Source organism: Mauremys mutica, chromosome 1, assembly GCF_020497125.1.
Source record: "Mauremys mutica isolate MM-2020 ecotype Southern chromosome 1, ASM2049712v1, whole genome shotgun sequence".
NCBI lineage: Eukaryota > Metazoa > Chordata > Testudines > Geoemydidae > Mauremys > Mauremys mutica.
In genome coordinates this window covers 334,332,225-334,404,313 of record NC_059072.1, presented here as the reverse complement: position 1 = coordinate 334,404,313, position 72,089 = coordinate 334,332,225, and the positions used below count along the sequence as shown (strand labels likewise).

The 72,089-nt window shown below is 41.8% G+C and overlaps 1 long non-coding RNA gene across 1 annotated transcript; it reads right to left on the bottom strand.

Annotated features, from left to right (window-relative positions):
- Window positions 1-47,070: 47,070 nt before the first annotated feature.
- LOC123360095 lies at window positions 47,071-57,499 on the bottom strand. The gene is made up of 3 exons (XR_006575965.1): window positions 57,224-57,499; window positions 55,643-55,750; window positions 47,071-47,163 (listed from the first exon to the last, which is right to left on the bottom strand). It is a non-coding gene; the product is annotated as an uncharacterized LOC123360095 (long non-coding RNA).
- Between the last annotated feature and the right edge of the window lie 14,590 nt (window positions 57,500-72,089).

Here is a 72,089-nt window from a genome sequence, read left to right as displayed (position 1 = left end):
TAACAACGGGTTCGCGCGAACCGGTGCGAACCGGCTCCAGCTCACCCCTGCAATGACCCCTTCTGGCCTTGGAATCTATTGTGATAGACCCAGGCCGGTTGGGTACAGCAGAATAGCAGAAGGCAGATATACTGGCCACTGGATTAACAGTTTTCTGTTCCTTGACTGAGCAGAGCAGGGGCTGCTCCAGGCTAATGAGAACACCTGACTCTAATTAACCTGCAAAGAGTCAGATGAGACCATTAAGTTAATGTGACCACCTGACTCTAATTAAGGCCCTGCTGATACTATAAAAAAGGCTCACTCCAGTCAGGCAGAAGAGAGCCAGAGGAGAGGAAGTGTGGCTGAAGGGCTGGTTAATGAAGCACCCTCAAACCATTGGTAAGGGAGCCCTAAGTTAAGGGTGAAGCAGGAGAGCTGTGGGGAAGTGGTCCAGGGAACTGTAGCAACTCTGGCAGTGAAAGGTTGGCTGCCAACAGCTGCTACCATTAGGGTCCCTGGGCCGGAACCCGGAGTAGAGGGCGGGCCCGGGTTCCTCCCAACCCACCACTACAGGAACATCTCCTGGGAGGGGAAGTCAGGCCCCTGTCAGGACAGGAGGCTAAACTGTTCTGAAATAAGCTGTAGGGACAACAGAGACTGTGGGAGTTCTCTCACCAACCTCCTTGCAGCCTATGATGAAAAGGGCTCAGTAGATCGTAACCCTGGCCCTAGAGAGAGAAGGGCTACGTGGAGGGTCACAGTGAGCCACTGAGGCTAGCATAAACTGCCTAGAAGCATAGGAGCCACGGGGGCAAGGTCAGAGCTCTGCCACACTATATATTTGTGAAAATGAGCAAGCAAGTCTCTCAATTACATGTGTATGTTAGTCCCAGCTACTGGAATCATGAGATTGTCATGCAATCTCCCTTTTTAAAAAAAAAGAAAAGTTTATTTCAAGCCCTAATGATTACAGAGAAAAACTCAAATGTGAAGCCTCTGCACCCTGAAGGTCCAAACCAGAAGGGAAATAAGTGTTAGGTTCTTCTTATTTTTTTGAACTAGCCAGATTTTGAGGGGACAGTTCATGTTTTCTCAACATTTGCAGTTGGCAATACTGAGTCCACAAATCCCAAAAAGCTTAATCACAAATGATTGGTCCAAAACCCCATACTAAGGATCATGTGGCACCTTATAGACTAACAGAGGTATTGGAGCATGAGCTTTCGTGGGTGAATACCCACTTCGTTGGATGCATCCGACGAAGTGGGTGTTCACACACAAAAGCTCATGCTCCAATACCTCTGTGAGTCTATAAGGTGCCACAGGACTCTTTGCTGTTTTTACAGGTCCAGACTAACACGGCTACCCCTCTGATACTTGATACTAAGGATTATTCCCTATGTGTGAAATCCACACCTACACAAAGGGCTGGAGCAAGACTTGGGCTGTATTTTAAGGCCCTAAGTGGTACGTAAGTCATGTTTCAGCCCTCTGTACAGAGGTGAGTTTATTGTCCTCCAGTTACCGTAGTCACTTGGATACCACACTGTGTGCTAATATAATCACCGGATAGCCTTAATCTTTTATCCAGCCAGGGAGCAAAATCAAGACTATTCATGTTCATCCAGATATCTGTATTTGACTCTCTCAATTTTCACTTGTTGAACAGAAGACTCAGGCAACGAACTTATGCTGCCTACCTTGAACAAGAGATGCCAACACTTCTAATGTTGGATATTACAGCTATTTCCTCCCATTCATTTTTGGGACAGGATACACAGCTTTCAGTTGCAACAAGCCTGTACCATAAGCCTAGTGAACTAGACTAATACAATTGGATGTAAATTTTAAATTCAACATGCTGCAGATATTGTGAACACAATTAAATGCTTCCACTGATCATTAAAAAAATAACCATAATAGTTCCTCAATGTCTTGTCAACATCAGAGCAATGCTTTGAAAAATTATGTTTTTAATAGCATGCCATTGGTGATAGAAGTATCAGATAAAAGGCTCTAATATGACAGATAAATGCTGGATGAGCTTTGTCTTATTTTTTTTTTTAATTCTAAATTGCATCGTAGTCTGATTCATGGTTTTGGGGGGTTTTTTAGGTTTTAGTTTTTGGTCTCTGCTTCTAATATGGAAATCTTATCTCTCTCTCTCTTCCCACCCCCCCAAATTGTCTCTTGGACCTGTTCCAGCAGCCTGTCCTGTCTTTCTTCTGCAATTGCAGATAGTGATAAAGACCCCTTTGAAGAGTACTGAGTGTGTGTTCTCTGGATATAATTCCTACCAACATCAATGGAAGTTTATCTCCTTGGTACAGGTTTGGATTAGAGATGAGACAGAGCCATAAAGTTTAGATTCAGATCCAAACTCTTCCAAAGTTCCAGGATGCTCAGCCGTCTGGTTCAGGGGCAGCTGCAAACAATGAAACCGGATTGGAGGCCGGAGGTGGGATATGTGGTGGGTGTGAGTGAGTGGAACTGTCAGCTTCTTCCCCAAGAAGGGAGCGGAGGAATCTTGCATCCTTTCCAGTGGGGAAATATTAGTAGGAAAACTGAGTTTGAAATTAGGCTTCTCTTACCTGGTTTGCCTGAACACAGGATGCATGTGGCAGATGTATGTTATCAATGTACATACTCTCAGCTTTCTTCTTCTAGTGCCTGGAATACAAAATCCTTGCTGAGGACTAACGGAGCTTTTCCTCTACCGCAAGTGTTAAGGCCTCCTCTTTTTAGAGCAGATGAGTGCTTGTCCTTACCCTGATTGCATCTGGTTACCTGATAACCATGGTATTTATATAGGTACTAGATATAGCATTACACCAATAAGTCAACCTTCTCATAAAAAGGAATCCTCGGGCCAGCATAAACTTTTAATACATCATATCACTCTTGGCTAATTCATTTCTCCTTTAATATGAAGTTTATCTAGCCTCTAGATTTATCAACAACTTGAAAACTAGGTGAATTTGGGCATGAAGAAATAACTCTGGCTGGATTTCAACTGTTTATCTGCCAAAGTATGCACACAGGTGAGTAATGTTTTGTAAAGGTCTTTGGTTTTTAGTCTCTCCTTTCAACAAAGGTCATTACAGACCAATAAATAACCTGTCTGGATAAAGATTCCCAATCCTGTACTATAGCAAGGATAGGAAGCAGGAAACAATTTGGGAATTACAAGAAAACATTAGTGTATCTTACTGGAAATTTTAGTATGCAGGATTAACTTTTAAAAGTTGCACATAATTTACTGCAAGATTATGTCAATGATAAATTGTATCTGTCAAAGCACACAAAATACATCATCTAATGAAATAAATGCTATTGCATGCAAGCTTTCTGCTTATGGCAATATATTCATTGCTTGGGGAAACTATTTGGTCTAATGTGTTGATTGCTATAGGACTTCAACATCTTGAACAGCTTTAAAAAGACAAGCTTATCTTAAATATGATTATTCTAACACAAACAATATGAATAGGCTCTGTAACGGCAAATGGTGCTTATTGGCATTACATACTTGAGTGTAAAGTTTAAGCGCTGGATGAACATATCTAGGTACAGAAGAAGACCATATTCATGGATGATATTAGAAATAAATTCTTATGGCAAACCTATTTTTTCATTCAGGCACAATAATGGCAAATGCAGTACACCTGTTAGATTTTTGTGGATCTAGAATTCAAAGTAACATGCAGGGGACCTATAAATATGAGAAAACACAGTTACTTGTCACAAATCTTTGGGATCTGTCCACAAGGAATAAGCAGAGCCACCATAGTGCTCAATTAGTTTCTGCTGTGCCATGAAGGCAAATGAGTAGTACCATGTGACTTAGTGGCCAAATGATTCAGAGTGTTGTCCTCTGTACATGGGCATAAATAACTAATCTATCAGTCACCCATGTTCCTCATGTTATATTCTAATATGATACTTGATAGTACAGGTTAGCTGTTGGAATTTGTCCACTACCACCTATTCAATATATTTTTTTCCTCAACCAGGGGGAAGTGGAACATGGACATATAGTTAATGTCTTTGGCATCAAGTGTTAGGTTTGGGGGACTGGAAGAATTATTATATAATTTAATTTGTCTTATTGACTGCTTTCAATGAAACACTGATGGCATTTGAAAGAAAATGAAATCTCTTCTAAATTAAATATTGTTTGTTAATTTGATGCCAGAAGAAACAGCCACTGGTAGCAATTCACTCTCCTTTAGACTACTTTACAATTCAATCCTTTCATCTGACATTCTATCACTAGCTGGCATTTTTTTTCTTGCCATCTTCACATTTAATAGATATTAGAAACAAACTCAAATATAAACATAATTTGAGATCAGTTTTAACTTTCATTTTATGTATCCTCTCACCATGTTCTTTCACCCCACTACAGCAAAGAAAATAGCAAAGAAAATAACACAGCAAAGCTGACACTGACCTGCCTAATTTTTTTCCCCTTATGCTTTTGCTCTTCTCTTGCTCCTGATGTGATATGTTAACTCATATCTATGATGCTGTAAACTCTTCATGCCGGGGACCTTGTCTTATATCTGTAAAAATTAGTGCATGGTACGACATAAATAGAACTTTCATGTGTCCTTATACCTAATGAGAACAATGTGTTTGCCTCTAAGCAATCATGTGTAACGTGTCTTCTTTTTCCTTAACTTATGCTCAGTCTCTTTTAATGGCCTACATGAAACGTGTACCAATAAGACATTAAGGAGATGAGTCTTTTCAAAGCAAACAGATGTATGCATGCAGGCCTCTCCTATATACAGTGGAAAGGAAAAGGTCTGGTACTATAGTTTACCTGCAGGAGCTAATAAAGTTTAGTTGACAGCCATCCTGACTGCCTGCTAAACTCTTACAATTGGGAATACACAAAACGAAGACTCCACAAGACACTAGTAAATATACAACTTCTAAGTTATATATTTACATTGCATTGGTATCTTGATGGAATTAGATGACTTTTCCATCTCTCATTTCTCTGAATCTGTTTGATATCAGCCTCACTGAAAGGTCTCTGCTCCTATCTCAATCCCCAGAGAAGGTAGCTCTTGGCATAAGCCTACAGTTTGAGGTGGAGGTATAAATTATAGCTTGAGGAGAGAACCTATACTAGCTCTCATTGGGCACAAAAAATCCAGTAACTGTAGCGCATGAGGCCCTAGTTGCCCCGAGTATGTACATACATATCCAAGATGCGGCATATGTGGGGCAGCTAGCCACCCTTGCTATTAGCACCACTGTGACTCGACTATTTTCAGCCTGCTTGCCCAATCAGAGCTAGCATGGCATGTCTCCTTGGGCTGGAATTTAAACCTCCAGCTTGAAGTATAGATATACTCTGGAAAATGTACCTTGGGTAAGGATGGAAACTCTAAGGCAAAGCTGAATAATGCTTTTATCACTTAATGAATGTGACAGCTGCATATATAAAGGCTGAAATCTTCGCAGGCTTCTTTGGAAGAAGTATGATTTATCATCAGACTGGAAACAGTGACACTTGAAATGAAGAATAATCATAAACATTATAGGTCTCTAGTTCTTTGTTTTCACATTAGGCCAAGAATACTTAATTTTCTGGCACTGCTCTTTGTGCACACATGCTGACTCTATTCGTGCATCACTGGATTGGGAATTGCTTTAAAAAAAGAGAGCCATATGCTTGGATGTCTGACTGTGACATCTAGACCTTGGGTGCCCTGCTGCAAAGTGGAATCCACAGCCCTAGTACCCAAGCTCCTCTACAATGCAGGGGTTCAGTTAGGTACCCAAAGAATGGGAGTCCCAAAATCCAGCAAACTGAGCAGGGGGCAACCTAAGCTAGCTAGGAGGAAATGCTGAGAAGGGCGTGGCCTAAAGCCCATCTCTCAAGGGGAAGTAGACACCTAATGTGAAGTGCTTCCTTCCATGTCAGTATAATAATAAATCTATGGCTCAGCAGTTAGAGCACTCACCCATGATTTTGGAGAACTGGGTTCAAGCAGACTGGGGATTTGAACAAAGATCTCCCACAGCCTGGGTGAGTGGTCTAACCACAAGGCTATTGGATAAAAATAGGGTTTAATTTACTAGGAGTGTCCTGAGCATGCTTTCTGGAGGGGGAGCCCCTTGTCTGAGGATCTCACTGGAGTTTAGATGTGAGCTGTGCATTGGGACTAAGGCAGCTCTTAAAACTTAAGCACCTAAGGTGTGATTCACGAAGCAGGGAGGCAACTAAGTTCCTGTGTGCAGCACCACTGTGATCCACAAAACTCCCACCTGACTTCCGCCTAACCCTGTAGGCACCTAACTTACTGCTGTAAAAGTTCCTTAGGCACTGCCTAAGATTTAAACCCTGGGTGTGCACACTGCTGCCTCTCCTGTAGGCACCAGGGCACCTATCTCCCACCTAAGCCCCAAAGCCATTCACAAACCAGGAGAAGATAAGCATTTATCACCTAAGTTGCATGAAGGGCGTCACTTAGTAGGCATGCTAAGAGGCTAGCTACTGGACTGGCTCCCATTCAAAATCCAGCTGGAGGAGATTGATGAAATGGTCCAAGTGCTACATTCAGGAAGTCAACCTACCTGGTTCTACAGCTTCTGGTTTACTTCTGGGTGTTAGTAAAAATGGATACTGCTCTGTTGATCCATATGTTTTGGGCTATCGATACCAGAGATATCACTTTTGTCTCAGTGTGCCATTAGGTCAGTTCAGCTTAGCAGTTTAGCTGATGTGCCTTCATTTTATCAGTTCTTAAATCTAGGTGATGGGAGCAGGGTGTTATTCCAACAAATTACCCTTGACTCTGGAATTTACTTTCCTGACCTTGTTGGGACAGAGCATCAGTTTGTTTGCCCTTCAGGCCAGGGTATGAAGCCCATATGTTTGATCAGATTTGTCCTTTGATGGGATGATGCTGGAATATAATTACTGTATGCCTTCAACGTGTGTCAGTGGGGAGGGAAATTGGGGGAAGTTGACTTGGTTTTAGGATGGAGCTGAGTATTAATTTGTCAACTACACTTTTTATAATGTGGCTTTAAAACTTGGGTACATGCACGTAGAGACATGTCATGGGCACATTTAAAAAATTTTAAAATGATGTATATAGGGAATTGCTTTTCCTACTACTGATATTCACCCATCTCTCATATGAGGATGTTTTTAAGCGCATCCCTGTGCTATTGTTGCTTCATTTGGCCTGAGTGGTTAGTTAACATCCGGAGCCTTGTGAGTTGTTTCCATTAAAAGGAGACAGGTTCCTTGCTCACAATTCCCATTTTTCCAGCCAGTACTCTGCCCCAACAGGTCCCTTGGCTTATTCACAGGGCCGTGCTGTCAGTTATTCTCTTGCAGTCTCCTGCTTTCAGACTGCTTTCGCTTGGCTTTTTTGCTGCTCCTTCTGTCTGGTCTCTGGTTTCTATTTTCATTCACACATGGATGGCTGCAACCAAATCAGTTCTGAGCTCCTGCATTTGTATTCATTGTAGTCTTCCATTGTTTCAGATGTCACTAAAAACAGGGGGGTAGCTGTGTTAGTCTGGATCTGTAAAAGCAGCAAAGAATCCTGTGGCACTTTATAGACTAACAGACATCCGAGGAAGTGGGTATTCACCCACGAAAGCTCATGCTCCAAAACGTCTGTTAGTCTATAAGGTGCCACAAGATTCTTTGCTGCTTTTACTAAAAACAGGGGCATTTAATTGTTCCTCATTTAACTTAAATAGAAGGTGGCTAGTACAGAGGTGATTTTTTTTTCTGGCAGTTATGAAGAATCAAAAGTTTTGTTTTGATTGATCTGAAACCCATTTTTTTTTCTTTTTTTAATTTTCAAATCTCAGTGACTCAAGTCAGAAAAAAATAATTTGAACAAAATGTTTTGTTGAACCTGAAATGAGAACATTTCATTTTTTGTCCTCTTGAACTATTTGTATAAAAGCAAAGGAAATGAAGGGCTAGATTCGCAAAAGTGCCATTCACAAAACTAAGGAAGAGAAGTGAAACTGCCCTCCTGCCTCTTATGGCCAACAATCCAGTGTTTAGGACAATCCCCTAGGATACTGGAGACCTGCATTGAAACCCCTACTCTAGAGGATGCATTTGAACACAGGTCTCTGGCATTAGAAGTGAATCATGGAATCACAGAATATTAGGGTTGGAGGAGACCTCAGGAGGTCATCTAGTCCAATCCCCTGCTCAAAGCAGGACCAACACCAACGAAATCATCCCAGCCAAGGCTTTGTCAAGTTGGGCCTTAAAAACCTCTAAGGATAGAGATTCCACCACCTCCTTAGGCAACCCATTCCACCACCTCCTTAGGCAACCCATTCCACCACCTCCTTAGGCAACCCATTCCCGTGCTTAACCACCCTCCTAGTGAAATAGTGTTTCCTACTATCCAACCTAGACATCCCCCACTGCAACTTGAGACCATTGCTTCTTATTCTATAATCTACCACCACTGAGAACAGCCTAGCTCCATCCTCTTTGGAATCCCCTTTCAGGTAGTTGAAGGCTGCTATCAAATCCCCCCTCACTCTTTTCTTCTGCAGACTAAATAACCCCCGTTCCCTCAGCCGCTCCTCATAAGTCATGTGCCCCAGCCCCCTAATCATTTTCGTTGCCCTCCGCTGGACTCCCTCCAATTTGTCCACATCCCTTCTGTAGTGTGGGGACCAAAACTGGATGCAATACTCCAGGTGTGGCATCACCAGTGCCGAATAGAGAGGAATAATCACTTCCCTTGATTTGCTGGCAATGCTCCTACTAATGTAGCCCATTGGCCTTCTTGGCAACAAGGGCACACTGCTGACTCATATCCAGCTTCTCGTCCACTGTAATCCCCGGGTCCTTTTCTGCAGAACTGCTGCTTAGCCAGTCGGTCCCCAGCCTGTAGTGGTGCATGGGATTCTTCCTTCCTAAGTGCAGGACTCTGCACTCGTCCTTGTTGAACCTCATCAGGTTTCTTTTGGCCCACTCCTCCAATTTGTCTAGGTCACTCTGGACCCTATCCCTACTCTTCAGCGTAGCTACCTTTCCCCCCATCTTAGGCCTGGTCTATACTGGGGGGGGGGATTCGAACTAAGGTACGCAAGTTCAGCTACGCGAATAGCATAGCTGAACTCGAAGTACCTTAGTTCGAAGTACTTACCCGTCCTCACGGCGCGGTATCGAAGTCCGCGGCTCCCCCGTCGACTCCACCACCGCCATTCATGGTGGTGGAGTTCCGGAGTCGACGGGAGCGCATTCGGAGTTCGATATATCGCGTCTAGATGAGACGCGATATATCGAACTCCGAGAAGTCGATCGCTACCCGCCGACCCGGGCGGGTAGTATGGACGTACCCTTAGTGTCATCTGCCAACTTGACGAGGGTGCAATTAATCCCTTCATCCAGATCATTAATAAAGATGTTTAACAAAACCAGCCCCAGGACCGACCCCTGGGACACTCCGCTTGATACTGGCTGCCAACTAGACATCGAGCCATTAATCACTATCCGTTGAGCCTGACGATCTAGCCAGCTTTCTTTCCACCTTATAGTCCATTCATCCAATCCATACTTTAACTTGCTGGCAAAAATACTGTTGGAGACCGTATCAACAGCTTTGCTAAAGTAAAGCTATATCACATCCACCATTTTCTCCATAACCCAACAGCCAGCTATCTCATCATAGAAGGCAATCAGATTTGTCAGGCATGACTTGCCCTTGGTGAATCCATGTTGACTGTTCCTGATCACCTTCCTTTCCTCCAAGTGCTTCAGAATGGATTCCTTGAGGACCTTCTCCATGATTTTGCCAGGGACTGAAGTGAGGCTGATCGGTCTGTAGTTCCCGGGTTCTTTCTTCCCTTTTTAAAATATGGGCACTATATTTGCCTTTTTCCAATCGTCCAGACCCTAACCACCAGGCTACTGTCTATAGAGGGGCTGGCTTGTCTCAATCTCTCCTTTTTGAAGCTCTTCCACCTTTTATAAATTAATATACATTTGGCCAGAGAGTGAGAATTATTCTGTTGCATCGTAGTTAAAGGATTGACCTGGTGGGATCCAGATTCCAATCCCTGCTCCAATTACTATTGGAGTATTTTTATACAAAAATGGAACAGCTTCAGTAGGAAAGCTTGATTGTCCCAGGTTGGGTATCTCAATCACCGAGTGGGTAAGGCAGGTACCCTGTTGCTCAGATGAAAACCCTAACCCCTGGGCTATTGGGTATGACAGGGAGTGGGATAGAGGTAAGGAGGGGATGGTAGCAGCACCACCACCTCCTTGGTTTTGTGAATGGCACTTAAGTCCCTTTGTGAATCTAGCTCAAAAAATCAAAATGCTTAGCGTCAGAAATGCCATAATGGACCATTTCAATATTTCTGAATTTCTTTGATTGAAACAATTGGATCAAATGAATATGAATTCCTGAACTGTCCACAACCAGAATCTGCTTTTTTGAAGGGGATGGGGGCAGAAAAAAAAGTTGAATAGCTCAGGCATCCACCCCTCAGTGTAGCACTATTACAGTGTTTTGCGTCAAGTATTTTAAATGCTAAATTAATGATAGACAGGCATACAGGCTCTTATGTTCTGGACCGTCAAAAACTTTACATCTGTTAGTGTCAAGTCCACCCTCTGTGGACTGGACTGTGTAACTTTACAACTATGCTTTATAAGGCACTCAGTGCACACACTTCAGTGTCCTTTTGCTATAGCCACTGCATGATTCCCTTTGTGCAATGTCTGTCTGGAGGTGTATGCAGGCAGCTCGGGCTATAGGGGAGCACTGATCATCCAAGACATTTGCATGGCACTTGTGAAGGTGAGATTGATGGAAGGATTCTTATCCATATATGGGAAGACAGAAGACACAATCTAGCCCTCTGCCAGATTGAGTCTGTGTTCACTTTGACTATTAGCTCTGGTGAGAGAGTCTTTCTATTCAAAAGACCACTGCTGGATTACGACAGGAAAATGAGATAAATGCTCTCAAAAGGAGAAATACTTAGAGTGGTTATTATTGGTCACGACGGCCTTGGGGCAGGGCATTTAACACCCCGGGTGGTTAGATGCATGAGGTTGTTTCCTTTGGTCCCAGTGAAGTAAATTAACTGGGTGACTGAGTAAGAGGTCACAGCTAAGGTCAGTTGCTTGTCTTATAATAGGATCCAATAAAATATTTGTATTAATATTCATCCTACTTCCCTGTTATTGCTAAAACATCTCAACTACAGCAGGCCTAATAGCTTCAATATAATGCTGCAGATGCTGTTGATTCATCTTTCAAGTACAGCTACTTGTTCAACTCATTTGCACAGAAGTGGCAAATTAGTAATGCTCCACTACAGTAGTTTACTATTGATATTTAATGTACTAGTTCCCCTACAGTGGTTTAGTGAAACTATTTCAGATAATGCTTAGCAATATTGTTGCTTATGCAAATATCAATCACTTTGCCTCTGTTACACACTTCTGCATATAATTTCAATAGAAGTGATTTATACAAGTCCCATAATGGTCTGTTTAAAATCTACTGAAGTGACCTTATATTTCTCCTGTTTTTAATGATGAAACTCATTGTACTAGGGACAAAAACAGCAGTGCTAATGAATATTCACATGAGCTGATAAAATATCTGTATGATTATGTGACTGACTTTATTAACATCAAATTACTAAAGATTGTGATGCCCAGTGGCTGGAGACTGAGTAAGGATCATAAATGTGTCTGAGCTACAAAGGTTTTTCTATGGACTGGAACTTCTCCAGAGTTCAAGGCTGTTCAGAAAGAGGGTAGTTGCTTGACCCTACTCTAGTAAAGACTAGTTCAACTACTGTTAGGGGTATAAAGTAGCTCATCCTTGGCTTATGTTCAGAATTCATCTGTGATGCAGTAGTAGTTTGATCATGATCACAACCTGTCCACAAAAGCTATTTGAATTGTGGGGTTTCTTTTTATTGCTTTACCTGAAAACCTGTAAGCTCCTGCAGGCTGATCTTTGTGCTTTGTTCCAGTCTTGTTAGGATAGCTAGCATGATTAGCTTCATGCCATTTTTCTTATGTCTCAGATTACATTAAACTACCCCATGTGGACAGGAAAGTCAGTCCAGCTCAGCAAGAGCCATTTTTAATTAGGGAAGTAGTAGTTATTGGTTAGGTTATCAATGAGTCCACAGGAAACAGACATGAATAGGCACATTTTGGTACATGCATTCACACTATCTGGCTGAATACTCATTGTGAATATGTCCCAACTGAGCCATAGCTCAGATATGTTCTTTAACACCATTTAAGCAATTTAATTTAATAAATAAATAAGTGTGCTAAATTTGTGACTATTTGGAAGATACAGGCTGGCCAGCTCTGACTTTTAACCACGAAGATCAGTACATGAAGAGACAATCTATTGGCTGTAACTAACTCTCTTAATTTAGAAGTACAATTAAACTGCGAATTACAATAAAGAGCTGATATTGCTACATTATCCTGACTTGATATCTTGCCTTTATTGTGAAGGGAAAACAGCTGTATTAAACAGTGAGAAAGGGCTCAAGAAAAATCTATAAGATAAAGCACTTGAAAAATACTGTATTTCCAATAATTGAACTGGATGTTCACTATTCCAAGCCTGCTTTCCAGCCAACATTCTGCCCAAAAAGCAAACCAAAGAAAAGTTCCTCATACTTTCCCAACTCCACCTTGGACAAGCCTAGCACATCAAATACTCACTCTTTTACACGTTGTGCCTATATTTCTGGGAAGTGGGCAATTCATGCCTATTTGTAAAAGGCTGCAAATATTCTCAAAATAGAATTCCTTTTCTTATGTAGTTAATTCAATTAGGGCAGGTCCATACTCACCGCGCGGGTCGACGTGGTGAGTTCGACTTCTCGGAGTTTGAACTATCGCGTCTAATCAACACGCGATAGTTCGAACTCCCCGCGCGCTCCGGTCGACTCCGGAACTCCACCACCACGAACGGCGGTGGCGGAGTCGACCTTGGAGCCACGGAGTTCAACCCCGCCGCGTCTGGACGGGTAAGTCAGTCGAACTAGGGTACTTCGAGTTCAGCTACGCTATTCGCGTAGCTGAACTTGCGTACCCTAGTTCGACCCCCCCTCCTTAGTGTAGACCAGGCCTTAGAAAATTATTTTCCTCTTATACTCCTCTTCAATGGTCTAAATGGCTGTCCAGGGAATCTTGCATGCTCCCTGCACTACATTTTGTAAGTAGAAATTAACGATTCAAATTTACTTGATATCTTAATGTGTCAAAGTCAGCAATTCAAAGTATGTCTACAGAATATATGTATGGCATACATATGGGTGCAAGTCTGATACCCTCAGTGGCTTGAAAGCAGATTAACTGGTATAATGCCTCTCACTTGATAACCTATCTTTGCAATTATGTTCAGCTATGACATTCTTCCTGTCAGCTTCTTCCTAAGATTTGAGGTATCCATGATCAGTAACATCTTCCTTAGCAGAAAGTTCTTCCTTCTGAAACTTCCTTTCTCTGATCTGTAGATAGGCCTTGGTGTGCTGCTCTTCAGAACACTAGGTTATTTCCCTGGAAATCTCAATATTTTCTCTGATCCAGCAAAGCACTGCAGTATGTATGTAGTCCCATTGAGGTTAATGAGATTGCTTCTGTGTTTAGACTTATGCATATGCTTAAGTGCTTTACTGAATTATGGTAATATGAGCTCAGTTTGACTATGGAGGCTCTCCTAGCTATATCAGTTGTTTTTAGAGCTGCCTAGGGTTAGCTTATGTATAATGTTGTGCCTTTATCTTTTATAAATAGAATTGAGATTTTTACATGATACCTAAGACAAGCAATTGGTAATGCCCTGCCACTAGTTTACTGGTCTTTCAAACCGTGCTACCTCTTCTCTTCTTTGGAAGAGAATTAAGGACTGGAATTCCAGGTTTGAAAGATATTCTTGCTACACTAGCAAACCAGAGCCATTCATGACTCACTTCACAAGACATTCTATTTGGAGTTTTCTATGTGGTTAGATTGCTGAGTGGTGACTTAAGAGGCAGAGTAGCTGGGGGAGGAAATTACTTAATAATTCTTCTATTCAAGAAGACTTTTTTTGTTAGAAGTTTTGAAGGAAACTTCACATTGTGATTGGCACTTTCCCTGTTTGATTTGCATGCTCTGTATTTTAGAAAACCTTGCTTCCTCAGTTAAATCTCACTTTGTCTCCATTTTTAGAAAGCACTTAAACTTCTCTGTGAAGGTGTTTAATTTTTTTAAACTGGCCCTTTGACCCCCCCCCATTACTTTTTCCTTTTATGTCTGTGCATCTAACTCCTTCAAACTTATTTAACTGTGGGGGGTTTTTTGTTTTGTTTTTAAGAATGGTGACTGTTTAAGTATTAGTGTATTCAGGAATGTTCTGATGTTGTGCCTTGACCTCAGCTTCTTGATCAGGATGTGAGAAGAGATTTAGAAGCAAAAAATATATTGTGTTCTCACTTCTGGGTGTTGCTATATGCCTGTTTGGCCTTAACAAGCATAACATCACCATCCAAAATAGTATAGAATTAAACTCAGTTTTTAAATCTTGTCTTTCATATTCATATTTTCTATAAAAATGGTTATGGGGAGTGTAATGGCTGGATAAGAAAAGAGTTCACCCACATGTTCTGGATACTATAATGGAACTTGACTTTACCACCAGGCAGAACATTTTGGCCAAGACTCCTGCATTAATCCAGGCTATTTTTGAAAAGTGCCACAAGATCTTTAACTTCAATAAAGGTCAATTAGAAGATAAGTTTAAAATATCACCTGGAGATCTGTCTAGTACTGTTCTGCATTGGACTTCTCAAACTGAAATAAAATAGGTTGGGTACATGCAGTGATTAAACTAGTTTCAGATTCCACACCGTGCTCTATTGCAGTGTTTCTCAATGACTGAGATCTCCCCGACACAGATTAGGAAGACAGCAAGCTGGTCCCTGATAACCAAAAAATTGAGAAATACTGTTCTAGAGCTTCCCCTCCAGCAGGGAAACCCACAGAGGAGGGAAAGAGAGAAATCTATGATCATGTGATGTTTTTTTCACAGAAACGGCCCATCAGGTAAGATGCAGAGTGGCCATCAAGAGGGCTTCACAAATGCTCAGGTTCTGTAAATCTATAGGGAAGACAAGCTCGAGAAGTGCAAAGTGACAAGTGGAAGGCTGCTCTGTTGGCCTCCATTCTCTCTGGCATGACAGAATCCATAGTAACAGCATGGACTCCTCATGTGACTTCTAAAAGTTAAAATTTACAATTTGTTAATTTTCCAGAATTTAAATGTCTTGGAAAAGCTGGATTATACTTGGAAACAGTGGGAGAATAAAAAAAACAAGAGTTTTCCCCATTGAAATGAAACTTTTCCAAGAAACTCTGACTTGTTGGGGTTAAAAATTCTCTGAAGAATGAGAAATTTCAACCAAAATAAGAACTTTGGCTGCTTAACAAAAAAAAAATTCATTGAGAAAACAATATGACTTAAACATTTCTAACTAGCCCTAACTGTGGACAATGCTGATGGCCTGTAAATGGGCACTCTCCTCTTGAGCAACTCCTAGCAGCTGGGTCCTTTTCTTACCCCATGTCCCCTCCTACAGGCTGCCAGCCAATGTTGGTAGGCCTTCAGTGGCTTGGCCCTCTGATCCAAAGGAACCCTTTCCAGGTCATTTAAAGAGTTCAGTAAATCAACAGTCTATTTGCCATCACTAGGTTCTTCAGACCTGGATCTAGGCCCTTTAAACTCAGCCCTTTGCTCAGGCTCCCAGCAAAGCCCTGTCCACTTCTTGGGGTTTATACCACTTTACCTGTGGCTGGTAGGGGAACCTAGGCACTTCCAATGCTCCAGATTCCAACCCAGGAACCCTATAAACAGAAGCCACATAGTGCTTAACTTCAATCCTTTGCTGCTATTTCCTTGAGCCTTTTCCTACTGGACCCTTTTGTCTCTAACCTTATCTTAGGGCCAGTGTCCTGAGGTCCTTCTCTCTGTGCACTCCCAGCTACATAAGTTGTCAGCCATTTGTCTGATTATCTGGCTCCTTTCCTTTGGCCAGAAAGGAGCATCCTTCTTCACTCCTCTGATCCCAGATATAACTCAACTACTAAGGCCCTGCAGCTTCTGTTATCTGAGCCTTAGCCCTTCTTGCCCTTGGAGGGCCAGGTCTCTCTAGCTTTCCAGATGGCTGCTCCAGAGAGCAGCTTTTTATTTTAAGTGAATTTGGTAATGTGGTATTTCACCACCCTGGGTTTGGCTTTGGCAGCTACAGTTTCAAGCTTAATTGAGTGAAAGTCACCTTTGTTTTAGAATTAGAGTATCTAGGAACACATAAAGACCATGGGTAGTGACCATACAGACATTAACAAGTACAAGACCTAGTTTGTTTTACAAGTTTTAATAAAACTACAATTAAAGCTATGATTACCCAAGCATATAGAAATTCTATACAGACCTATGCACAAGTTACAAATATAGCTATATTCAGATATTTAACAATAGTGTTAGGGTCTGATGGGTCTCTCCTGGCTTGATCATAGTAGAGGGATGGTTCCTGTGGGAGTCTTCCATAGGGAGCTCAATTTTCCTGATCTGGGCATCTCCTTTTTATAATGTGATTCTGTCTATATCTACATTCTGCACATGTCCATAAACGTGTCAACCCTCTTTTCTCTTATTGATCCGTGTCCCCTGGAAACTTAATGGACCCCAATTTTCTATAGGCTGTGTAAGCTACCTTTTTTCTCATTAGCATTGATGCACAACCTATATCCTGTGGTTAAGGCACATGTCGGAGACAGATGCACCTTTAGAGTATTTTTATGATCTAATATTAATCTTCTGGGTAACTTTTCACAATATTATCATTTGGTACCTCTTTTCCCATAATATTTGGGCGTCTGGTTATTTTCTGGTCAGTTGTCATCGTTTCTTGTCTCCAAGGCCTAAAATCGCTAAGCTAAACTCTTGCAGGCCTCAACCTACAGGTTCTTGCATTTCAGCTCTTCTTACTCATGTGATTAATCATAACCATACAATAAATGAACAATAAACTAAAATCATTGGCTACACCAGGCAGGCCTGGAGGACCTACCTTTGCTGCTTTTTTCCTCCCACCTCACCTTTTCCTGGTGTTGGGTGTAGCAGAGAAGCAGGGCCACCACCCATCTCATGTTGCTTTCCCACTCTCCTCTCACAACTTCCCTGTGGAGCTGGCTCTCCAGAGGGGCTTTTGCAGGAGATGGGACTGGGAAAAGATTATACCAAACTTTCCTTCTTCAAGTGCTCTGGAAGAAATGCCAGAAGAGCTCTTGCACGTCTTCACTCTGGAAGCAGAAGAGATCATCTGTAATTAGCTGCTATGAATCTAGATTTTGAATATGGAGCTTCTGCCCCCAATGTTCTCATCTCATGTAGACTATAACTTGTTTTTAATTGTAAAGGGTTCACAGTAACAAACTGTATTGAATCATTTTTACCTTCAAAATTTAAATATACAAAAAACACAGGCAGAAGAACAAACAGAGTCTACCATGCATCAGAGTTATGGATTGTATAAATATACATTTATATCACTTGGAATTAGATAATATAGACACATAACATCAAATTTAAAGTGATGAAAAGTACAATCAGTTTTATGTTCGTTTTCCTTTTGCAGCTTCCTTTTCCAATTTATCTATTCAATTTTCCACGTGTAGGCATTTTGAAATCTAGAAAATGATGGGGCTTCTGCTTATCAGAACTTTATATAACTGTACAAGTGAAAAATAAGAACGAAGATGATCCAAAATTAAGACCTAATCCAACAGGTACTGATGGCAGTGACAAAGCTATTGATGGCAGTGAGGCAAGATTTGATCTTGAATGTACAAATAGCTGACCAAGGGAAACTTCCCAACTTGTTCACCTATCTCTTCTCAATCATCATGCTGGCAGGGCGTGTCATGTTGTTTTAATTATTTAGGGCTGCAGAGTACTCTTACCCTGCTGTTACATTCTTGGCATACAAACAGAAAGGCTAAATAAAAACATAAAATACTCTTGCTGCAAGGTTGCAACTTAAGACTACTTTATTTTCTAGAATTCAGAACGCACAAAAATCCAAAAACAGAGAGACAAAGCAGGCTGCTTCCTAAAAATAGAGACACAATTTACAACAGATGTGGCATCTTCCTGCCATATTCTTGGGAGACCTTATTGAATTAAACTTAAGTATCTTTGAGGCATTACATCCTTGGCCAGGAGGAGTGACACACAGGTCTCTATCCAAGAAAGGTAATGGCTGGGAGTCAGAAACATAAAGTGGGTGCCATTAGTGGAACATAGAAGGGAAATACATGTGCAGTTGCCCTGAAACTGTAACATATATAGTGGCAGCGTGTGTGGGATCTTTTGACAGTGTGAATTACGAAATGTACCAACAGCAGTGATAGCAAATACTGTCAAAGGGAAAAGTACAGAGAAAAATGTGTCCACCCTTTTCAGGAAAGTATCAGACGGGTAGCCGTGTTAGTTTGGTTCTGTAGAAGTAGCAAAGAATCCTGTGGCACCTTATAGACTAACAGACGTTTTGCAGCATGAGCTTTCCACTGCTTGCATCCGAAGAAGTGGGTATTCACCCACGAAAGCTCATGCTGCAAAACGTCTGTTAGTCTATAAGGTGCCACAGGATTTTTTGCTACCTTTTCAGGAAAGGAATAGCAAAAAGAGATTCAGGGGGAAAGGATTTTACAGTTCAAGCATTGGCCTTTTTAGACAGTCTGGCTTGCCGGGGCTATTGCAGTATATATCAGGGAACTGTGCAGTCTTAAAACCCCTGGTCAGCAGGGAGTGACGCAGGTCTCCACCCAGGAGTTGTGATGGCTGGGAGCCATCAACTTTTAAGTGGGTGATCTCGAGAGGGGGAATACAGATGCAGTTTCTCTGAAATTTGTGATGCAACCCACCCCGACTTACTAAAGGCTGGCTTTCTTCCATCCGACTACTGCTACACCAGATCTCACACTTCCGGAAGAGCCCCCTAGCTTGCAAGTAGGCCCAGGGAAAACCTCCTGAAATTTAAATTGACAGCCTACAGTTTTAACAGTATTTTTAATACACCACACCTGCCATGAGCAGAGAATGGATTGTGATGCAATCACAATTGCTTCCCTTGCTGGGGATGGGAAAGAATATATTACTTCACCACTTCTTGTGGAGCAGCTTCCTCCCCTCTCCCCCATATGCCTGATTGCTTACTCTGGCAGGGAAGAGGAAGACACATCACGAGAGAACCCCCTCATGCGGGTGCAGCATTTGTAGACAGAAACACACTTCTGCGTCTACACTTGGAGGTTTGCTGGAAATTTGCTTTAGCTCGGGGGGATGGTTTTATCACACCTCTGATCAATACAGCAATGCTGACAAAACTTTGTAGTATAGACCAGCACTTTTTTTATTCACTACACTCTCAAACCTTGTAGTCTAGACTGGTAGGCCACACTGATTCTTATGGCTTCGGTGTTAGTGTGTGACGAGAAAGTCCATTCAGTCTCTGTGACTTACAGGGAGGGCACCTGGTGCCTATTGGAACAGTATGCTCTACAGCAGAATTTACATGTGCACTTTGACAACAGCAATAGCATTAAAAAAAACAGAGGTGTTGGGATCAGAGCTATGAATACAGAAAAGGCAGATAAGAGGAAAATAAAATGTAAATGTATGATGGGTCATGAGGTAAGGGTGTGCTGCCAGGAATGTAAAGGTTCTCATCTGTCTGTATTACACACCTTTTGGGATGGAGTCAACTTACTGAATCAGAAATGGTGTGCCATCAAACCTGTGGACTGCTGAATTTTGGACCCCATCCATGAACAGACTTTAGGGGTGGAGTATAACAAGGTCAGTTCTATAGGCAAGATTGTATTCTCAAGGCTTTGAAAAACCTGCCACAGTAGTCTAACTGTTTAACTCTGTTGGAGTTAGTGTGGGAACTGTACATATCTGTCGGAGTAGGTATTATGCAGTGTTGTTGAGTCATGTTGGTTCCAGGATATTAGAGAGACAAAATGAGTGAGGTAATATCTTTTATTGGACCAACTTCTGCTGATGAGAGAGACAAGCTGTGGAGCTACACAGATCTCTGCTTCAGAATAGGTATTAGTTAACTACTATGTGAGTAATCACTGGGGCTGGCTGGAAAATAAGAATACAGTTTCCCAAAAATTTTGACAGTTGGGTTTTGTTCCACACCAGAATGAAATCAAGGCCTTTTCATATATTTTTTTGAGAGAGTGAAGGTTTCCCCTTCCCAGAATAGTGCTGTGATTGAGGGTCACATCTGGGATGTGGGAGACACAGGTTCAAGTTATTGTTCTGCTTGATTTGGAGCAGAGATTTGAATCTGGGTCTCCGATATCCTAGGCAAATGCCCTAACTACTTGGCTGTTCTGTGGTGAGGGGTTCTGATTTTGACCAGAAATTCTATCCTGGACCTGAAACCTTTCTATCAAAACCAAAACACTTTCTGAAAAGTTTTGGTTTTGACAAATCAGCATTTTCCTGACCGGCTTTAGTAAACATGTAAATGAGAAGTTGTACTTCTAGCATAGCCACTTCCATACTTAAATTTATATAGTTCTGTAGGTATTTGCTTTAGTGCTGACAGTGTGTTCAGATGCTATCTTTCTCCACTATAGCACTGCTATTTTAAATGCTGTGTTAAGTGCCTAAGCATGCTCAGTGTAAACCATGTTTCCAGAAGCTTGAGTGGTCTCTGGGCTGAGTGTTTGTGCAGTTAATAAAAATGCCGAGCTCTTTCTGCAGCCAGTCAACTTCCTGAATGCTAAATTTTGTGGTCTAGGGGGAAATCATTTTACTTCTCTGAAGCTCTTCACCCCCGTCTTAAAGATGATGATAACAATATTTGCTCTGTAAGCTGCTTTGGAAAGAAATGCACTGTTATTTTACAAGTGATAGATATTAATAATTCTCTTCAGTGTATCTATAAAGAGTAGTTAGTAAGAAGTGAAATACTTGTTGGAGGCTAGATATTTTTTGTATGGTTTATCTATGTACAGTTGCATTCTCTCAGCTTTTTCTATTCTATGTAGGTGTAACACTGACAGACCCCAATCATCAGTGGGTGGGATTGAACCAGGGACCTCTGTAGCTTAGTGCCTGAGCCTCTATAGAAGGGATCGGCAACCTTTGGCATGTGGCCCACCAGTGAAAGCTCCTGGTGGGGTGGGCCAGTTTGTTTACCTGCCGTGTCCGCAGGTTTGGTCGATTGCAGCTCCCACTAGCCATGGTTCACTGTTCCAGGCCAATGGGGACTGTGGGAAGTGGTGGTCAGCAGATCCCTCAGCCCATGCCACTTCCTGGAGCCCCCATTGGCCTGAAGCGGTAAACCGCAGCCAGTGGAAGCTACGATCAGCTGAACCTTTCCCTGGAGGGCCGTGGGCCAAAGGTTGCCAATTCCTGCTCTACAGCATGAGCTAAAACCCAACTGGCTGTTAGCTAAAGCTGTAGAGTAGACTCATCTCTCTCTAAGTGGTCTTAGTGCCACTAGATGGGACACAACACCACACCCAGAAGGCTTGTGGGTTACATAGATTTTTATACGGTCCTCCTCACTTAGAACCTGAGCACCTTCTACGAGTGCATTGAAATGTGACTACTATCTGTCATGTGTTTATTGATTGTTCCCTCATCCTCTGCTCAGTGGAACAAGTGTGTAGAATGGTGTGTCTTGGTTTAGTAAGGTTTTTGGGTGTGTGTGTGTGTGGTTTAAAAATATATATGTACCCATGTATTTATGCAGAAGACAAGATCAAAATATATTTTATCCTTGGCATGGAAGGTGGTGAGGTTTGTGATGGTCTTTAGCTCCTGGGGGAGTTCATTCCAGTGTCTGACCAGCCCACTTAGAAAATTCTGTCTCCAGCATGGTTGAGCTTTACCATTATTGTACGAGAGTTCATTGTGTCAGAGGAGCGGTCTTCACCCTGGAACTCTGAGTGGCCTTTTACACATCCTAGCCCTAAGGCATAGAGCACTTTGGAGACAAGAACAGAGACCTTGAACACCCCTTAATACAGTATTATATCAAAGCCAGTGTACAGAGCTGAGGACAGATTTGAAATGTTTGTGCTAGCCTGTGTTGCCGAGGGATGTTCTACATTAGTTTCCTAAGTGCTGAAGGTTTCATGCCCACGTACATAGCATTGTTGTAGTCCAGCTGAGAGGTGACAAAGGTGTGAATAACTCAGGCCAGGAACTGTCCATCAAGTACGATGATAGTTCTTCTCAGTGCTTGGTTCTAAAGTAAGGTGGGATAGCTCCTTGGGGTGGGATTTGGTAGCCTTAGTGGAGTCTGATAGGAAGGTTCTGTTGGCCTACCATTCAGCCTCAGCATAGGCTTTGAGATTGTTTCATCCTGTCTGAATCAGCTTTTTTTTTTTCCTGCTCCTCTCTCTTAATCTAGTGCAGGGTGTCAGAACACCTGAGAGGAAGAGGCCAGCATACTGCATCAACACAAGGAATTTTACTGGCATAAAGGGAAAACAAAGATGACACCACTGACCAACATAGTTACACCAATACAAAAACTACGTGTGGACTAGGACTCAAGTAATGACTGATTTTCCACTTCCTTGCTCCTTGTGTGATCACTTTATATCAGCACTTCACAAACTGTTAACTGCAGCTCCTTGGGGAAGCCATGAGTATTTGGGGGGTGGGGCGGGGTTGTAATTGAGATGCCTATTTTTGTTTTTTGGTGGGTTTTTTGTTTCTAGTTTACTATTAAACTAGGTTTCAGAATCACCTATTTTATCTATTTATGCTGCTGCTGTCACTGGGGGACTTTCTTGTGCCCTCTGCTCCTGTGGTGGTGTGGTGTGGGGTGGGTTGGGGGCTTCACCAAAGAGATTCCCAGTTGGGAGAAAGCATTCAGCAATATGTCTCTTGGCTGAAAGCACCCTGCTGGAGTGGAGGGAAAGGAAAGGCTCCCAGTGACAACGGCAGCAGCGGCACTAGCAGATGGGAAAGGCACTGAGGGATAGACGGGGTGCATCTTGTCTTTTGAATAAAACAATTACTAAGCCTACATATAGCAAAGGTTCTGCTGAAGAAGATGATTTTAATAAAGTTAAAATGAAATGGAAGTAAATGGTACAATGATAGTTTAATTTTTTGTGTCTCAATATTACTGCACAAAGTCCACAGCCGAAATATATCTCATGTTTTCAGGCGTGAGTAAATGAAAGTATGAGGCAGGGAAACAACAGACATTAAGAAACCAACATCCAGAAATCATAATTGAGCTGTGACATTTCCCTCTCTCTCATTTTGGAAATAAGAATTAAAGCGACAAAAAAAGTTATCTCATGAGGCAACTGTTTCTCAAAAAGCCTTAGAGGCATTTTATTTTGTGGACATGCAAAGTGAAAACAAGCACATGCCTTTCTATTTCCAGCAGCAATGGACATGTGTAGAATTATGACAGAGGAGCAAACAACTATGATACCGAAAACTATTACTATATCAACAATAGCATCTGTTAATGCACTGATGACGTTCCAGAAAACGTCCAGGACCAGTTGATAGAAGAATTTAAGAGTCAGTATTTAGCAATGCAGCTTGATGAATCCACAGACATATCCAATATGGCTCAGCTTCTATGTTATGTGAGATTTATATGTGTAATAGTTGAAGAACTTTTACTTTGCAAAGAACAACACCAGCAACAAATCCCGACAACTGGTGAGGAAATATTAAAGATGCTTGATAAATTCATAGTGGCTGAGAGTGGGCTATGTAGGAGAGTGCTCTGCACTGATGGGGCAGCAGTCAGGATCAGAAAGATAAGTGGGGTTGCAGCATAAGAAAATAAAGTGGTACCAGCCACTATCTGAACACAGTGCAACCTTTGGCATTGAAGATATCACAAACTGAATTATAGGAGGCCCTTGACATGATTAAAACTATTAATTTTATAAAATTCAGAGCAGTAAGCATGTGTTTTAGTGTGCTGTGCAAAGAGATGGGCTGTGCCCGCACACAACCAAGTCAGGTGGTTGTCAGCTGGAAAAGTGTTTCAACATGTTTTTGAATTGTATGACAAAATCAGAGTTTTCATAGATTCCAAGGTCAGAAGGTTCCATTGTGATCATCTAGTCTGACCTCCTGTATAACACAAGCGATAGAACTTCCACAAAATAATTCTGAGAGCATACATCTTAGATAAATATGGAATCTTGATTTTAAAAATTGTCAGTGATGGAGAATCCACCACAGCCCTTGGTAAATTGTTCCAATGGCAATTAAATTCACTGTTTAAAATTTTACACATTATTTGCAGTCTCAGTTAGTCTAGCTTCAGCTTCCAGCTCTTGGATCGTGTTATACCTTTCTCTGCTAGATTGAAAAGCCCATTATCAACTATTTGTTCCCCATGTACGTACACATAGACTGTGATCAGTTCTGTCCTTAGCCTTCTCTGTGATAAGCTAAATAGATGTAGCTCTTTGAGTCCATCACTATAAGGCAGGTTTTTTAACCCTTTAATCATTTGGTGGCTCTTCTCTGAACCCTCTCCAATTTATCAACATGTTTCTTGAAATTGTGGACACCAGAACTGCACATAGTATTCAAGCAGCAGCTGCACCAGAGCCAAATACAGAGACAAAATATCCTCTCTTACCCTTACCTTAGATTCCTCAGTTTATACATCCCTGTATCACACAATCCCTTTTGGCCACAGTATCACCCTGAGAGCTCATGTTCTGCTGATTGTCGACCACAACTGACAAATGTTTCTCAGAGTCCTTGTCTGCCAGAATAGAATCCCCTACCTTATAAGTATGGCCTGCATTCTTTTTTCCTAGATGTATACATTTACACTTATACATATTAAAACACATATGGTTTGCTTGCACCCAGTTTACCATGTGATCCAAATCACTCTGCATCAGTGACCTATCCTCTTCATTATTACCACCACACCAATGTTGATATCATCTGCAAAATATATAAATGATGATTTTATGTTTCCTTCCAGGTCGATGATAAAAATGTTAAATAGCATAGGACCAAGAACCAACCCTTGTGGGACCCCACTAGACACACATCCACTTAATGGTGATTCCCCATTTACAGTTACATTTTGAAAACATCAGTTAGCAACTTTTTAATCTATTTAATGTGCACCACATTAATTTTCTATCATTCTAAGCTTTTAAAATCAAAATGGTATGTGGTACGAAGTCAAATGCCTTACAGAAGTATAATTTTATTACATCAACACTATTATCTTTATCAACCCAAATTTGTAAACTCACCAAAAAATATAGCTAGTTAGTTTGACAGTCTATTTTGCATAAACTTATGTTGATTGACATTAATTTTATTTCCCTCCTTTAATTCTTTATTGGCGTAGTCCCTTATTAGCAGCTGCATTATCATGCCCGGGATCAATGTGAGATTGACAGACCTATAATTACCCAGGTCATCCCATTTATCCTTCTAAATATTAGCTCAACAGTAGCTTTCTTCCAGTCTTATGGATCTTTCCCAGTGTTCTAAGACTTATTGAAAATCAACATTGACAGCCCAGTGACCTCCTCAGCCAGCTCTTTTAAATTCTTGGATGTAAGTTATCTGGACCTGCTGATTTTAAAAGTCTGACTTCATCAGTTTCTGTTTAACATCCTTCAGAGATACTAGTGGAATTGAAAGAGCATTATCACCATATTAGGAGACAGATGATATAGTGTTTTCCCCAAATTCAGAACAGAATATTTATTGAACATTTCTGCCTTTTCTGCATTGTTATTGGCAATTCTACTGTTTCCATTGTTAGGATTCTTTTTGTTCCTAATACACTTAAGAAAAAAACCATCCCTTCAGTAGACTTCTTCTTATGTCCCTTTGCTTCCCTTATCAATTTTCTAAAATTCCTAGCTTCTGAGTTATATTCATTACTATCAATTTCCACTCTCTTCCATTTGTTTATAAAAAAATCTCTTTCCTTACTTCACCGCTAACCCAGGTTGGCTTTTTAAACCATATAGCCACTTTCCTGAATTTTGGGATTCTTTCCAGTTAACAGTCACACTTTTATGACCGAATTTTTCTCCCAGCTGGTTTGGCTCATAATTGTTTTCAGCTTTGTGAAACTGGCGCATTTAAAGCACCGTGTGTGTGTGTGTGTGTGTATTTCTGGTCTGGACTTTGGTCTGGTCTGTTTGAACATTATAAATGTGATCAAGTTGTGATCACTTGTACTTAAGTTACCATTAATTTTTAATTCTGTCATCAGTTGTTCTTTATCTGCAATGACAAGATCTAATAGAGAAATCCTCCATGTTGGATGCATCGCTTTTTGAGTTAGGAAATTGTCTATAATATTTAGAAATTCCTAGGATGTTTTTAGAATTGGCAGCATGAGACCTCCAGGACATGGCACCAAAACTGAACTCTCCCAGGAGCAGCTTTTTTTCCTACACATTGTAGATAGGAGCGTAAGCAGCTGGTCATCCTGTTCCCTAGTGCGATTTGGTGGTCTGTAGAAGACTACAACTAATACCCCAAATTGTGCTTTTATAAGTTAGGACATTAATGTATAAGCAATCGAGATCATATTCTTCTGAGTTGTCAGTGACTCAGAAATAGGTAGCGCCATTTTTGACAGCGAGTGCTACTTCCCCACCCCTTTTGCTCACTTGATCCTTCCTAATTAGGTTATAACCATTGCTTTTAACACTTCAATCATGTCAGTATCCCACCATGTTTCAGTAATACAAACTAACACCACCAAATTTCTTCCTTGAGGGGGAAGAAAGACCATGAAAATTACATGCATGATGTGAATTTCTTGACTACTATATCTTACCTGGTAGACATATTTGGCAAATTAAATCCATTGAACTTAACATTGCAAGATGGAATACAAATATACTTGGTTCAAGAGAGAAAATCAGAGGCTTTGTGAAGAAGCTTTGTCTTTCAAGATGCCACGCCGAAAAGTTTGTTACCAAGATGTTTCCAATGTTTATCAGACATTTTAAAACAGGGATGCTCAAACTGGGGATCGGGACCCTTCAGGGGGTCGTGAGATTATTACATGGGGGATCATGAGCTGTCAACCTCCACCCCAAACCCCACTTGCCTCCAGTATTTATAATGGTGTTAAATATATTAAAAAGTGTGTTTAGACTTGCTGTGTGAAAGGGGTCACCAGTAAAAAAGTTTAAGACCCACTGTTTTAAAAACAGTGTGAAAGAGATCAAAACACTATTAAAGACCAAATATTCACTCATTTGTTGGACTGTATTCCCAGTTTGATGAATATTTTCCTGGAGTTGAATGTGAATCTCCAGATACCAACTGGATTCAAAACCCATTCTTGGTAACTGTCGACTCCATTCCAAACTTAAATATCTCAAGAAAATCACTAAATTGTTGAATGAGCACACACTGAAGATCATGGTTTTCAAATCTATCAAAACAGAAACTTCTGGATTCCTGTTAAAGGTATGTGTGAAGAGCTCTTTGATGAAGCAATGAAAATACGGTTTCCATTTGCATCCAGTTATCTCTCCAACTCTCGATTTCCGCAATGATTTATATGAAAAATAAACATAGAAATCATTTAAACTTGGAAAACTACTTAAGTCTGGCACTATAAGAGATTCAACCAAATATGGTGCAGTTGGAAACAGGCACATTTGTCTCACAAAAACCTTGTCCAAGCGTGCTAAAAGAAATCCGTATTTTCAAATTACAGTTGTAAAAAGATGGATTAGATTGAATTGTATAATTAAACAAACTGTATGCAGTTGAATTAAGTTGCAAAAATGTCAACTCTAGTGTCACCCTTGAATTTAGTGTCCTGAAATCTTGAATCTAGTGTTTGGAGAGTTTTGTTGTTGTTGGGGTTTTTTAATGGTATTTGGTTGTGGGAGGTCACCAAGTTTTAAAATACAGGGAGCTGCAGGACTAAAGTTTGGGAACCAAAGATTTACACCAATGCAAAATGGGTGTTCAATGCTATCATTCTGATTTGGTAGTGGGTTTTAGTCTCACTTTGCACAAGCGTGAATAAATAAGGTGCAAGGCACTGGAGAATCAGAGGCTGCTTTTTCATAAGATTGATTAGTTTTGTTTTTGTTGTTTTGTATAGGCATATATTTTCACTGTGAAAAGTAATCTCTGGCTGAAAGATGGAAGCTGAAATAAACGGGGGAAGTTGTAAGATTTCTTTCTACTCTGTTCTCTATCTCTAAGAAACATTAAATAAATCAGGATGTACTTCAGGATTTAAAACCCAGTGAGAGCCTAAAGCCTTTGGTAGCATTCATAATGTTGTCAGTTTAAATGCAAACCACTCTGACTCTGCAGGCAGTCCTTTTGAAGTTGCTGAATCTTGAGGAGAACCCAGAACTCTTCTAAAAGCTGTCTTTCCAATTAAACAATTTTTTATCTAACAAGTCAAGTTTAAAGGCTTATAAACTTGGCTCCGGTTAGGTTTTTTTGGCAGGGTTTTCTAAGGTAGTTGTTTAAAATATAGGACTAAATTCTACACTGGTGTAAACAGCTGCCACTCTATTGAAGTAAATAGGGCTGCAGCTCTACTGGCACCACTAGAGAATTTGTCTTCTACATTTTTTCTAAACTGTACTTTTCTTTCTTGTTTACATGTGTACTCTTAAGGCAGCTCACACAAACAAGGTTTGTGTCAAGGGAGCTACTGCAGGATACAGTGTGTGTGTAGTCTCAAATTTTACTTTTATCTGAGAATGCATCAGTTTTTGTTTACATTTTTACCCTAAGAACAAGTCACACTAACAATGTCTGTGTCAAGGAAACTCCTGCAGGCTACAGTATGTGTATTCTCAAGAAAACTGTACACAGAAGCCTCCTACTACAAGACAAACCCAAGAAAGAAACCATCAGAACTCCACTGGCCATCACATACAGTCCCCAGCTAAAACCTCTCCAACGGATCATCAGGGATCTACAACCCATCCTGGACAATGATCCCTCACTTTCACAGGCCTTGGGTGGCAGGCCAGTCCTCGCCCACAGACAACATGCCAACCTGAAGCATTCTCACCAGTAACTGCACACTGCACCATAGTAACTCTAACTCAGGAACCAATCCATGCAACAAACCTCAATGCCAACTCTGCCCACATATCTACACCAGCGACACCATCACAGGACCTAACCAGATCAGCCACACCATCACCGGTTCGTTCACCTGCACGTCCACCAATGTAATATACGCCATCATATGCCAGCAATGCCCCTCTGCTTTGTACATCGGCCAAACCGGGCAGTCCCTATGGAAAAGGATAAATGGACACAAGTCAGATATTAGGAATGGCAATATACAAAAACCTGTAGGATAACACTTCAACCTCCCTGGACACACAATAGCAGATTTAAAGGTAGCCATCCTACAACAAAAAAACTTCAGGACCAGACTTCAAAGAGAAACTGCTGAGCTCCAGTTCATCTGTAAATTTGATACCATCAGCTCAGGATTAAACAAAGACTGTGAATGGCTAGCCAACTACAAAAGCAGTTTCTCCTCCCTTGGTTTTCACACCTCAACTGCTAGAACAGGGCCTCATCCTCCCTGATTGATTGAACTAACCTCTTTATCTCTAGCCTGCTTCTTGCTTGCATATATATACCTGCCCCTGGATATTTCCACTACATGCATCCAACAATGTGGATATTCACCCACGAAAGCTCATGCTCCAATACGTCTGTTAGTCTATAAGGTGCCACAGGACTCTTTGCTGCTTTTACAGATCCAGACTAACACGGCTATCCCTCTGATATTTGTACCTGAATTCATAAGTTTCTTTAATTTTGTTTCGGGGGAACACTTTGGTACCTTTCAAACAAAACACTTTATAAATATTCCTTAACCATGACAATACTCTTGTCAATAAGGTGCTTTATATGTGATAAAATTGAGGCACAGAGAGGTTAAGGGTGCCTTTCCCAAGATCACAAGTAAATGGAAAGCTGGGACTATAACCCAGGATTTTTAAATATCTGAATTGGCATGGAGCTCTTCTGTATCAGACATTTTAAATTGGTGTGTCCTTTGGGCTTTATAGAATGTGTGTTAAGAATTGATCACTTTGGTAGAAAGAACAAGGGAAACAAGGCAGTGAAACAAGCACTTTGGACCAAAAGCATCACAGTGGGTTACTAACTTTTACATATGGATCATTAATGAGAAGAAGTTACCCCCACACTTGGCGTCAAGCAATTGCCATTCTTAAGCTGGGCAAGGTCCCCTACAACGTGTTGAGTTATTGCCCAATATCCTTGCTGTCAGTGTGAGTATTTGGTCCTCCAATGAATCACTCCAGATTTGGGTGATGTCTTGCAGGTCAAGCAGACAGGGTTCAGGAAAGGACGCAGCATCTGTGATCATGTCGTGGCCTTGACCACCTTTATCAAAAATGGTTTTCAACAAAATCTAAAGATGGGAGCCGTCTTCTTGGATTTGACCACCGCCTATGATACAGTTTGGCATAAAGGTGTTTTGTTTAAACTCTCACATTGCCCAGTGTTGGGGGACTGAAGTAGTAGAACTCTTTCTCCAAAACAGGGGGGTTAAAGTACACATGGGCAACTGCTGTATCTCTTGAAAGTGTTAGATCAACGGACTTCTTCAAGGCTCAGTTCTTTCACTGATACTGTTCAATGTGTATATCAATGACCTGCCAGCTACACTCTTGCACAAGTTTATCTATGTGGGTGACATCTGCTGCAGCTACCAACCTCAGTACTTCTCAGAAATTGACACGGTCTTGAATGATATGAAGCTCATGGCAGACTATTGTATTCAATGGCACCTGCAGCTGAGCTTTTCCAAGATGGTTTCATCTGCATAATGCAAGTGAAAGCCATGAGTTAAACATTTTACTCAATGACCAATGCCTGCATCATGATCCAAACCTGATTTACCTTGGTGTGATATTGGATAGGTCATTAACATACCGCAGACACTTGAGGAAGATGGCAGCCAAAGTCAGCACTCTGAACAACCTGCTCAGAAAATTGGCCAGTTCAACTTGGAGCCCAGAAGCTTAGAACATCAGCCCTTGCCCTCTGCTATTCAACAGCAGAGTACTGTGCTCCTGTCTGATGTCACTCATCTCACACGAGGCTGGTTGATGTACAGCTTAAGAAATCTGTGCATATTGTTACCAGGACTTTACGGGCAACTCTGTTGCCATGGCTACTGATACTCAGTAATGTAGCACCACCCCATATTTGTCGTGAGAAGGCCTCTGTCATGCTGCTGGCCAAGATCCGTGAGAATAGCGACCTGCCTTTGTACATACACATCTTCAACCACCCTTCTAGACACCCTTTATGGTCATTTAGGTCACCACAGGACATGACAGAGGAATCTTCTTGGTGCAACGAGTGGTCAGTGACAACAGTTGTTAATCACTCTCTCGTCACTGACCCAACCATCTGTCAACCAGGTTTTGATCTGCCAAGGCACCTGTGGTCATTTCTGAATCTGTTTCGAACAGGACAGGGCAACTGTGCTCCTAATCTCCTTAAATGGGGTTTTTCTAATGACCCGGGATGCAGATGTGGTCAACTTCAGACTATGTCGCATATCATTGATGATGTCCACTGACTTATTTTGATGGTGGACTGCCGATTCTCCACCTGGCTGATGATGACACTATTAAAAGGCTAGGCACATTGTGTATATGCTTAATAAAGAATAGAGATTCAAAGATTCAAGTGAGTATTGACTAAGAATGATGGTTACAAATAAAAAATATAAAACTCTAAGAGACTGATCATAACTTTGACAGACTAACCTCCTGTATCTCAAATAGTTTCTCACTCTGAGACCTCTTGCAGAGTTTGCTGATTTTTTTCAGTGATATCAGGATCCAGATTTTCTTGATTTCTCCCTATACCCTTCAATGGGTTTCCTCAGGAAATGCGTGACAAAAAGTTCTCCTCCTGCTCCTTATACATCTCAAAGTTTATTGTCTTTGTTTACAGAGTCAAGATGAGCCCTGGGGTTGAGGCTCCAGTGTGCTCTCCCCTGTTGGCTTCATCTCCTCTGGTCAACCTGTTTTTCCTGTTGACTTAATATGCAAAAGGGATTTCCTTTGTGTTTGGTTCTACAATGCTTAATTTACAGTGAAGACTGGAACTGGTGAATAGACATGCTTCTGTCTGGCAGAAGACCTGTTTGTGCACTCTGCCTTCTTACAGATATGAAAACATAATGTCAGTGTATATACACAATTCCTTATGTAGTGTCAGTACATACATTTCACCACAATATTAATGACCAGTATGTCACCAGCTTTCATCTGATACCTCACACAACACTCTATATTGATAAATACTATGACACTAGTGTGTGAGGTGTAATGAGTTGTCCAGTATGGCAGGAGTTGCTGACAGAGCAGTAAGATCTATGCCAGTTGACACTGAGGGATTCTTAAGGTCACAACAAGGAAGTACAGTGACCTCATAGTAATGCAATTGCTGATATTCTGTGGCCTGCTTTATACAGGAGGTCAGACTAGATGATCTGTAATATGGGGCTAATAGCGCCTCCCAGAGATATTGTGAGAATAAATACATTCATGATTGTGAGATGCTCAGATACAATGGTAATGAGGCCATGTGAATACCTAAAATAGATCTATTAGTCCTTTTCTGATTTTACATTGATATTTTAATAGTGCAACATTCTAAACACTTAGGAAGTTTGATCTGCATTAGTTTAATAAATTGTCATAGCTAAGAATAAATATACAACAGTAAGAAGTTAGGAAAGAATAAATATACAACAGTAAGAAGTTAGGATATCTATGAATGGGATACTAAAATCACAGGCATTGTCAAGGTAGCAGAGCACCTTGATGCTACCTGGTTCCAGGATGCAAAGGGTTATTCTGAAATAAGTAATGACTGCTATGAAAAGTAACTAAGGAAGGATCTGAGGTGGTTCAATGTGGAACACATGCGATGTTCTTGTTTATGAATGAAGGCTGTGAATGCTGCTCATTCATGAAGTGCAAGCTGTTTTCCTCTGTGGTAGGAAGCCAAATGGCACAGACATTGAAGGGAAGCCTGCTATGCATCTCACCCCGTGAGGGGTCAGATGCATCCGACGAAGTGGGTATTCACCCATGAAAGCTCATGCTCCAGTACGTCTGTTAGTCTATAAGGTGCCACAGGACTCTTTGGTGCTTTTACAGACCCAGACTAACATGGCTACCCCTCTGATACTTGACAGAAGTGGGACTGGATTCCTACTACTCCAGTCTATCCACTCGGCCATACTGCACCATGTTTGCAAAACTTCAGCTGAAATGGAAGTCTTAGAGTGGAAAGCCTTAAATTAAAAAAAAAACCAATTAAAAAATCCTTTGCTTTGTTGGAGATTGAACACTGAAAGATAAATGTTGCATCCAGACAGTCTCTAGTACTTACACTGGCATACTCAGCTATAACGAAGTTTTCACTGTCCTGTCAAATGTGAAGATAAATGTTGTACCAGAACTGTGACATTATATAGTCTATGCAATCTGATCATGTAAAAAAGAAAGTCAAGTTAGAAAAACAAAATAATCAGTCAAAAAATAATAATAATAAACAAAGCTGTATTTGAGTTAAACAAGAACCATGGGTCAAACTCATTTTTCGTGTAAAATCCACTGGTGTTTAAATTAGGGACAAGTTCATTCTATGGAATTAATTGGACCCCCAAATATTGTTCCAGTAGTTGGTCCTGTCAAAACTGTTCCCTGAATTCCCCTCCATTATGGTATATAATGGTAAGGTTATTTTCACATAGAGTTCTAATCTCTGCTCTGCTTGATTTACTCTTTGGCCTTGGATTTAGGTAGATTGTTTTTCTTCAACTGTGCAAAAATAATAAATAAAAGAGTACCATATTTACCTACCTAATGGGGATATTGTCAGGATTGATTAGTTATGGTTTGTAAACTGCTTTGATGATTAAAAGTATGATACAAAGCAAGAGCTGCTCTCTTTTCTAATGTATCTTACTCATAATGGTCCCAAAGCAGCAAAGTTCTTAGTCACACACCTAACATTATGCATATGAGAAGTCACATAGACTTCTGTGGGATTTGTCACATGTTTTAATACTTTGCTTGATTAGGGTCAATATTAGATCTGATTAAGTTTTTCTGGAAAATTTTCAACATTTAGGCTAAAAATCTAGTTTTGATGGAAATTTTTCTACAAGCCCTAGGCCATGTGTTCTATTACATAATTTCTCACCTAGTCATTTATGACAAAGTGCTAAAAACTTCATAAGTAACATCTTTTGAAAGAAATTTATCTTTTTTAATGGAGCGTTTGCTGTAGACATGTTGTCATGTGTTAGGTGGCGCTTTATTAGACTATGGTAGATTATCGAAGAGAACCTGGAATTGAAGACTATGGAAGCTTGAGAGTAACTATTGTGCTTTAGCTCTTAAGTAATTATCCAATAGGTAGAATGAATTGGATTGAAATAGAAAATTATAGAAATAAAAAATCAGATGACAATATGACAGCAACAGCACTAGCTTTAATGAAACAGTGCATTTAATGCAGCTTTACTCTAAATATGAGGAAAATGCTTGCCAAATCCCTGTGTACATGGTATAATGTATTTATATCTACATATTACATAGAAGTGGGGCATGGCTTACTCTCTATTCCTGTTTTAATTTAATTCCTGAGAGGAAATTATACTGAAGAACAAAAAGGGGGAAATATTAAGTGGCAGAGACATAGGTGATTGGCAATCCAGTAGTGTAAAAGATTAAACCTAGTAATGAAAGTGAATATGGAACAATATGAATAGAAACAAAACCAGGGTTCAGTACATCATCTTTGCTATAAATCTATTGTATTTTTATTTTTTATCTCCCTTCTATATGTAAAAGAGAACACAGGGAAATATTGCTGAGAAATAACCTACTTTGAGAGCAGCTGCAGATATTTTGTAACTTGTTGCATTAATAATCCCAACAAAGCTTTTTATATCTGTGGATTTCCCCCCCCCCCCATATACTTCAAGGGCTTTTCAGATAAATAAGTGTCATAGAATCATAGAATCTCAGGGTTGGAAGGGACCTCAGGAGGTCATCTAGTCCAACCCCCTGCTCAAAGCAGGACCAAACCCAACTAAATCATCCCAGCCAGGGCTTTGTCAAGCCTGACCTTAAAAACCTCTAAGGAAGGAGATTCCACTACCTCCCTAGGTAACCCATTCCAGTTCTTCACCACCCTACTAGTGAAAAAGTTTTTCCTAATGTCCAACCTAAACCTCCCCCTCTGCAACTTGAGACCATTACTCCTTGTTCTGTCATCTTCTACCACTGAGAACAGTCTAGATCCATCCTCTTTGGAACCCCCTTTCAGGTAGTTGAAAGCAGCTATCAAATCCCCCCTCATTCTTCTCTTCTGCAGACTAAACAATCCCAGTTCCCTCAGCCTCTCCTCATAAGTCATGTGCTCCAGCCCCCTAATCATTTTTGTTGCCCTCCGCTGGACTCTCTCCAATTTGTCCACATCCTTCTTGTAGCGTGGGGCCCAAAACTGGACACAGTACTCCAAATGAGGCCTCACCAGTGCTGAGTAGAGGGGAATGATCACATCCCTCGATCTGCTGGAAATGCCCCTACTTATACAACCCAAAATGCCATTAGCCTTTTTGGCAACAAGGTCACACTGTTGACTCATATTCAGCTTTTCATCCACCGTAACCCCTAGGTCCTTTTCTGCAGAACTGCTGCCCAGCCATTCAGTCCCTAGTCTGTAGCAGTGCATGGGATTCTTCCGTCCTAAGTGCAGGACTCTGCACTTGTCCTTGTTGAACCTCATCATATTTCTTTTGGCCCAATCCTCTAATTTGTCTAGGTCTCTCTGTATCCTAGCCCTACCCTCCAGCGTATCAACCTCTCCTCCCAGTTTAGTGTCATCTGCAAACTTGCTAAGGGTGCAGTCCACACCATCCTCCAGATCGTTAATGAAGATATTGAATAAAACCGGCCCCAGCACCGACCCTTGGGGCACTCCACTTGATACCGGCTGCCAACTAGACATGGAACCATTGATCACTACCCGTTGAGCCCGACCATCTAGCCAGTTTTCTATCCACCTTACCGTCCATTCATCCAGCCCATACTTCTTTAACTTGCTGGCAAGAATACTGTGGGAGACTGTATCAAAAGCTTTGCTAAAGTCCAGAAATAGCACATCCACTGCTTTCCCCTCTTCTCCAAAGCCCCACTGAGTGAGTGGTGAGACATGGCTGCCCGAGCTTGGAGAAGGCAGCAAAAACATCTCTCTTCATAATCTTCCTCCATCCCACACTCAGGTAGACTTTAGGGAAACATACTTCTGACATTAGTCCCTAAAAGGTCCCAAGCACTTAAAAAAAATAATTAAGTAGAGAATCTAAATCTGGGCTGACAGAAGTTGAGCACAGCCGTGCCTAGGTACAGGTGTGATAGGGTCTATGAAGCCCCAGGCTGGGCCTGAAGAGGTTAAAGGACAATACTTGGCCCAGGTAGCTCCACCCCCTCCAGACCTGCAGAGCTTGCTCCAACTGGAGAGAAACCTGGTGGACTGAGAGCAATCAATGGGACACAATCATTCCGGGGTACAAAATATATCGGAAGGACAGAACAGGCCGTGCAGGGGGAGGAGTGGCACTATATGTTAAAGAAAGTGTAGATTCAAATGAAGTAAAAATCTTAAGCGAATCCACAGGTTCCATAGAGTCTCTATGGATAGAAATTTCATGCTCTAGTAAAAATATAACAGTAGGGATCTATTATCGACCACCTGACCAGGACAGTAATAGTGATGATGAAATGCTAAGGGAAATTAGAGAGGCTATCAAAATTAAGAACCCAATAATAGTGGGGGATTTCAATTATCCCCATATTGACTGGGAACATTTCACTTCAGGACGAAATGCCGAGATAAAATTTCTCGATACTTTAAATGACTGCTTCATGGAGCAGCTGGTACGGGAACCCACACGGGGAGAGGCGACTCTAGATTTAATCTTGAGTGGAGCGCAGGAGCTGGTCCAAGAGGTAACTATAGCAGGACCGCTTGGAAATAGTGACCATAATATAATAGCATTCAACATCCCTGTGAGGGGAAGAACATCTCAACTGCCCAACACTGTGGCCTTTAATTTCAAAAGGGGGAACTATACAAAAATGAGGGGGTTAGTTAGACAAAAGTTAAAAGGTACAGTGACTAAAGTGAAATCCCTGCAAGTTGCGTGGGCCCTTTTTAAAGACACCATAATAGAGGCCCAACTTCAATGTATACCCCAAATTAAGAAAAACAGTAAGAGAACTAAAAAAGAGCCACCGTGGCTTAACAACCATGTAAAAGAAGCAATGAGAGATAAAAAGACTTCCTTTAAAAAGTGGAAGTCAAATCCTAGTGAGGCAAATAGAAAGGAGCACAAACACTGCCAACTTAAGTGCAAGAGTGTAATAAGAAAAGCCAAAGAGGAGTTTGAAGAACGGCTAGCCAAAAACTCCAAAGGTAATAACAAAATGTTTTTTAAGTACATCAGAAGCAGGAAGCCTGCTAAACAACCAGTGGGGCCCCTTGATGATCAAAATTCAAAAGGAGCGCTTAAAGATGATAAAGTCATTGCGGAGAAACTAAATGGATTCTTTGCTTCAGTCTTCACGGCTGAGGATGTTAGGGAGATTCCCAAACCTGAGCTGGCTTTTGTAGGTGACAAATCTGAGGAACTGTCACAGATTGAAGTGTCACTAGAGGAGGTTTTGGAATTAATTGATAAACTCAACATTAACAAGTCACCGGGACCAGATGGCATTCACCCAAGAGTTCTGAAAGAACTCAAATGTGAAGTTGCGGAACTATTAACTAAGGTTTGTAACCTGTCCTTTAAATCGGCTTCGGTACCCAATGACTGGAAGTTAGCTAATGTAACGCCAATATTTAAAAAGGGCTCTAGGGGTGATCCCGGCAATTACAGACCGGTAAGTCTAACGTCGGTACCGGGCAAATTAGTTGAAACAATAGTAAAGAATAAAATTGTCAGATACATAGAAAAACATAAACTCTTGAGCAATAGTCAACATGGTTTCTGTAAAGGGAAATCGTGTCTTACTAATCTATTAGAGTTCTTTGAAGGGGTCAACAAACATGTGGACAAGGGGGATCCGGTGGACATAGTGTACTTAGATTTCCAGAAAGCCTTTGACAAGGTCCCTCACCAAAGGCTCTTACGTAAATTAAGCTGTCATGGGATAAAAGGAAAGGTCCTTTCATGGATTGAGAACTGGTTAATGGACAGGGAACAAAGGGTAGGAATTAATGGTAAATTCTCAGAATGGAGAGGGGTAACTAGTGATGTTCCCCAAGGGTCAGTCCTAGGACCAATCCTATTCAATTTATTCATAAATGATCTGGAGAAAGGGGTAAACAGTGAGGTGGCAAAGTTTGCAGATGATACTAAACTACTCAAGATAGTTAAGACCAAAGCAGATTGTGAAGAACTTCAAAAAGATCTCACAAAACTAAGTGATTGGGCAACAAAATGGCAAATGAAATTTAATGTGGATAAATGTAAAGTAATGCACATTGGAAAAAAATAACCCCAACTATACATACAACATGATGGGGGCTAATTTAGCTACAACGAGTCAGGAAAAAGATCTTGGAGTTATCGTGGATAGTTCTCTGAAGATGTCCACGCAGTGTGCAGAGGCGGTCAAAAAAGCAAACAGGATGTTAGGAATCATTAAAAAGGGGATAGAGAATAAGACTGAGAATATATTATTGCCCTTATATAAATCTATGGTACGCCCACATCTCGAATACTGTGTACAGATGTGGTCTCCTCACCTCAAAAAAGATATTCTAGCACTAGAAAAGGTTCAGAAAAGAGCAACTAAAATGATTAGGGGTTTAGAGAGGGTCCCATATGAGGAAAGATTAAAGAGGCTAGGACTCTTCAGTTTGGAAAAGAGAAGACTAAGGGGGGACATGATAGAGGTATATAAAATCATGAGTGATGTTGAGAAAGTGGATAAGGAAAAGTTATTTACTTATTCCTATAATACAAGAACTAGGGGTCACCAAATGAAATTAATAGGCAGCAGGTTTAAAACAAATAAAAGGAAATTCTTCTTCACGCAGCGCACAGTCAACTTGTGGAACTCCTTACCTGAGGAGGTTGTGAAGGCTAGGACTATAACAATGTTTAAAAGGGGACTGGATAAATTCATGGTGGCTAAGTCCATAAATGGCTATTAGCCAGGATGGGTAAGAATGGTGTCCCTAGCCTCTGTTCGTCAGAGGATGGAGATGGATGGCAGGAGAGAGATCACTTGATCGTTGCCTTTTAGGTTCACTCCCTCAGGGGCACCTGGCATTGGCCACTGTCGGTAGACAGATACTGGGCTAGATGGACCTTTGGTCTGACCCGGTACGGCCTTTCTTATGTTCTTATGGAGAGGAAGCTTAAAAGGGAGCATCCCAGCTCAGTCATAGAGAGACTGGGGAAGAAGATACACCTACCCTGAGAGCTCCTGGACAAGGGTACTAAAGAAGCCTCTTGGTGGGGAGTAGGACTGCATGCTGAGCGCAGTTGGGGCTGAAGATTTTGGTCTCATTTATTTTTCTTTTGTTACCTTGAATTGGGCTTGTACCGGTGGGGGAGAGAGAGATGGTAGGAGGTGATCCAGAGGGGGTGGGGGGTAACTCCAAGGGCACTCCAGGGTGCTGGACATTGCTGAATCTCATACGGCTTTGGGTTGGAGCTAGGGTTGCCAACCCAGCTGGGAGTCTTCTGGAATCAAGCCCTATCTCCCAGAGGCTACTGGGAGATTTTGGGTGCTAACAGTCTGGCAGCACAGTGGGACTAAGGCAGACTTCCTGCCTGCCATTGCTTCGTGCCGCTCCCAGAAGCGGCTGGCACCCTACCTGTGGCCCCTGGGGGCGGGGAGAATAGGGGGTCCCTGTGCGCTGCCCCCGTCTTGAGCACTGACTCTGCCCCCACCCCCTGCGTAGGAGCCGCTGCCAGAGGGATGTGCTGGTCACTTTTCGAGGAACTGTAAAGAAAGGCCTTGCCGCTGAGAGGTGATGTTGGGTGCACTCCCCGCTGGGCCACCTGGCCATCTGAGGGCTTTATTACAATGGGATTGTAAGGCAATTGCTTAAGACTCCATAGTTTTTGGCCCAGCGCAGATTAGAGCAGTGTAAGGGCTGGCTGCTCTAACTTACACATGTTCGCCTTGGTCGCCATTGGACCAGCTCACAGCAAGTGATAGCTCTGGAGTCCATTGCATTATGGGTATTCTTTCTCCTCACCCTCAAGATGCCTCTTTGCATGCCTCTTATGCCAGGTGTTAACATAAGAACGGCCGTACTGGGTCAGACCAAAAGTCCATCTAGCCCAGTATCCTGTCTACTGACAGTGGCCAATGCCAGGTGCCCCAGAGGGAGTGAACCCAACAGGTAATGATCAAGTGATCTGTCTCCTGCCATCCATTTCCACCCTCTGACAAACAAACAGAGTCTAGGGACACCATTCCTTACCCATCGTGGCTAGTAGCCATTAATGGACTTAACTAGATAAATTCATGGAGGTTCTCTTTTAAACGCTGTTATAGTCCTAGCCTTCATAACCTCCTCAGGTAAGGAGTTCCACAAGCTGACTGTGTGCTGTGTGAAGAAGAACTTCCTTTTATTTGTTTTAAACGTGCTGCCTATTAATTTCATTTGGTGACCCCTAGTTCTTGTATTATGGGAATAAGTAAATAACTTTTCCTTATCCACTTTCTCCACAACACTCATAATTTTATATACCTCTATCATATCCCCTCTTAGTGTCCTCTTTTCCAAGCTGCAAAGTCCTAGCCTCTTTAATCTCTCCTCATATGGGACTCACTCCAAACCCCTAATCATTTTAGTTGCCCTTCTCTGAACCTTTTCTAGTGCCAGTATATCTTTTTTGATATGTGGAGACCACATCTGTATGCAGTATTCAAGATGTGAATGTACCATGGATTTATATAAGGGCAATAATATATTCTCTGTCTTATTCTCTATCCTTTTTTAATGATTCCTAACATCCTGTTTGCTTTTTTGACCGCCTCTGCACACCGCATGGACATCTTCAGAGAACTATCCACGATGACTCAAAGAACTTTTTCCTGATTTGTTGTAGCTAAATTAGCCCCCATCATATTGTATGTATAGTTGGGGTTACTTTTTCCAATGTGCATTACTTTACATTTATCCACATTAAATTTCATTTGCCATTTTGTTGCCCAGTTACTTAGTTTTGTGAAATCTTTTTGAAGTTCTTCACAGTCTGCTTTGGTCTTAACTATCTTGAGCAGTTTAGTATCATCTGCAAACTTTGACACCTCAGTTTTTACCCCTTTCTCCAGATCACTTATGAATAAAATGTCATTGGTACCTACATGTACCATGACCACCGGCTCCTCCCCAGCACTACACATAAGTCTGTCTAGATGCCTCGAGAGATCTGCAACCTTCGCACCAGGCAGGCAGTCACCTTACGGTTCTCCTGGTCATCACAAACCCAGCTATCTATGTTTCTAATGATCAAATCTCCCATTACTAACACCTGCCTTTTCCTAGTAACTGGAGTTCCCTCCCCCAGAGAGGTAACCTCAGTGCGAAAGCATACCCCAACACCATCTGGAAGGAGGGTCCCAACTATGGGAAGGTTTCCCTCTGCTCCCGTTGACTTTGCTTCCCTGGGCCTTTCATCCTCCTCAACAACGCAGGGGCTGTCTGACCAGAGGTGGGACAATTCTACAGTGTCCCGGAAAGCCTCTTCAACATACCTCTCTGCCTCCCTTAGCTCCTCCAGTTCCGCCACCCTGGCCTCCAAAGTCCGTATATGGTCTCTGAGGGCCAGGAGCTCATTGCACCGCTTGCACACATAGGCCACCGCCCACAGGGTAGGTAATCATACATGCTGCACTCAGCACAATAAACTGGATAGCCCCCACTCTGCTGCTGGGCTTCTGCCTGCATGGTCTCCTAGTTAATAAAGGGGTTGTTTAAAGCAAGAAGTTTTGACTGTAGTTTAGTTTATAGGTTTTAAAGCAAAAGTAACAGCACGGGGCCTTTGCCCCCTTCCCACTCCCCTTCCTAACTCCCTGGTGAAACTCCCTGTTAGCAGGCCCTGTTTGCAAAGCTCCCTGGTTGCTTGCGCACTGCTTTATAAAGCCCTGGCCTGCTTGATAGCCCCGCCCACTGACTAAGGCTCAGCCAGTTAGAAGAGGCTTCTAGCTTTCAAACCTTCCTTTGAAGCTCACAGCTTCTAAATGCCAGCCACAGCACACGGTCCTTCAAACAAACAACCAAAGAAACAAACGGACAAACACAAGCTCAGCACACAGTGAGTAACCCACAAACACACACTACAGACAGTCACTTACCCCAAGGGTGTTGTATTTGCTCCTCCTTCACCTGGAGAGCTCCCTGGCGAAACTTCCTGTTAGCAGCCCCTGTTCGGGTGTTGCGGAGATTAAATGTATGATCTGGCTATTCTGGTTCTGCCCTCTGGAGGCTCCCTCTGGAGGCTCCTGCCACACCTAGGCAGTCCTTACATGTGGAGTTATAGGAAGGCTCCAGTCCCTTTGAGACATCTGAATGCACAAAGGGAACAGAGTGAGCTAGAGAATATGGCCCTCTGAGTTTGTGAAAGAGAAATCAGCCTCTTCCATACCCTCTCTCATGGCTATGGAGCAAACTGTGCCTTTGGACATTTTTCAATCCCTCTCAAATTCACCTATTAAGTGACAGGCCTGGCTCCCTGCACCTTCCTTTGTGTGGGAGCCATGCAGTCCAACTAATCTCAGACTGGATCTTCGGGCTGTATCCCCTCTCATTCCCAGCCACGTTAACGAGACAGTCCCAAATGTGTTTTGGCACCTCTAAGAATTTCCTTTCAGGGTCCTGTTGCTGCATACATTTGTAGCGACACAGAAACAGCATCTTGAAAGCAAAGCATTAGTTTAAGTCTCCACGGCACAAAGAGCAAAGGCATGCACCTGGGTATTACCTACATTTTTGTAAATTCCTGTCAGCTCAGGTAACACCATCTCTGGCAGTTAGAAACAACCTGTCCTGCTTGCAACATCTGTCTGTTTGTGTCAGTCTGACAGCTTTTGACTGTCCCCATCAGCTGCCCCTACTAGCTCACCCAAGCCCCCTCTCTTTTCTAGGGTCTTTGAGGTTGTAGTTCCCCTTTGATCCAAGAATCTGGCCTTGAGGAAGAGTAAACTGTTCTAGCCTGGATGGAGTCAGACAGACAGTTTCTTCCTTGGTGGCCCACCCTTTGTTTTCTCAATGAGCCTCATCTTTATTGTTTTGTTTCTTGTGGGTTCCCCCTTTACAGTCTCCTCTGGTTTAACTCCAGGCAGTCCAGCAGGTTAATATCAAACAGATAACTTGAGGGCATATTTGACCCTAAGCATCTCATAGTCACACCCTACACACAATCGTAATAATCATTGTACAAAATATGCTTTGTGAGGTATCATTTATTATTGTTTTTATTATTATTTTATTTTTATTTTATTTTATTTTACATATCAGGTAAACAAAACTAACAAGTAGGGGGAGGAGATGACCTGGCATCTATGCCCCAGCAGAAGAGAGAAGGTTGATCTGGGTTTTACTTTTCAAAGAATATTTTTCAAAATTTTACTGGTCTATAAAGATGGGGGGTGGGGGCTGAACCTCAGGTGATGAGTCACTTAATCAAGTGATTGTATGTAATATTAATGTATTATAGAAGTATACAGAATGATATTTTTATGAAAGCCTGTGACACATTTGTGATTAATATCCTTGTAAAATGTATGCATTCTGGAAACAAATTGATATTAGGCTTTAAAGTCTGTGTCCAAACAAAGAGAGAAACAGGTCTCTCTCAGACAGGAGGGAACATCGCCTGTCTCCAATGAAATTAAGCAAGGTCTGACCAAAAAACAATGGAAGCTCTATTTACATGCAATCAGATGTGAAGTTCACATGAAGGGAAGAACAGCATGTGGCCATCCTGCCTCTTGAAACCAGGTAATTGAACTTTGGAAGATATAAGCAAGAACAGAAGCCATCTTTGGCATCCATCAACCGACAAACACAAGGGAGCATAGCTCTTGCAAGATAAGAAAATTGGGTACTTCAGACCTTCCCGCACCTCTTAGTTGAAGTCTCTGGGAAGTGAATGTAGATGAGAATGAGAAACCTGCTTAGGCAAAGATCTTTCACCTAGTAAGACAAGGGGAGTCAGCATCTTCTACTTCTGTAAAAGGTGCTGACTGAGGGAAAGTCAGCTATGGCTGGGAAGAAACACTGGCGCGCCGGGACCGGGTCTTCTCGGAGTCGGGTTGCTTGGGAATGCAGCCCAAAGCGGGTGGTAAACTCCATCTAATGCTAAATACCGGCACGAGACCGATAGTCAACAAGTACCGTAAGGGAAAGTTGAAAAGAACTTTGAAGAGAGAGTTCAAGAGGGCGTGAAACCGTTAAGAGGTGCCCGTGGACGGTGTGAGGCCGGTAGCGGCCCCCGGCGCGCCGGGACCGGGTCTTCTCGGAGTCGGGTTGCTTGGGAATGCAGCCCAAAGCGGGTGGTAAACTCCATCTAAGGCTAAATACTGGTGAGAGAAACCATCCTGAACAGAACTTGTATCTTGCTAGATTGTTTTAGACTTCTAGATGGTTTTTTTTTTCACTTTTATTTCTAACTTGATTCCTTTGACTTGGCATCACTTAACCTATGTCCAGTTAATAAATTTGTTTTATTTTTACTGTAAGCCAACTCAGTGCTCTGTTTGCAGTGAAGGGTGTATTTATCCCAATTAAGTTAATAAGCTGGGATGTGCTTTTGTCTTTAGAAGAAAAAACGGACCTTATCATTTCTCTGAACTGTCCAGCAGATGACTGGACCATGCAGGGGACACTGTTTTGGGAAAATTCAGAACTGTGAATGTGTTGGGGTCCATTTGCTAGTTATAACCATGGCTTCTGGAAGCTGCTGTGATGCTGTAGACAGGCTCCTGGGGTCAAAGTTGCTGAATCAGAGCTGTCCATCACACAGACACTTCAAGCATGCAGGTCCTATACCATAGGCTGCCTGTAAGCATCCCAGGCTGGGAGCTACAGCAATAAATCATTGTGGGAAACCCAGGGTTGCAGAGCAAGTACTGACAAACATTGAATCTTAGAATCATAGAATATCAGGGTTGGAAGGGACCTCAGGAGGTCATCTAATCCAACCCCCTGCTCAAAGCAGGACCAATCCCCAACTAAATCATCCCAGCCAGGGCTTTGTCAAGCCTGAACTTAAAAATCTCTAAGGAAGAAGATTCCACCACCTCCCTAGGTAACTCATCCTAGTGCTTCGCCACCCTCCTAGTGAACAAGTTTTTCCTAATATCCAACCTAACCCTCCCACACTGCAACTTGAGACCATTACTCCTTGTTCTGTCATCTGGTACCACTGAGAACAGTCTAGATCCATCCTCTTTGGAACCCCCTTTCAGGTAGTTGAAAGTAGCTATCAAAACCCCTCTCATTCTTCTCTTCTGCAGACTAAATAAGCCCAGTTCCCTCAGCCTCTCCTCCTAAATCATGTGCTCCAGCCCCTAATAATTTGTGTTGCCCTCTGCTGGACTCTTTCCAATTTTTCCACATCCTTCTTGTAGTGTGAGGCCCAAAACTGGACACAGTACTCCAGATGAGGCCTCACCAAAGCTGAATAGAGGGGAATGATCATGTCCCTCGATCTGCTGGCAATGATTCTACTTATATAGCCCAAAATGCCATTAGCCTTCTCGGCAACAAGGGCACACTGACTCATACCCAGCTTCTCGTCCACTGTAACCCCTGGGTCCTTTTCTGCAGAACTGCGGTGTAGCCATTCTGTCCCTAGTCTGTAGCAGTGCATGGGATTCTTCCGTCCTAAGTGCAGGACTCTGCACTTGTCCTTGTTGAACCTTATCAGATTTTTTTTGGCCCAATCCTCTAATTTGTCTAGGTCCCTCTGTATCCTATCCCTACCCTCCAGCATATCTACCACTCCTCCCAGTTTAGTGTTATCTGCAAACTTGATGAGGGTGCAATCCAAGCCATCCTCCAGATCATTAATGAAGATATAGAACAGAACTGGCCCCAGGACCGACCCTTGGGGCACTCCACTTGATACCAGCTGCCAACTAGACATGGAGCCATTGATCACTACCCGTTGAGCCCGACGATGTAGCCAGCTTTCTATCCACCATATCAAAAGCTTTGCTAAAGTCAAGGAATAACATATCCACTGCTTTCCCCTCATCCACAGAGCCAGTTATCTTATCATAGAAGGCAATTATGTTATTCAGGCAGACTTGCCCTTGGTGAATCCATGCTGACTGTTCCAGATCACTTGCCTCTCCTCTAAGTGCTTCAGAATTGATTCCTTGAGGACCTGCTCCATGATTTTTCCAGAAACTGAGGTGAGGCTGATTGGCCTGTGGTTCCCCAGATCCTCCTTTTTTAAAAGATGGGCACTACATTATCCCTTTTTCTAGTTTTCCCCCGATCATATCTTTTCTGATATGTTGACATGCAAAGACCGAGACTGTAAAATGATTATTAACTGCCTGAGGTAGCAGCCTTCCAGCTTTCATGCAATCAGTGGAAGATGCTCTGAAGTCACAGGCTGAATGTAGGACCCCTAATAAGTAACTGGGACAAACATAGGTTAATTAGGGATAAACACTTGACAGACAATATACAAAAAGAGCTACAAATACTCTACTTCACTGCTCAGAGAATAAACCTTGGCTCTTCAATCTCTAGATAGAGAGAAAATTTTTTGATAGGTTGGAATGGACAATGCTGAGTACACTGGGAATAGGCCAACAATTTATGAAATGGGTGAAAGCTCTTTTACTGCTATCCACAGACTGCAGTGTGAACGATTGACTAGGTCTAAAACATTTGCACTCTTGTACCTCTTGAAATATTAATCTGTCATATAGAATGATCCTCAGAGAAAAGATGGCAACATTCTTGGATAGGACTGCCGTAAACCCACCTGCAAGAATTAGACAGAGGGATTAATGTTAAACATAGAATGGAACACTTACATTGTGCTAATTGATAAGTCAGTAACTGTATGGTTAGAATTGAAATGTATGTTAGTTGAGGCTGGCCAACATCTTTCAAGTGACAAATTTTTAATCAAGAAATGACCTTTTTGAAAGTTGTGGTTTGTTTGTTTGTTTTTGCAAAAAGTTGTTGACCTTGTCAAATTTTTCATGAAAAATATCATCCTTTTGGATATTTTAAAAATGTTTTTAAAAATATCACAAAAATATCTAAATGGTGATTGGCAGCTCTTGTTTACTAACCCCTCACACCCACGCCAATTTTTCTACTTTGTTTTTTAAAAAATTGCAAAAAATCTTAATCCAGTGATTCTGCAATAAATATTTTGAAACAAAAATGTTTGAAGCTTTACAGGCAAGCAATTTGGGATTTTTTTTTGTTTATTTTTGACCAGTTCTAACTCTTCTAAAATCAGCTACATCTAAACAATCACATAGAAGTAAGGAGAGCAGCACTCCTCAAAAGGTAGCAAAGAGTTCTGTGGCACCTTATAGACTAACAGATGTTTTGGAGCATGAGCTTTCGTGGGTGAATACCCACTTCGTCGGATGCATGTGAGGTGTTTTAAAACGTAATGAAAAACAAAAACAAACAAACAAAATACGTGAGATAACCACCAGAAACAAGCAATCATTAATGATCTGGAGGATGGTGTGTATTGCACCCTCAGGAAGTTTGCAGATGACACTAAACTGGGAGGAGTGGTAGATACACTGGAGGGTAGGGATAGGATCCAGAGGGACCTAGACAAATTAGAGGATTAGGCCAAAAGAAATCTGATGAGGTTCAACAAGGACAAGTGCAGACTCCTGCACTTAGGACGGAAGAATCCCATGCACTGCTGCAGACTAAGGACAGAGTGGCTATACAGCAGTTCTGCAGAAAAGGACCTAAGGGTTACAGTGGACAAGAAGCTGAGTATGAGTCAACAGTGTACCCTTGTTGCCAAGAAGGCTAATGGCATTTTGGGCTGTATAAGTAGGATCATTGCCAGCAGATCAAGGGACATGATCATTCCCCTCTATTCGGTATTGGTGAGGCCTCATCTGGAGTACTGTGTCCAGTTTTGAGCCTCACACTACAAGAAGGATGTGGAAAAATTGGAAAGAGTCCAGCAGAGGGCAACACAAATTATTAGGGGCTGGAGCACATGATTTAGGAGGAGAGGCTGAGGGAACTGGGCTTATTTAGTCTGCAGAAGAGAAGAATGAGAGGGGTTTTGATAGCTACTTTCAACTACCTGAAAGGGGGTTCCAAAGAGGATGGATCTAGACTGTTCTCAGTGGTACCAGATGACAGAACAAGGAGTAATGGTCTCAAGTTGCAGTGTGGGAGGGTTAGGTTGGATATTAGGAAAAACTTGTTCACTAGGAGGGTGGCGAAGCACTAGGATGAGTTACCTAGCGAGGTGGTGGAATCTTCTTCCTTAGAGGTTTTTAAGTTCAGGCTTGACAAAGCCCTGGCTGGGATGATTTAGTTGGGGATTGGTCCTGCTTTGAGCAGGGGGTTGGATTAGATGATCTCCTGAGGTCCCTTCCAACCCTGATATTTTATGATTCTAAAGTGGGAGATGATGAAAATCATAACCTCATCTCATTGCAACAATCGTGTGGCTATTGAACTACTCAGCATAAATAATATGAAGATAAGAACCAAATATACATTGAAATACTACTTAGTTAAAGATGACTCAATCAGTTCTTCAATAACCTCTCGAAGAATTCCTGGGAACAGTTTGGCTCTGCTGGCTTATCCTCCGTAGCCATGTGACCTGCTTCTATCCTCAGTTATATTTATCATGACAGAAATATATAAAATGGCATATGAGTGTGTAATACTGGGATAATGGCATCCTTCAAGTACAATGCTACTGTACTGTAATATGTGCTATAAACTGGGAGAAGCAGGAAATTAGCCTTCCTCATTCTGCTACATATTACAGTGACAGTGATGAACAGTATTTACTTTGAGAGGTAAAACTGATGTATAGACACTTAATCGGTGGATGGTCATTCACAGAACACTTTTTCTTTTAAACTTTCTGCCTTAATCATTTTGACCTTGCATTCCAATGTACTACTTTGCTCTAGAATATACGTGTACTGCATAACACAGGAAAAGATTATTGTGCATCTATATGGATATATAGGGACAGCCATAGTTTGGCCCTGTACTAGAGTAAGAAGACACAGAGAGCCTCTCCTCTCCTGAATGCTAGTTACAGTCTGGCTGAGGAAGTTAGGTTGGAAGTTCCAAGTACTTTCTGCAATGCAGATTTCTTCAGCGAAATTGTCAGGGTAGGGAGTGGTCGTTTCCTTAGTCCAAACCCCCAGTAGCAGCCTCACAACATTGCAGAGAGCAATGCTGTCTACATCTTAAAACAGTAGGAAGAACCATCATGCTTCCTCTGGTGCAAAAGAGATGTGATATCATACACATGCCTTATGCTACTTTCCACGGGGCTAAGACAATCCTTTGCACTGATCCTGAGCTATAATGATAATCTTTAATTTGTCTTGGTAAAACATCAGAAAAAGAAAATGGCAACTTTGTAAAGCTGCTTCATTTACATGAGAAGAGTGAAAAATATTAGCAGGCATTTATTATTTTTTTCCCACCAGGTGAATAGCACATTTTAATGACTGCATTAAAATGGCATTTTAATGTCTGAAAGGATAATAGAAACCAAAACTGTTTGGCTTTCTGATTTCTTATCTGAATTAGTTTCTTTGACCATTGGGTTATTATAGTGATTTGTTGTTCTTGCATTTGTATTGTGTTCAGGTGCCAGCAATGCTGAGAAAATGCATCCTGTATACTTATAATGAGCAGGCTCAAATTGCCCTGTAATGTGACACTTGTTATTTTTCCCTTTTGCCAGTTGAAAGTGTGAAATTTTACACATCTAAGGGAGGCTGAAAGGAACTTTGGTATCACACTAACTAAACAGGACTAAGTTTTAACACCCATTACATCAATCATTATTACTGCAGCAGGGCAAACACATAGAATCCTTTTTATTTTTGATTATTTCAGTAGTGCCTCAACCAAGAATGGGGTCCCATTGTGCTACCCTAAAGAGCTCAGAGTCTAGTGGAGAAAAGCATTTCAGGAACCAATGCCTTTAACTTCCAGCCAATCAAATTAAAATTAGAGGTAAGGAACACATTTAAGTGTCAAATGTATAACTGCAAAATGGGGAATAACTGGCTAGGTGGTAGTACTGCTGAAAAGGATCTGAGTTTATTGTCGATCACAAATTGAATATGAGTCGTCAATGTGATGCAGTTGCAAAAAAGGCTAATATCATTCTGGTGTGTCCTAACAGGATTGTTGTAATTGTCCCTCTCTCCTCAGCACTGGTGAGGCCTCAGCTGTAGTACTGTGCCCAAAATCTCGATGTGCCACACTTCAGGAAAGGCATGGATGAAGCGGAGAGAGTCCAGAGGAGAGTGACAAAAATGAAAAATGCTTTAGAAAACCTGTCCTATGAGGAAAGTTTACAAAATCTGAGTATGTTTTTAGTTTTGAGGAAAGAAGACTCAGGGGGAACCTGATGACAGTCTTCAAATATATTAAGGGTTGTTATAAAAAGGACTGTGATCAACTGTCTACTGAAGGCAGGACAAGAAGTAATGGGTTTAATTTGCAGCAATGGAGATTTAGGTTAGATATTAGGTAAAACTTTTGAACTATATGGGTACTTAAGCTCTGGAATAGGCTTCCCAGGGAGGCTGAGGAATGCCCATCATTAGAGATTTTTAAGAACAGGTTGGACAAACACCTGTCAGATATGTTCTATGTTCTATGTTTATTTGGTCCTGCCTTAGCACAGGGGGGCTGGACTTGGGGACTTCTCAAGGTCCCTTCCAGCCCTACATTTCTATGACACTACTGAAGGAAGTGGTGGACTCTCTGTCTCTTGATCTCAAGACAGGATGCCTTTCTGGAAGATACGCTTTAGTCAAACACAAGTTATTGGGCTCAGTGCAAGGGTCACTGGGTGAGATTCTGTGGTCTGGTATTTCATACAACACATCAGAATAAATGAATCAGAGATTTTTAAAGCCAGATGACACCATTGTGATCTAGTCTCATCTCTTGCATAACACAGCCCATAGGATTTCTGTTACTTTGGGTTTGAGCTAATGCATATCTTTTTAGAGAAAATCCAATTTTGATTTTAAAATTGCCGATGTGGAGAATTCACCATGTTAATTGTTTCAGTGGTTAATTATCCTCAGTGTTAAAAAATTGTGCTTTATTTCAAATCTGAATGTATCCACCTTCAGCTTCTAGCCTCTGGATCTTGCTATATCTTTGTCTAGTGTAGTCAAGAATCCTCTATTATCAAATTTCTATTCCTTGGGTAGGAACTTATATACTGTGATCAAGTCACCCCTTCATCTTCTGTTTGATCAGCTAAATAGATATACCCAAGGAACTCAATCACTATAAGGGATGTTTTCCAATCCTTTAATCATTCTCGTGTCTCTTCTGTGAACTCTTTAAAAGCAGCAAAGAATCCTGTGGCACCTTATAGACTAACAGACGTTTTGCAGCATGAGCTTTCGTGGGTGAATACCCACTTCTTCAGATGCAACTCTTTCTAATTCATCAATATCTTTCTTAAACTGGACTCAGTATTTCAGCTATGCTTGCACCAGTACCAAATGTAGAGAGAGGAAATATAGAATATCAGGATTAGAAGGGACCTCAGGTGGTCATCTAGTCCAACCCCCTGCTCAAAGCAGGCCCAATCCCCAGACACATTTTTGCCCCAGATCCCTAAATAGCCCCCTCAAGAATTGAACTCTCAACCCTGGCTTTAGCAGGCCAATGCTCAAACCTCTGAGCTATCCCTCCCCCAATATAACCTTTCTTCTCCTCTCTACTCCCCCAGTTTATACATCTGTGGCTCACATTAGCCCCTTTGGCCAGTGTTGCACTGGGAGCTCATGTTCAGTTGATTAGACATCATGAACCCCAAGTCATTTTAAGAGTCACTGCTTTCCAGGATTTAGTCCCCCATCCTGTAAATATGGCCGAAATTCTTTGTTCTTAAATGTATGACTCCACATCTGACCATATTAAAATGCCTGTTTACTTGTCCTGTGCCCACCAAACAAACCAGATCCCTTTGTACCAGCGACCGATCTTCTTGATTATTTACCACTCCCAAATCTTTGGGTTATCTTCAAACTTTCAGTGGTTGATTTATTTTTTTTCCAGGTCACTGATGGAAATGTTCATGAGCACAGAGCCAAGAACCAATTCCTCTGGGACCCCACTAGAAACACACCCGCTCTATGATGATTCCCCTTTTATGTTTTCAGACTGGTCAGCTATTTAATGTGTGCCATCTTGATTTCATATCATTCTACTTTCTTAATCAAAATGGCATATGAGACCAAGTCAAATTCCTTCCAGAAGTCAAAGGTAATAATGATGAAATATACTTAATCAACGAAAGTTGTAATCTCATCAAAAATATATCAAGTTAATTTGACAGGATCTATTCTCCATAAAACCATCTCAGTTGGCAATAATTATTTTAGTCTCTGTTAATTCTTTATTAATCAAGTCCCATATCCGTCATTTCAATATTTTGCCCAAGATTGATATCAGGCTGACAGGCCTATATTACCTGACTCATCTGGTTTACCATTTTGAAGTATTGGCACAAGGTTAGCTTTCTTTCAGTGCTCTAGAACTACCACATTGTTCTAGGACCTATTGAAAATCAACATTCATGTTTCAGAGAGCTCTTTTAAAGCTCTCTTATGCAAGCTGCCCATACCTGCTGAATGTAAAATGTCTGACTTTAGTAGCTGCTGTTTAACTTCCTTCTTAATGCTGGAATGGAAAGTGTTTTATTATATATGAATACATCATCTGACTTTTCCCCAAATACAGAACAGAAAGATTTATTGAACATTTCTGCATTTTATTATTGACAACTTTATCATTTCCAGCCACTAATGGACCAATACCATAGATAGGATTCCTTTTGTTCCTAATATGCTTAAAATATTGTCTTTAGTTCTGCTGGCCATTGATTTCTCCTTCTGTCCTTTTTGCTGCCTTTATCAATTTTCATAATTTCCAGCTTCTAATTTATATTCATTGCTGTCAAATTATCAACTACAGTCATTGTCACTGGCCCAGTGCATATTTCATCATTTATACACAGTGGAATAGTTTCAACCTGAGAAATTGAGAGTGATCCACAGCAGTCTATAGTCCAGTGGTTAGGACACTCACCTGAGGTGTGGGGAAACCTAAGGTCAAATCCCTGCACCCTATCATGCAGAGAAGGATCTGAACCTGGATTTCACTCATCTTGGGAGAGCACTCTGAACAATGGGCAAAAGGTGATAAGGGAGGCCATCCCCTAGCTGTGCTGTGTGGGTTTAGACAGGCTCTGAGAACACCTACCAGGTCAGGCTCCACAGGCAAGATAGCCGTGGAAAGCCGATTGTGAGGATCCCATTGGGGTTAGGAGCCCTGTTGCTTTCACTGAGGTGGCTGTGTGCATGATCATAGGCAGAAACTTGGTGCCCTATGGAATTTTGATAGTTGAAATTCAGGAATCTGTGGATTTTAGGGACCTCCAGGGTTAGGCAGCAGCTGAGCAGGAGTTTTGAGGATCTCAGTCATGCCTGAATATGGCACTTAACTAGAGTAAGTCATTTAGGCATGTAACACAGTGAGTCTGTAGCAGAGGGAATTGAACATGGGTTCCCGAGTCCCACAAGGCTATCCTTCCTCTTGGAGTCCTGAGTCCAGTCACTGGCAAATACAGAAGGGAGGAAATGTTTTTGCAAATATGATGCTTTGAAATGTACTCATTTGAAATTTCAGATTTTAATCTGTAGTATGTATTTTAAAAGTGCTTCAATTCACTTTTAAGAAAGAACATATCATGTTTGCATATATAAATGTGATCTATGTATTTGTATGGCTTTCATCCTTGCAGTAGATGAACACATGATCTCTACAACATTCTGGGGGTGCACAGAGGACTAAGCCTTAATTGCACCATAGGTGGTAATTTAAATATAGTTTTTAACATCCTTCTGATTCTTCCATTTATTTAATTAGGAAGTGTTAACAGGCTTGCAAATCCTTGCCAGATAAAGAACCAAAACAAAACAATTATAACTGGTACAAGTTGGCAGCTCATCATTTGAAAGTGACAGAGGAGGAGAGAGACCTGGGTGTGCAGGTCGATCACAGGATGACAATGATGAGCCACCAATGTGATGAGGCTGCAAAAAAGGCAAATGCCACCCTAAAATGTACTGTGGGGTATTTTCAGTAAAGATAGAGAAGTATTAATGTCCTTGTACAAGGCACTGATAAGACCACATTTGGAATACAGTGTATAATTCTCATCAAGATAGATGACTGGAACACATGTAGAGAAGAGTTACTAGGATGATCAGGAGAATGGAGGACCTATCTTGTGAAAGGAGATGGGAAGAACTTGGCTTGTTTAGCCTAGCAAAAAGAATGTTGAGAGCGGATATGACTGCTCTCTATAAATACATCAGGATAAACACCTGGGAATGTGAAGAACTATTTAAGCTGAAGGACAATGTTGGCACAGGAACAAATGGGTATAAACAGGATTGCTTGTGATGATAGCGGGGTTCACTTTTGGTTTATGTTTTATGTTTCTAAAAGCTCATGGTGCAGGGCGTCAGTCGACAGTCTACAGGATTCCCTCCACTTCCAATGTATTCTGGGTTTTCTTGGTCTCCTTCCTCTGAAGCATCAGGGATGGCCATGGCTGAAGTGGGACACTGAACAGGGTGCGTCAGGGCTCTGATGTGGTGCTGAGCATTTTCTCTCTCTCTCTCTCTCTCTCTCTCTCAGGTGCTTGGCTGGCTGGCTCTAGCTCACATGCTCAGGGTTTAAGTGATGGGCATATTTGGGGTTGGGAAGGAATTTTCCTTCAGGTCAAATTGGCAGTGACCTGCGTGGGGTGCGAATCACTTGCCAGGATTATCTAGGTATACCTCACTTCCTCATTTACTTGCCATTGCAGGTGCCTCGGGCATTGGTGCATCTTAGTCCCTCCTATTATCTGCCTCTGGCGCACAATAGTCTAGTATCCTGTGAGTTGCAAGACTATGATCTAATTTGGTTTGTTGGGTTTTAGTGTGCAGGTGCTGGGTGGGGTTGTTGACCTGTGATATACAGGAGCCAGACTAGATGATCTTGTGCTGACTTCTGGCCTTAAGCTCTAGGATTCTATTATAACAGTGGGCTTTTGTTTAAAGAGACATACAGGAATATAATAATCAGATCTCTCCATTTAACTAGGGGTTTCATTATGACATTACAACATCTATGATGTCATCCTGCACAACTTCACCCGGGTTGGCAGGAGCACTTACCTGTACCAGGAGATTTAATGGATTCTGGAGGACTCCTTCTCAGTGCCGTGAGTACATGAAGCACTTCAGGTTCCTGTACTAAAGAGTGAAGGATTCCAACAATTGCTCCTGGAGGAGACATAGCACATGCCCATGAAGCAGGGCCGGCTCCAGACCCCAGTGCGCCAAGCGCGCGCTTGGGGCAGCGTCCCGCGGGAGGGCGGCAGGCGGCTCCGGCGGACCTCCCGCAGGCAAGCCTGCGGAAGGTCCGCTGGTCCCGCAGCGCCGGTGGACCTCTCGCAGCCGTGCCTGCGGAGGGGCCGCTGGTCCCGCAGCTCCGGTGGAGCATCCGCAGGCACGCCTGCGAGAGGTCCACCAGCACCGCGGGACAGGCGACCGGCAGAGCGCCCCCCGCGGCGTGCCGCCCTGCTTGGGGCGGCGGAAATCCTAGAGCCGCCCCTGCCATGAAGCATCCTGTTTGTTCACTTATTCCTGTTCCAAACCATTTCAGTTCTGTGTTCAATGTATGCATGTCAATAAAAATTACTGTTCACTTCATTTGTACGTGCATCTTGTTTTCCAAGTATGATCAACGAGATACTTCCAACAGGTTTGGGATGGGGTAGCACAGTTCACAGCAAATGGCTGTGGTTTCTTAAACTTCTGATGCCATGGCAATGCAAACAATTTCATCCTTCCAAAAACCCTTTTCTGCACACCCGGCCATGACATTGACAATGTTTAAAAAAAAAAATCTTGACATTGAAGTAAGCTGTGAAATAACTCCCAAAGCACCAGAATGAAAAACAAAAGACAAGTTAACTGAAATGTCTTTATGGCTCTGTTAACAATTAAGTGATAATACAGCAAGGGAAACAAAACTAACTTCACATTGAAACTATGTAGCGAGGCAAGGTGGGTGAGGTAATATATTTTATTGGACCAACTACACTGCATACATTGAAGATATGTCACACTGACCTGTGTGTTTATAAGCCCTTCTCCCCCATCTCCTTCAAAGAGTTACCACTGGAAACCATGGGACTAATGCCATGGGAGTAATCACACATAGCACCTGATAAGTTCTGTGACCAATGGTGTCAGAAAACGTTATGAAGAAGTAATGTGGGACATCCATCCTGAAGTCTTACCGAACTTTTTTTTAAAAATTACTTTAACAATGCTTAAGTGTTCCCCGTAAAGCAGATTGAAACAGAGCAGTTAAAAAAAATAACAAAAACATTGTTCAATGATGCTCTTAAAGTGCATTAAAACTCTCCTCAGCACAAAACCATGGCCAAAGGTGTTAACCTTGAGGGTGTAACCCTATCTATAGATTATATATTGATTATAATGATTACTTAAGAATCCCCAGTTGTCCCTTTGAGGGTTGACGAATTCTTTCTGATGATCAGGCCCAGTATTATTCAAATTATTATATAGTTGGGAACCCCAATGTGCACAGGTGCAACACTCACACTATAGGAACCCCTCTATATTTACAAGTAGGTTATTAATACATTTAGCAGTCACAAACACCCCAAATTCAGTAAGGTAGACACAGAAATCATAGAATGTATCTCTGCACATCTGTATACTCACTCCATCCCTTGAAGAACAACTTGAAATGTTAGCCATCATCTGCCTCATCACCATCACCTTCCCCCTCATCATCAGTTGCCATCATTCTGGCATCTCCCAAGGACTACATCTCCTTCTTCCATTGCCCCTAGCTTGGGATGCAACTTTTATAATATGATACGCTGACACCACTATGTTTGATGCATATTCAGTAGGGGTATTTTTTCCCTTTTCCTTATTTGGCCCTTCTCTAATTTTCAGCTGTCGGTTAGTACATTGACATGGGTTGCAACGGAATGTAACCTACTGGAGGGTCTTGCAACAGAAGTATGTGGCAATGCTCTATTCAGCTTTTTCAGCAGCACCATAGCATCACAATAGGTCCATTGCCATGGTCACAGGTCACCTACTGGCTTCCCACTGTTCCATGGTGTGTGACGACAAGCATCACAAATGTCCCTGGCCTGCTGGGAAGCAGGAGATATGTGCACATAGGTGGGATCTGGATGTACAGGCTTTGGAAAACAGATCTATACTGTGTCCACTCGCTGTTGAAGTATTCCCCTTTAGCTTCATATATATTGTTCAAGGCAGAGCACACTGCGATAATCTGAACCTTGTTGGCCACATTGGCACCAGATAGATCCAGAGACATCGCCAATGGGCTTTCAGCTGCCCAAAGGTGCACTCAGCCTCCAGATGAATTCCCCCTTTCTTGGGTTGGCAATGTCATTATATGGCTTCATGGGCAATGGTGGGAAGGGTCACCCGAAATAAATGTTGGCACAGAAACACTGTACATAACTCAGTCATTTCAGAGGAATAAAACTTTCTCTCCCCCCCTCCCCCAGCACACTGGTGTCATGGACCTTTCCCATGTGACCAGTGTTCATGAACCAATCCCTCTGTTTCATTAAACCTTGGCAAACCAGTGAATAGTAACATTTTCCATTCAAAAATCCACTGGCCCCTTTGGGTGGACAAAGTATAGGGATATGTGTTCTGATGATAATCCCTGCACAGTTCAGAAACCCCATTCTCTGAAATCCCACAATAATTTCAGGGATTTGGGTTATGGCAACCATTCTTGGGTAGATCACAGTATTGGTAGCCTGGAAAACCTGTACAACCACTGCCCCGATAGATGGCTTTCCAACCTCAAGGTGGTTTGCAACTGACCAGTTGCTGTCGGGTATTGCCAGCCTCCAAGGGCGATAGCCACCTGCTTGTTCAGTGTGAGGGTTCCGAAATCAAGCGGTCTGGAGCTGAAGGGTTGGTGGAAGCTCCTCACATAACTCAATGAACATCTGCTTCCTCATTCAGAAGTTCTGAAGCCACTGGTTGTCATCCCAGATTTCTAAGATGATGTGGGTCTGGCTTTCCGGGACCAGAACTGGTGGACCACCCATTAACATACCATTGCAATCCCGGCATTCAGCACACCTGTTACAGAGGATTCCAGTGGATTTTCATTTTTCCTTCTGGCTCAGCAGTTTTCACTGTCTCAGTTTTTTTCTGGACCAATTCCATCGGGTATCTGAACATTTTGTCCAGTGAGCAGTAGCAGAACCACATCATAATACACTTGCTCCATGTCTCCAGAACAGTTTGGCAAAAGTTAGAGATGCCTGTGCATGTCCAGAGTGGCATATGGCTGTGGGATACATGTCCTAGCAATATAAGGACAAGTACTCAGGGAAGCACACAATTGTAGACATAGCCTAAGTATCTATTTATCCTCTGCATTTTAATTTTTCCATAATTACAACCTCCCATATTTTTGAATCATTCCTGTTCTGTTGGACTATTTTTGTTTTTCCAATAAGAGGTTATCAATAGCCAAGCAGCTATTAGTAGCTGAGAAATTAATTCTGTACTTGTGTGAACATTTCCCCAGAGGAAAGCCCCCAGAGGATTACCAAATGATAAAATCTCCCTCTTCACCACAATTCTGCCACATTTATCTCCACCCACCCAGGGCCGGCTCCAGAGCCCAGCGAGGCAAGCACCCGCCTGGGGCAGCCCTTTCCCGGGGGGGCGGCAGGCTGGGCCGGCGGACCTGCCGCAGTCATGCCTGTGGGAGGTCCACCGGAGCCCCAGGAGCAGCGGACCTGCCGCAGGCATGACTGCGGAGGGGATGCTCGGCCAGCGGCTCCAGTGGACCTCCCGCAGGCATGACTGCGGACGGTTCGCTGGTCCGGCGGCTCGGCTGGACTTCCCGCAGGCATGACTGCAGACGGTTCGCTGGTCCCGCGGCTCGGCTGGACCTCCCGCAGGCATGCCTGCGGCAGCTCAACCGGAGCCGCCGGACCAGCAAACCGCCCGCAGCTGCGGGAGGTCCAGCCGAGCGACCAGCGGACCCTCCGTAGTCATGCCCGCGGGAGGTCCGCTGCTCCCGCGGCTCCGGGGCGCCTCCCGCGCATGACTGCTTGGGGCGGCCAAATTTCTAGAGCCGCCCCTGCACCCACCCAACCACCTAACCACTCACCCATCCATCCTGACTTATGTGAGGCACCACTGAAACAGTATCTTAAATAAATGTTCTTTTCTTGTGTTATAGACTGAGGTTGCTAATCCTCTTCCAGATCAAACCCCATTCCTCTAGGGTAATTTGCCTATCGATGTCCTTCACCCAGTGTGTTTTAGGTGGACACTTTTTTGTTAGGAAAGTTGTCTGAAAATATTGATATAAATTAGGGTATGGATGGTTTGTTTTGTTTCCCAGTTGACTAAATGCCATTAATTCTATTAAAGTTAGCTTTCAGTATAAAACAGACATTGTGTTTCTCAACTTTCTAGAAAAACTTAACTTGAAAGTTCATGGAAGAGTAGGCCATGTTAAAGTTAATTTTAATCTCTAAAGAAGTTAGAAAAGTTTCTTTACAGAATAACTGGCCAACTGTATTTTATCCCATGGCTCTCCCAATCTTTAAAGATCTCTGGTTCGTGATTTGGGTTAAGATCTGGATTATTTGCAGTGGGTGTCAGTGGCAAGGGGAAAATAATGTATATAGTCTCTAGTTTTATCCCAAACCCATAGACAGTAGCCTTTTACTGAAGAATGTGTGTAAATTTCTTGAAGGTGTGATTTTTTTTTAATTAATCCATGGTAGCCTAGCAATGTTTACACTACCACAATTTTCTTGTTCAAAAAAGACTCAGTATTTGCCTGGGTTACAGCAACCCCAATCTACTACTGTTTTGAGCTGTCTTTCTTGATAGTTCTATAGAAAATTTGGAACAGCTAGTCTCTTCGTCTTTTCTTATTCCATATCAATTCTAACAACATTTTCTGTGTGCTGCTAGGGTTTCATTTGGGATGATTACAGGAAGATTTTGAAACAAGAAAGATATTCTTGGTAAAATGTTCCTTTTGACTGTGGCTATTCTTCCCAACCAAGAAATTGCATGTTTCCCCCAACACTCCAGATCTTTTTTTCATTTGCTGATGTAGCGGTTTGACATTTAAATCATAGCACTCTTCTAGGTTGTTTGAATCCCTGGGTATCTTATAGAATTTGTTGCTCCCTTGTACCCAAGTGTTTTCTGGTGGAGTGACTTTTCAGAATCTGGCAAATTTATAGCTAACATTTCAGATTTGGTATCCAGACCCTTTTCCAAAGTCCTGGATTTCTTTAGAATATTTAGGGAAATATTTCGTTTAGATTAAAAAAAAATATTGCATCATCTGCATATAAAGCTATTTTCTGATGTGTTCCTGCAAACTTTCTTCTTGTGAGAGATTCATTGTTCCTTATCCTCTGTGCAAAAGGGCACCATGAGCAGTGCAAAAAGTAAAGGAAACAATGCACATTCCTGCCTAGTTCCTCTGCCTAATTCAAACTGGGGAGATTTAATTCGGTTAACACTTCAGAGCTGCTTTTCAGCTGGTGTAAAGAGCATTTACACATTTAAGGAATTGGGAGGCCAAATTCCATGTGGGACAGGATTTAAAATAGGTTGGAACTTTTTATTTCACCTAAGGCTTTCTCTGAATTTAGTGATCCAACATTGTGTATGATTCCAAATATTGTCTGACAATCATCAGTCCTTAATTAATCCAGTTGATTTAGGATTATATAAACTGAGTTGAAGGACTTCAGTTGGCTAGCTAGTATTTTTGCTAAAATGGTTGTCATGATTCAACAGTGATACAGGTCTATTGGGGCTGCATAAGGTAAGCTACTTTCCAACTTTAGGGAGAACAACCCCAGTAGCTTTCATAGATTAAAGAGTAGCTCCCCTAACATCATAGCATCAAAGGTATCTCTCAAGGGACCTACTAATATCTCTTTAAATACCTTGTAAAATTCAATTGCAAAGACATCAGGTCCTGGAGTTTTAGCACTTTTCATACATCCTATTGCCTATAGCTCTTCTTCTGTTATTTCTTTTAAAAGTTTCTTTATCCTCTTTGCTTATTTTTGGCCAGCCTGCTACATCCATATATTTTTGAATAACTTCAGTCCTTGGAGTATTGGAGGTATCTTATAATACGCAGCAAAAGCAGCATGTATTTCACTAGGTGGGCAACTATCTTTTGCTGATTGTTTGTTTTTATTTGGAGCAATAACATTTTGCTCTTGAATCCCTTTTAAGTTTTCAGACCAATAACCTATCACTTTAATTTATTTTTGATAAAGCATTTGCTTTATATACCTTAAGGGGGTGTCTGTCATCAACATATTTCATTTCCCCCTAATATTAGTTAACAGTTTAGAGACTTATTTTGAACCTGAGTTTTTATGAATGTCTTGTAACTTTTATCTCTCCTGTTCTAGCTCGTTTTTTTCCTGAGATTTTCCTTTTTTTCAGTTGAGAGTCTATGCTTATCAACTGCCCCTAAATACTGCTCCCAAAGAAGATTATCAATATTGTTTATTTGAAAGTATCGAACAAGGTCCTCTTCAGTTGCTGCAACTGATCTTTCTCTTAGAGAAGCAAGAAGTTCATTGTCCAAAAAAGTGACCTTTGGGACCCATCCCAGCTATTAAATATTGCTTCCAATAGTGCGTGATCTGACCATGTAATGGTGCCAATGTCTGCAGGTCTTGTCAGCTTCATTAAGACTTTAGAGATTAACATTAAATCTATTCAATATATAACTGATGAGAGTGTGAATGAAATGTGCAATCTCTTTTCCCTGGGTGCAGTTCTCTCCAGCAATCTGAGAGACTGAATTATTGGCACAGAGAAGTCAATGCTGCACCTGCTTCCCTATCTCCCTTGTCTTTTTTTTATCAGATCTGTCCCAGGATCAGCTTGCAATTGACATCTCCTCCAAGTATAATTTTCCCTTCCCCAAAGTGTTTTAAAGAAATCCTTAAATGTGTTTTGCTTTGCGTTTTTTTTCCTTTTGTTTGGGAGCATACACTGAACCCAGTCTTATTAAGCCTTGACATTTATTGCCACATTGTTATTACCTGATTTCAGGCAGGAAATTAGAAGAAGGTTTCTAACCACCCCAATAGGCGTTGTGGGGAAAAACAACTTAATTAGTTTTAAGAGAGAGATGGATACACTTATGACTGCAATTATATGATGGGGTTATTTGTGGTGGAAAGGCGCAGGCTCAACAGCCATAGGGCTCACTGCCGGATTGTTTTATGTTCCTAAAAGCTGATGATTCAGAGCTTCATCCAGCCACCTGCCAGGGGTCAGGAATGGATTCCCCCACACCCTCAATGTATTTTTTTTAATCTTCTTCCTCTGAAGCATCAGGGATGGTAACGGCTGGAGATGGAATGTGGACAGGGAGGGTCACAGCTCTAAGGTGGCACCAAGCATTTTCTCTTAGAGGTGCTTGGCTGACTGGTTCCTAATCACATGCTCAAGGTCTAAATGATCACCACATGTGGGATCGGTAAGGAATATTCCCCCAGGTCAGATTGGCAGTGTCCTTCGGGTTTTTTTTTTTAACCATCCTCTGTACCGTGTGTGGGCAGGTCACTTGCCAGGATTATCTGCGTATATCTCACTTAATCATTTCCTCGTCTTTGCGGTGGCCTCGGTCTTTGGTGCACCTGGGTCCCTCCTATTCTCTGTGGCACATAATACACTAGTCTCCTGTGGGCTGTAATACTTTGGTCTAATTTCCTTTGTTAGTTTTACTGTGTGGGTGATGGCTGGTGTTGGTGCCCTGTGATACGCAGGACAGACTAAATGATCTGGTGGTCCCTGTTCTGGGCTTAAGCTCTATGATTCTATTTCCCCTGGCAACAGAAGCTCAATCATTTATGGCTCATTGGCACCAGGTGCAAAGTCATTTTTACAAGGATCAGTCTCCCAACATTTGTCCTGGAAAGGAAGCTTTAACACTCATGTATAATTGTCCCTGCCGTGTTGAAGACGTATTTAGAGTATATGCTAAGAGTACAGCTTAGAAATTCAGCAGCCACACGCATGACTGCTGGCTTCCATCCCTATGGTCCCTGCCAATGTACATACTATAGTCAGCATTTGCAGACATACCACAGCTGTCCAGCAGCTGAGATGACACAGTCTGCATACCTATTACCATTGGACACAGCATAAGCGGGAGCTGGTGTTCATTGCACAGGACATGAGACTGAAGTCTTACAAACTCTTCCACTCACTGTAAAATCATAATCTGAGAAAATGAGCACAGAAGCCAATGCAGTCGTATTGTTCCTGCTACCCTGCTGGTGCTGCTTCTCTGAACCATTTACTAAATGCCAACACCACTCCCCCTGCAGGCATAAAGCTGAGCCACGCTGGACATAATTGGCTTAGAAGATCTGACAGGCTCCCAGCATAACGTGATATCGCTATTTTTGTTACCTGTATTAACTTTGTATTTTGGGTGCCCCCAAATCCCTCAGATTTTGGACCCCATTTTTTTTAGGTTCCGTACAAACACATAAAATACCAGAAGAGCCTAGTCTAATTTAGGACAAGTGTGACACATAGGACAGAAGCAGGGGTGGAGGGCAAGAATACGAGTGTAAGATTATGTGATTACATTTGTGTGCACAGCTTGATGATCCTGAATCTCCAAATAATTGTATTTGATAATTAAAGAGTTGCTATTGCTGACTGCCCCAACAATGAATGGTCACTGAATTCCTCAAGGTAACAATTGGTTATTGGTGACTTACTTTAGCCACTGCAGTACAAATGGGTCACAGCTGAACAGCTTCAGTTGGAGAGAGACCCACATCAGAATAACCCACAGCTCAGCGATTAGAACATGCTTCTGAGAGGTGGGAGACCTCTCTTCAAATACTTTCTCCCCCTCAGGGGAATGAAACCTGGGTCTCCTGATCCCAGCTGAGTTCTCTAATCACTAGGCTAAAATTTATAAGGTGGGTGGCAGCTCCTCCTCCTCTGGCCAGATTTTGAATGGGACCCAATCTGTTAAGTGGCATCTGAGCACACCTATAAAGTTGGGCCGAGCAGGCAAGATGGGTGGATGAGCACCTGTCTTCCCTGAGTTTTGGATCACTGTAGGATAAGGAGGGAGATAGGTGTCCGGATGCCTAAAGTGAGGCACCCAGAGGCAGATACTTGGGTGCTTAGGGAAATTTTACCCTGAAAACTTACGTTCCAAGTGAGTTTAGGTGTCTGCAAGTTAGGAGGCACTTGAGAAGGACTTTTGTGGATCACAGTGGTGCCTAAAATGGGAACTTAGGCACCTAAGACTGGGGTTTTGGTGCCTAAGCACCTTTGTGGATCAGAGAGTAAGGTGAAAAGTATCCAACAACTTTGGGTGCCAAATCTAAGATTACTAGGACCTGATTTGTTTAGGGTACTTAGCATTATACAGCACTTTATATATTCAAAGTATAGCTCCCATTTAGTTCGTTCGCAGTTGTGAGTGCTCAGCACTTCTGCAAATCAAACCCCAGAGTCTGAAGTCAGGCATGCAGAAAATAAGGAACACACAATTAGCGAGCACCTGTGGAAAGTTTGCTTTAAGTGACTTGTGTGGCATCACAGAGAAACTCTCTGTGGAAGGGCAGGGACAGAATCCAGTTGTCCCGGGCAGCATTCAGCTGTTTTAATGAGATAATCCTTTATATTCCCATAATATCTTACCTCATTCGCTACACATCTTCCAACTTTGGCATCAAATGAGGCAGAAGTTATACAGACAACAGCCTGTGCAATGAATAAGGTGGGATTCTATAAAAAAATGTATATAATCATGTATTCAAAGTCTGTATTGTAATTAGGTTTGGCAGAATTTGATTTAAAACATAAGAATGGCCATATTGGGTTTGATCAATGGTCCATCTAGCCCAGTATCCTGTCTTCCAACAGTGGCTGGTGCTAGATGCTTCACAGGGAGTAAACAGAAAAGGGCATTTTATCAAGTGTTCCTTCCCCTGTCATTCAGTTCCAGTGTCTGGCAGTCAGAGACTTAGGGACATCCAGAGCATGGGGTTGAAGTTACTCCTGACCATCTTGACTAATAGCTATTGATGATCCTAATCTTCATGAACTGACTTAATTCTTTTTTTTTTAAATCAGTTATACTTGTACTGGCAATGAGTTTGACAGGTTCACTATACGTTGTCTGAAGAAATACTTCCTTTAAAAAAAACCCAAAAACCTGATACCTATTAATTTCATTGGGAGACCCTTTGTTCTTGTGTTATGTGAAGGGGTAAATAACACTTTTCCACCAAACCAGTCATGATTTTATAGACCTCTATCATACCTCTTCATTGCCTCTTTTCTAAACTGAACAGTTCAGTACTTTTAATCTCTCCTCCTATTAAAGCTGTTCCATACCTGTAATTATTTTTGTTGCCTTTCTCTGTTCTTTTTACAATTCTAGTATTTTTATTTAGCTGGAGCAATCAGAACAGCACACAGTATTGAAAGTGTGGGCATACCACAGATGTATATAGTGGCATTATGATATTTTCTGTCTTATCTATCCATTTCCTAATGGTTGCTAACACTCTGTTAGCTTATTTGACTGCTATGTCACTTTGAGGAGATATTTTCAGAGACCTAGCCACAATGACTCCAACATCTTTCTTGAGTGGTAACGGCTAATACAGAACCCATCATTTTATATGTAGAATTGGGATTACATTATCCAATGTGCCTTTCCTTGGGTTTATCAATATTGAATTTCAACTACCATTTTGTTGCCCAGTTACTCAGTTTTGTGAGATCCTTTTAGAACTCTTCATAGTCTGGTTTGGAGTTAACTATCTTGAGTAATTTTGTATCATCTGCAAACTTTTTCACCTCACTATTTACCCTTTTTCCAGATCATTTATAAATGTGTCCCAGTACAGATACTTGGGGGACCCCATAATTTACCTCTCTCCACTGTGAAAACTGACAATCTATTTCTACCCTTTGTTTCCTAACTTTTAATCAGTTATTGATCCATGAGAGGACCTTTCCCATGACTGCCTACTTTGCTGCAAAGCCTTTGATGAGAGACCTTGTCCAAGACTTTCTGAAAGTAGAACACTTGTATCCCCTGTATCACCCATGTCCACATGTTTGTTGACCCCCTCAAAGAATTGTAATAGGTGAGATTCCCCTTTACAAAAGCCATGTTGACTCTTACACAACATATTGTGTTCATCTATTTGTCTGATAATATGTGTTCTTTACTATAGTTTCTATCAATGTGCCTGTACTGAAGTTAGGCTTACTGGCCTCCAGTTGCCAGGTTTGCTTCTGGAGCCATTTTTTAATAATTGGCTTTACATTGGCTATCCACAAGTAATCTGATACAGAGGCTGATTTAATTGATAGTTTACATACATATTTGAGTTCCTTCAGAACTCTTGGGTGAACACAATCTCATACTGTATTTTCTGTATTTTTCTAATGTTGATGGATGATGAAGATCACAAAACTCAAAAAACTGAGTGACTGGGCAACAAAACTGCAGATGAAATTTAATGTTGATAAATGCAAAGTAATGCACATTGGAAAGCATAATCCCATCTATACATATACAATGATGGGGTCTAAATTAGCTGTTACCACTCAAGAAAGAGATCTTGGAGTCACTGTGGCTAGTTTTCTGAAAACATCCACTCAATGTGCAGTGGCAGTCAAAAACGCGAACAGAATGCTGGGAATAATTAAGAAAGGGATAGATAGTAGGTCAGAAAATATCATGTTGCCTCTATATAAATCCATGGTATGCCCACATCTTGAATACTGTGTGCAGATGTGGTCGACCCATCTCAAAAAAGATATGTTGGAATTGGAAAAGGTTCAGAAAAGGGCAACAAAAATGATTAGGAATATGGAATGGCTTCCGTATGAGGAGAGATTAATAAGACTGAGACTTTTCAGCTTGGAAAAGAGACAGCTAAAGGGAGATATGATTGAGGTCTATAAAATCATGACTGGTATAGAGAAAGTAGATAAGGAAGTGTTGTTTACTGCTTCTCATAACACAAGAACTAGGGGTCACCAAATGAAATTAATAGGCAGCAGGATAAAACAAATACAAGGAAGTATTTCTTCACACAACACACAGTTAATCTGTGGAACTCCTTGCCAGAGGATGTTGTGAAGGCCAAGACCATAACAGGGTTAAAAAAAGCTGGGATTTGGTGACAGGTGATGGATCACTTGATGATTACACGTTCTGTTCATTCCTTCTTGGGCACCTGACAATAGCCACTGTCGGAACACAGGATACTGGGCTAAATGGACCCTTGGTCTTACCTAGTAGGGCCATTCTTATGTTCCCACACTGCAACTTGAGACCATTGCTCCCTGTTCTGTCATCTGCCAACACTGAGAACAGACTAGCTCCATCCTCCTTGGAACCCCCCTTCAGGTAGTTGAAGACTGCTATCATATCCCTCCTCACACTTCTCTTCTCTGGATTAAATAAGCCCAGTTCCCTCAGCTTCTCCTCATAAGTCATGTGCCACTCCACCCTAATAATTTTTGTTGCCCTTCACTGGACTGTCTCCAATTTGTCCACATCCTTTCTACAGTGGGGGACCCAAAACTGGACACAGTACTCCAGATGTCGCCTCACCAGTTCTGAATAGAGGGGAATAATCACTTCCCTTGATCTGCTGGCAATGCTCATACTAATACAGCCCAATATGTCATTAGCCTTCTTGGCAACAAGGGCACACTATTGATTCATATCCAGCTTCTCGTCCACTGTAATCTCCAGGTCCTTTTTTGCAGAACTGCTGCTTAGCCAGTTGGTCCCCAGCCTGTAGCAGCGAATAGGATTCTTCTGTCTTAAGAGCAGGACTCTGCTCTTGTCCTTACTGAACCTCATCAGATTTCTTTTGGCCCAATCTTCTAATTTGTCTAGGTCAATTTGGACCCTATCCCTATCTTCCAATTTATCTTCCTCTCCCCCCCAGCATAGTGTCATCCGCAAACTTGCTGAGTGTGTAAGCCATCCCATCATCCAGATAATTAATGAAGATGTGACGGTCCACCCCAGGGAACATACAGTTGCAACACCGGCAGTCTCCCGTGTCTCCATGTCATGGGGTGACAGTGGATCAATCACCATCCTGGTCACCTGTCTTTGGCTTGTGAGAAAACTCTCTGTCAGTTCACCCAAAATTTCTTGCCAGTCATGTACTGCAACACATACACAGTTGTCCCTCAAAAAGGAGCAGGAACAGAACTAGATTGTCGGTCACTTGCTCCTAATCTTCCACCAAGTTGGACAGGAGAGAGGGGTAAGCAGGCTCTGCCATCAACGAATGTTGGAAGGTGTCTATGATACCACCAACACACAGCTAGGTGGATCCTAGAGTGTCTCCTGTGATGCACAGAATCCTGGGATACTACTCCTCAAATGCTAGCACTAACCTCATGTACCACAAAAAGGAAGTGTGGATGCAGGTAGTCCCAGGTATAGAGCATATACCTGTATTCAGCACAGCATATTTGGATACTCAATGCAGGCATGGGGCACATGCAAGAGCACAGACATTGCCCAATGCCTGAGTATGTGTGCCAGTATAGACATAGCTTAAGGCGGGGGAAAATTAGGCCTAGTGTAATCTTGTTTCAATTAACAAAATAGCAGTGTGGAGATATTTGAGCCATCCTGCAGGATGTTCCTCATGCTTGCATTAAAGAGCCTCAGCTTTGTCCCCACTCTTATTTCTCTCCCTTTTCACACTTTCTTTTCAGTCCTATTAGATTGTTCTTTCTCTCCATCTTCAGAGGCGAATAAACAAGTTAATTGATTTCTATCAAGACTTATCCAGTTGTAGTAACTGTTTCTCATTGAGTTTCATGCTCATCTTCACATTTACTCTCATTGCTGCCAAGCGCAGTGCAGCCAGACACTTCTGTGGCAGTCTCATCAGCACAGAAATTAAAATTGATAGCACCTGCAAAATCAAGATCTTCATTCTTGTGTGTGTGCTCTTTAAGATCTGTGAAGTACTCTCAGTGTTTCTTTAGCTTTTAGATATGTCTTCTGAATCAGTCAGCTATTTGAACAAATACACTGGTGATAGGTTAAAATGCTATCAAAAGGCTTTTGAACATTCTCATCTCATGAATGTTTGGAATGGTGTGACCGGGGTCCCAGTGGGGCCAGCTGAGGTCACTCAGTTAGGGTGAACTGCAAAGAATGAGGCAGGTAAACTCCAAAGCTGGTCTATAATTCAATACTTAGATTTACCAAGCCAGCATAAAACAGGTTCTTAATTACCTCACTTGTTATTCAGGAGTCAATAACACAGTTCCCTTAAAGTACCCAGCCTCAGGCATCCAGGTACCCAAGTCAAATATGATGAAGATTCTTGTAAATCTTATTTGATCTTATAAAAGAAAAGGTTCTACCAATCCCAAAGAATCAGACACATTACCCTCCTGGTTAATGAATATTCCAGATCTTACCCAAATACATGCATGCAGCCAATTTTTATTAACTAAACTAAAATGTATTTAAAGAGAGAAGAGAGAGTATGGTTACAAGATCAATATGCATACAGACACAAGTTTAGTTTTTGAGGTTCAGATCAATAGCAGAGATGGTGAGCTTTGTAGTTGCAAAGACTTCATTCAGAAATAGTTCATAGGTTATAGTCCAATGTCCAATATCATATTCAGGGAGGACCAGCCAGCACTGGGATCTAATCTGGCATCTTAAACTTCCCCTGATGAAGCATCAAGCAGATCTGAGATGACAGAATCAGGACCCAGCGGTCTTTTATACAGTTTTCTAGCATCCACTTGACCATACAATTCTCAGTAAACAATAGGCTTTTGATGTAACTTTTTGCTTTCTAAACTCCACCAGTAATTAGTTACACAACTTAACATAGGGCAACTCATTCATGAAGCATTCTATCACAAACTTCAAAGAGACATATAGACAATGACGTTACTTCACCCACGATTCATCTAAATAGTAATATTCCCTTTTGAGCTATGAATTAGTAGATATGGTGACAGATAGGAATTGTCTGTTTACATGGCTAGCTTCTAAGTTACACAGAATTAGTAGCACTTCTAACAATATAGGTTTGCATTTCAAAGTTCTAGCCTATCTACCAGGAATGGCCTAATTACCATTCACATACCTTTCTAACTTGACTTTAAAGGTGGGCTTTGGGTCATTCAGCCTGTAAGCTGTTTAACCCTTTCTGGCCATGTATGATACTTTGTATAAGATCCGTTATATAACAGTGGTAGCAATAATGATTTGCATGGTTATATTTTAATTAGACAACATCACAAATAGTTTTTTGATTTCATTTATTTTTGGCAAACATGTAAAGGGGAGCTACTCTGATTACATGTCCTTTGAACTGGTTTAATGTAAAAAAAATCACAGGAGAGGGTTCAGAGTTCATTGTACTTGATCGTTCAATGCGAGGTTAGTGTTGGAAGCATCTCAAAGCCTTCTGATCCCCTCACCCTATCAAGAAGTTGCTGGCCAGTATTGAATGTTCTCCATCTACCTTTTCATTCCCCCATATCTCTCATTTATGCCAGCAGAGAATTTGGCTATTTGTATGTAAGGGGGCACAACTCCATGGAAGTGAAAGTAGCTCTTGCAACTATTGTGAGCACCAACAGAGTTTTGAGGCTTATATGGGTGAAAGTGTAGTCTGAGACAGGAATCTGACCTTGAGTAATCCCATGATGGGGGTTTTTTGTTTTGTTTTTGCCTCAAGGATGGTAAGGCACCTTGGAATGTGGCTGCTTAGAATATAGTTAGACAGGATAATTCCCATGCTTTCAGACCTACCTGTCCCAATGGCCTATCCTAGTCACTATTCTGGGAAACGGGAGAACTACATGACCCGTACAAAAATTGGCTGGTGATTTATTTTATTTTTTTTGCTGGTACAGCCATATACTGTATTCAAATGAAATCATTACAAGAAACGCACTCCAGAGGAACAGGCTTGCCTTTGGAAAAGAAACCAGCAACCTTCACATTGTGGTGCAATCAAAGAAAATTTCTTTAAATACTATTTCAGTGGTACCCCACACCAGTCAGTTTAAAATACAGAAATTCAGTGGGGGTAAATGTTGGAGAAATTGTGGTGAAAGAGGAGATTATGTGCGTAAACAGTAGATACATCCAGTCATTGGAGAGTATTGATGTGATTTGTAACCACATATTACGAATTGTTGGCTATTGATTACCAAATGATCATCTGATAATCCTCCTTGAACTTCCTAGCAGAAAAGGTCACACTCAAAGAAGTTTCAGAGTAGCAGCCGTGTTAGTCCGTATCCACAAAAATAACAGGAGTACTTGTGGCACCTTAGAGACTAACAAATTTATTTGATCATAAGCTTTCATGGGCTACCGCCCACTTCATTGGATGCATAGACTGGAACGTACAGCAAGAAGATATTTATACATACAAAGAACATGAAAAGGTGGAAGTATCCATACCAACTGTAAGAGGCCAATCAATTG